The following is a 72,089-nucleotide window of genomic DNA, read 5'->3' as shown; positions in this document are numbered from 1 at the left end:
GGATAGGTCAAAGAATTATAAAGCCTGAGACTTGGGTGGGACACTCACTAAACTCAACCAGGGTGTTGGTGGTTTGTATAGTAGAAGAGAGGGCTGTACTTAAATGCCATCATCCTAAGATCATTAGAGTGAGTGAGCAAGAAGTCAACAGAGCACAATTACAGGGACAACAGAATAGCACCAGCCCAGAACTCCCAGGGGTTTTAACAGGTAGGAAGGGGAGTGATTGAAAGGGCGAGGGCTAGGCCCTCCACCTTGCACCAGGGTAAGGGCTACGCCCTCCACCTTGCCCCAGGGTAAGGGCTACACCCTCCACCTTGCCCCAGGGTAAGGGCTACGCCCTCCATCTTGCCCCAGGGTAAGTGCTCCATCTTACCTTGGCCACGTGCTTGGCAAGGAGCTTCTTCCCAGAAGTCTAAGCCTCTGCTAGCCACATCCAGGAACAAGACACCGACTTCTGCCTGGCCAATCGGCAGAGCACAGTCCTTTCTCCTCCCCTTCCTCCAACTCCCCCTATATAACCGGTCTCCACACAGAGTTATCTCTCTCTGCTTCCTGTCGCTGCGTCGGCAAGGTGGGGGAGCCGAGCTAGCTCGAATAAAGACTCTTATGCTTTTGCATCGGACTGGCTGGCTCCCTGATGTGGTTTCTTGGGGATCCTGAAATCTGGGCATAACAGTGATGTTCTGATCATCAGTGAGAATGAACTGGTCTCAGCTGCACTTCCTTAAAAAGGGGTTCAGAGCTCAGCCGGCATGGCTCAGTGGTTGAGCGTTGACCTATGAATCAGGAGGTCACGGTTCCATTCCCGGTCAGGGCACATGCCCAGGTTGCAGGCTCAATCCCCAGTGGGTGGTGTGCAGGAGGCAGCTAATCAATGATTCTCTGTCATCATTGATGTTTCTATCTCTCTCTCCCTCTCTCTTCCTCCCTGAAATAAGTAAAAATATATATTTTTTTTAAAAAAGGGGGGGGGGGGGCGGCCAGTGTGGCTCAGTGGTTGAATGTCGACCTATGAACCAGGAGGTCAGGGTTTGATTCCCGGTCAGGGCACATGCCTAGGTTCTTGTCCCAGCATCAAGAAGGGTTCAGGAATCTGGAGAAGGGGCTGTGGGTAGATGTTAAATAGGAATCCAGAGACTAATAAAGATTCCGGAGACAAAATAGAATTTTGTAAGGCATTTGGGGGTCAGAGGAGCTTAGCTAAAGGAGCTAAGATCCAAGATCTTAAGTTTAAAGTCTTAGGACCTAAGTGATGGTGAACCTATGACACGTGTGTCAGAGGTGACACGTGAACTCATTTTTTTGGTTGATTTTTCTTTGTTAAATGGCATTTAAATATATAAAATAAATATCAAAAATATAAGTCTGTTTTACTATGGTTGCAAATATCAAAAAATTTCTATATGGCACCAGAGTTAAGTTAGGGTTTTTCAAAATGCTGACACGTCCAAGCTCAAAAGGTTCTCCATCACTGTTCTCTCCGTCCCAGGACCCCATGCTTTTTATTAACACAACTTGTCCTGAGGCAAGGCAGAGATATACACTTCAAAGGGTCAGGGTTTAGTAGAGTCCATTGTCAGAATGGGGGAATAGCCTACGGCTGTTCAGGTGTTTGGCCAGTAGGAGGCAATAACATGTAGATTAAGATGCCCTTTAACTGTCTGGCAGCCACAATCAGTTTTCTATTCAGGTTTAGGGAAATGCCTTAAGCCATTCTCAACAGGTTTCTACATGTGTGACTCAACCCTGTTGAGTCCCCAAGTCTCATCAACCTTTTGATGAAACTCTTGAAATTATGACATGCTGGAATTGGTCCCCGACAGGCACATGCCTGGGTTGTGGGCCCGATCACCAGTGTGGGGTGTGCAGGAGGCAGCCTATCAATGATTATCTCACATCATTGATGTTTCTATCTCTCTCTCCCTTTCCCTTCCTCTCTGAAATCAATAAAAATATATTAAAGAATAATAAATTTAAAAAGGGGAGGGGTTCAGAGATCTTGGAAACTAAGCTATTTCCACTTCACCTGCTGCCTTATTTATAACAAAAATATAGAAGCTCTGATCTCAAATGAGATAATATAAATGAAAGACATAAGGTGATATGATAAACCAGGTATTTGATGAAGCTTCTATTGCAGTTCTGAAACAGAATGTAACAAACATCTTTTTATTTTATTTTTAAATATATTTTACTGATTTTTCACAGAGAGGAAGGGAGAGAGATAGAGAGTTAGAAACATTGATGAGAGAGAAACATCGATCAGCTGCCTCCTGCACATCTCCCACTGGGGATATGCCCGCAACCCAGGTACATGCCCTTGACCGGAATCGAACCCGGGACCTTTCAGTCCGCAGGCCGATGCTCCATCCACTGAGCCAAACCAGTTTCGGCCAAACATCTTTTTAAAAGCACTAAATTCACTGTAAAGTAGTAGAAATCCTCAGGAGCTATAGTAAAGGGCAATTAGGAAAGCAGGGTTGCAAATGTGTATGAAAGCCAGGGTAAAACTTGCTAAGACATTTCCAATCCTAGTGAAAACTCAGCCTTGAGTTTTGAATGCCTCACAGAAGTCAACATCTTGGACTTGTAAAAAATGTAGAGATTTGGAGCTATAGTGCTGAAATAAAGTCGGGACTGGTGAAATTCTATAACCTCAATTCAATAATAGAGTAGAAAATTCACTTACTGCCACAGGAAGATGAAGAGGAAAACTATTTCAGCGAGAACTGTTGGAAGAACAAAATGGGGGGAGCTCCCCTGAGAAATTATAACCATCAGCCTGGCCTTATGTGGGTTTGTCCTTCACAGCTATTCAAGATGGATGTTGCTCCAGGGCCTCGGGGGGAAAAACAAATGCAATTCTCTCAGGAAGATGTATCCCCAACCCAGAATAATAGGATTCCAACAGAAAGCCAGTCAAAAGCATAAGATAAATTTAGGACTTTCATTTGACTCGATTTTTGCCAAAATTTCTCTCTTTTCTGTTGGATTTTCTCTTTCCTGTTGGATACGATTTACAAAGATAAAGGTCTCTCTCTTCTCTCTCTTCTCTCTCTCCTCTCTCCTCTCTCCTCTCTCCTTTCTCCTCTCTCCTCTCTCTTCTCTCCTCTCTCTCTCCTGATTTCTTTACAAGGAACCTCAAGGAAATGAAGCTGCTTTTCATCTTAGGTGGGCTGCAAGCTCAGGGCTCTCTTGCGTCCCTCTCTAGTTAAAACCTCCTCGCCACCCATCTACCTTCCCGCTGTGGTATGGAGAGCACTCTGATAATGTGCTAGTTTCACAGACCCCATCTGGTCACAAGGCCCAGGGGCCTCTGCTCTCAGATCCCTAACCTACTTGAGAGGCGATTATGTCATTATTTTCTGCTGGAAACTTGGGCAGGAGGAGGCCCAAGGCAGTTTCTTTTCTACCTCTCTTCTGTTTTCTCACCTTATAATCATTGTTTATTAAACATATGGTTTTTATTGATTTCAGATAGAGGAAGGGAGAGGGAGAGATAGAAAGATCAATGATGAGAGAGAATTATCCATCAGCTGTCTCCTGCACACGCCCTACTGGGGATCGGGCCCAGAACCAGGTCATGTGCCCTGACCTGGAATTGAACCATAACCTCCTGGTTCATGGGTCGATGCTCAACCACTGACTCACACTGGCTGGGTCTCTATAATCTTTTGATATCCTTTCTATGTAGAGAGCAAGACCTTGAACTTTGATAGTCAGTAAAGACAAGCTTTTAAAATTCAAACGTCTTTAAAAACTGCTTTGTTTGCCACAGGTTTCAAATGTCTATTTTGAGAAAAATCCAACTGCCACTTTTTTTTTTTAATTTATGTAATATTGTAAAATCCGGGGTGCAAGCCGCTGTCACAAAGAACCAAGAGACGCTTTCTATGCAAACGCAAGGGGTTTATTTAGCTTCCAACATATGTCGGGGCCCACAACTTACTCTGAACGCGGCAGAGCAGTGGCCGTGAGCCCCGACTAAGGGTTCAGGCATAGGTTATATACTTTTTCTAGCTAACGGGGGGAGCAAACGGGGGAAGCAAAGGGGTCACTCTTCTGGGAATCTTGGCGCCGTTGTGAATTAATGCCTGTCCACTTTCTTATCAGGTTGCTTGCTTTTCAGTTTACTCCCGGGCTGCAGCCATCTCCGTAACCTCCCTGGCTGCAGCTGTGTCCCATAAAAGTTGATTGTTCCATCTCCCCCTCCTAACCTTCCTGATTGCCCTGGTGCTTGTTAAATGTAACACTCTGGTAACACTTTGATGCCGTTTGTTCCTTGACCTCTCTGACCTGATTATATTGGCGCCTCTCATTCCCCCCTTTTTCTGTGGACGGTTTCTAATCTTAGAGACCCTCAGGCTCAGCTAAGGCTGAGTACTGTTGCCTGATGATAAGGAAAGAAACTATTTTAGCTTTAGCAACTTCTATTGAAATAGGATTTTTCTTCTTAAAATTTCTTCATGGCTATTAAAAAGCCAAATTAAGATTAATTTATCTACTGTCCTGATGTTTGTATAAACACAACAAGAATGGTAACTGACTACCTTTGCTGGAATTTCATGGTTGAATTTTAATGTGCCCTGTAGGGCTAGGAAGCCATGCCACCCAGCTGCCATCAGGCCCGCCTGCAGTATCTGCTGAGTTAGGTGAATTCTTCACCTGTAGCAATTCCACCTGAGCCCACGCTCCAGGCTTTAAGCCCATCTCAGTAGCCCTCCTACTTGTTGCGGCCCAGAGCGTGTGGGGGCTCCGCAGGAACGTAGAGGCATCCCTACTGCTCCCCTTTTACTCTTACCAACTGCCAGTGATGGTAGGGCATCGGCCTGACACTCCAGCGCCAGCCATCTTCAGGGCTTCCAAGCAGAATACCAGGCTTCCTTTGTGGCATTTTTACTGGCTTTAAGTCTTTAGAGCTTAGACAGGGCTCTTTAAAACATGATACTCCAGTCAAAGTTTTTTGTTAATAAAACCACTATTAGGAACCGGTCTTATTGAATCTATGCAAAGAAATGTATTGCCATGTTAGCATCGCCAAATTTCGGAGGAATTACATAAGAAGAAAGACATACTGATCTATTCTAAGATTTTCTGACTTTCCTTGCCAATTTCTTTTAGTTGTTGGCATTAAACTTTCTTTTTATGTATAACTATGCTTCAGACTTTTTACTCTAAACAGGCTTTTTTTTTTTTTTTCTCTTTTCAGATTACCCCTGACATGGGCATGGTCATAAAGGCCTGCAAGCAGTACACAGGCTGCCAACTATTAGCTGTCTCTCAACAGAGACCAAAACCTGATGGGCACTGTTCCCTGCCCAGGTGGGCACCTGCCCTCTTGGCAGCTAGGCACCCTTTACTTTTTGGGGCTCACCCCACATAGTACCCTTTCAGGATAGTCAACATACATTTAAACCTGCAAGAGAATTAAAGGTTAATGTGATAATGAAACATAATATAGGCATCATGGCCGCTTTAGGCAGCCACATCTTTTGCTACTAAACATGTGATTCTATAAATTGTCCTTGTCTCTTTGGAGTCATGTCCATGAAGATGCAGGCATTATCTAAGTCTATTCAATGTTACCAGCATTAGGCAGGTCGAGCACGCTGTAGCTTGACGAAGTCTTTCCGGATCATGGATGGGTCCGCTGACCGGACGTGGGTGTGATGGATTCAGGTCACGACGCCGTCTATCTTGAGAGCGGTGGGGGTCGTCAGCACCATGGAGTTGGGTGTAGGGACCTTTCCATTGAGGCTCCAGGAGGTGCCTTTTGCCTGGGTGGCGCCAAGGCGCAGCCAAATGTCCTCGTGCGCCCTCTGGAGCCCTCTCAAGAAAAGAGACAATTATCTTTTTAGTGAACAAGTATCTTTACAGTCTTGGGCTCTTGAGCAGATAATAGGAACATCATCCAAGTCCCCTGATGGGGGCCTGACAGGAACAGATGTGGGGGCCTTTGGCTGGGGGGGGGGTATAAAGTCTCCATTCTTCCTCCCTCGGCACTGCTAAGGGCAGGATCATTGGAGAGGTCTCTTCACCTAGGCAGGGCTGTGCTGAACCATCTGGGGCAAAAGTGGTTTCTGCTTTCATTTTGGCTAAAAGGTCTCTGCCCATTAGAGGGACCAGGCAATTTGGCAAATACAGGAATTCATGAACCACCTGATGGCCGCCTAACTGACATCGGCGGGGGCGGCAGAACAGTCTGCAGCTGTGGTCCCGGTAGCTCCAATAATGGTGACTTCCTGTCCTGAGAGGGGAGCTACCTTCTGAGTAACTACCGAGTGCTCTGCCGCTGTACCAACCATAAAGTTCACAGTCTGGCCCCCGATTTTCATTTTGACCATTGGTTTATGGGGGCCCAGTTGGAAAGAGTCCAGCCTGTCCTAGTCAGAGTCAGCTGTTGCCAGTCCGAGGAGGTCTGCCTCAGGCGGCTCTGGCCAATAGCGGCTGGGTGGTTTGGATGGCCTCGCCAGCTTCTTTTGGCCTGCTCCTGCCCTGCCTGCCTCTCCACTCCTGCTATTAAATCTTACTCTGTCCCTTCTTATACATGCAGAACTGGACCCAAGGCAGCGAGGTTTGAGCAATTTTAAAATTTCTTAACATACATTTTATCATTCATGTTGCAGGGAGGGACCGGGTTAGCTCCTCCTGAATGAAAGAACTAATTAAAATAAGGCTTATTTTCTAACTTCATTTGTCCCTGGGCATGGACAACAAATGACACTAATCAGATTGACATAAACGATTTAACCTTTGTTTAGGGAGGCAAATGCAAAGCATTTACTCCAAATGTCTTTGGTTTAGGGAAAACAGGATTTTTGTTTAGTTTCCCTATTCTATTTGTCCCAGCTTACTGGTTTATCATGCATTCATCTTTCTTTTAACATTTATGTTTTTCTTTTTATTACATACACAATCTTTATAAATTTCATTCTTTTAGGTTAGCCTTCAAACCTTCTTTCTATGTTCTTCAAAAATGCATAACCATGTCTTAGACCTTCCATTAAGTATTTTTTTACCTTCCTCCATCACATCAAAGCTGTACATTCCAGTTAGTTAGAACTCTGAGCCTTAATTAATTTTTAAGGTGACATGTAAGTAATTAACATTCCTCAGATTAGCAATACATTCATCATTTTTTTTTTTTTTTTTTCTTGGAGATACAAACAAAAATTTCACTAGTTAAACAATTTTAAACAACAAAGACATATACTTAAACAATAAAGACAGATAACATTCCCCATTAAAACTTTGAATCACCACAGCTAGCAATTATTAGTTTGTGAGTATACAGGCCTTGTTGACGTCATCTTGGGATAGCTGTCTGTCTCTCTGTGGTCAGCGACTTCTCGTAAACTTCAAAAATATAAGGCACAATTAACCAATAGATTCAATTCTATTCTCTAGATTTCGTATGAGGCACATTCAGATTAATAATACCTAGATGAACATTTTTTTTTTTTTTTTTTATTGTTTGACTTAGTAAATTTTAAGGTCTCAAGTTTCCAGCAGCTATGGAAAACCACACCTGAGGCTGGCAAACAGGCCTGGCCCAGCCCTTGACTTTAAAACCACCATTTTTCTCTCGGGAAAGTCAAGAGGCAAATTTGTAGCTACATAATTTCTTGAGATTCAAATCCAATTATTATTATTAAGGCATGTACTTTGGCAAATTTTGTAATAGAGGCAATCTTACTGAATTTTCTTTTGGAGGCTTGTTGCTAGAACAAGCCTGCATTGCTTCCCTGGGTAAAATTAGCTATTTTCCTTAGGAAATAATTAGTCTTGGGTTTTATTCTGTACATGTGTGAAGAGACTCTAGTTCAAAACTCTATCTAAATGTCCAAAAACAGGACAATTGCGCGCATTAGTTTTAAACCAGCTTTTCTCTTTACATGTGAACAGAAATATCAGACACATTTTAAAACTTTTCAATTACAAGAAGGACTTTTTGTCATCTAGCTGGCGCGATCTCCATGGGAAGAGCCCTGCTCCCGTCCAGAGTAGCCGCGCCGCCCCCAGCTGTCCAGCCCGTGGGCTCCGCGCGACCTTTCCCAGACCTTCCCCCGGACCCGACGCCGCCGGGGGCCTCGCTGCTCCGGCCTCTTGCAAGCGACTCGCCGGCCCCGCCCCCCCGCGCTCCACACAAGCCCGGGGCCAACGCCGGCCACCGCCGGCCGCAGCCGCCGCCGCCAGGCTCCGCGAACGAGTCCGCGCCCGGCCCGAGCCCCCCAGCGCCGCCCCCCGAAGGCGCGCCGCCGCCTATGGCGCTGAGCGAGTGCAGGCCCAAGCTGCGGGGCTCGGGCTGCCTGGGCTGCCGCCGCCTCTCCCGGCCTCCGGCCTCTTCCAGGCTGCGCAGCTCGGGCTCCAGCTCCGGCCCAGCACCCGCCGCTGACCGGGCCTCAGCCGCTGCAGCCCAGCTGCCTGGGCCCGTGGCGCGGCCAGGCTCTGGGGCGAGGGCTGCGGTCACCGCGCACCGCGCTCCTGCACACTTGCCCCCTCCCCCCTCCCTCCCCGTCTTTACACTCACATACTTTCACCCGACATTCATTCAGAGTTTAAACAATCCATTCAATTTTTAACAACTTCCCAATTTCTGAGGGAGCTCTAAAGCCTCCCGCAATCTCCTTGAACTGATCAATCACAATACCCAAAGGAGCAGTCTGAGTCCATTCCACAGCGTCCATCCAGGAGGAGCAGAGGGTGGAGGGAGGGAGCAGAGGGTGGAGGAGAGAACACACACACACCAACACACCAACACACCAACGACAAGAAACAAAGAACAAAAGACAAAGACAGACACAACGCGTTGAGACAAAAATCGAAGGATCCAAAAAGAAGGTTTTACAGAACCAATTGACCTAGCTGGCAACAGAACTACAGAACCAGAATCAGAATCCGTACCTAACTGACGGAACAGACAGGAGTCCACCAGGCGTCCCTGGTCCTCTCCAGACTCCACCAGGGCGTCCCCCGGGGTTGTGGCCTGCGACCTCCCGACACGTCTGTCTGTCGCAGTCGGGGGAGGCTCACGCCCCTCCCCGACAGCCACCCGACCAAACAGATTTGCCAGCTCTAACTAAATTTGTGTTTCCAATATCTAAGCGATCGCTATTCAGAAAGGCGCCGTCACTTACCCCAAGAAGCGTCTGTTGGAACCCAGAGGCGGCTGCAACAAATACCTCGCTGCGTGCCCGGCGACAAGTGGGGGAGAGCCTCCTGCCTTAAATAGGGGGTCCCTCTCCTCCCCGCAGGGGGAGAGCCTCCAGCCCTAAATAAGGGGTCCCTCTCACCCCCGCCGGTATCTCGGTGGGACCTCCAAATGTAAAATCCGGGGTGCAAGCCGCTGTCACAAAGAACCAAGAGACGCTTTCTATGCAAACGCAAGGGGTTTATTTAGCTTCCAACATATGTCGGGGCCCACAACTTACTCTGAACGCGGCAGAGCAGTGGCCGTGAGCCCCGACTAAGGGTTCAGGCATAGGTTATATACTTTTTCTAGCTAACGGGGGGAGCAAACGGGGGAAGCAAAGGGGTCACTCTTCTGGGAATCTTGGCGCCGTTGTGAATTAATGCCTGTCCACTTTCTTATCAGGTTGCTTGCTTTTCAGTTTACTCCCGGGCTGCAGCCATCTCCGTAACCTCCCTGGCTGCAGCTGTGTCCCATAAAAGTTGATTGTTCCATCTCCCCCTCCTAACCTTCCTGATTGCCCTGGTGCTTGTTAAATGTAACACTCTGGTAACACTTTGATGCCGTTTGTTCCTTGACCTCTCTGACCTGATTATATTGGCGCCTCTCAATATAACCACTGCCCTAAGGGACCCAGAAAAGACTAAACATACCTGTTTGTTTGGGGACAGGCCACATGCAAGGTAGTCAAAGATTTAAAAAACAATAAACCATTGTTGGTAATGTTTCCCCAAACTCCCCTGTGACATGAACATAAAATAAATATTTGTGAAGATGTTTAATCTTATGTCCCTTTTATAGTGTATGGCAAAGCTTCTGACTTGCTGAGATAAACAAGATATGGATGTGTATAAATTTATCGTGGAGTAGAGTGGGTGGAGGGAAAGGCTGGATGAAAGAAGGGTCACCTGTTAAGCTCAGACACAGCTGGCTGGCTGTGTTTTAGCCATACACATATCAGAAGAGCTTTACAAATTTTCGAACAAATAGAATATATCAGAGGTGATATGAATAATGCTAAAGAGGAATGAGAAACCCTATAATGTTGCAATCCAGCAAAAAATTGCTTCTTTTTGAAAAAATGTTCAGAAAATATTATTCAGTAATTTCCTGCTTTTTTAGAAAACATGAATACTGTTCTCAAAAGCTGTTTCAACCAAATACTGTGAATATTTGAATGGATGTTAATACCTAATAATCTGCTTGGAAATTTTTCAAGATAAATAACTCAACTAAAATTCAAAACCAAGACAACTCCCCATTGGTTCATCACAATAAACAGATGCTTCCTTCCTTGGAAACTCATCAGTGGATGCCAGAGCTGCTCTTTTCAGGACCCTTGCTCAGTGGCTACTGCTGCCACTCAGGGCAGGCAGCACATTAAACCACGCTGGCGGGCTGATTTGCAGACAAACAATTTGGGAGTATGATAGGCTGAAGGTCATGGTCCTGGCCTAGATTCCATAGGAAATGTCAGTAGAGTTGAGGAGGTTGAGGAAAGAAGTGAGAATGCCTGATAAAAATACTTTCATGGGCAAAGACCAGGTCAAATTCTAGGACATCAGCCTTCTTAGGACATGTACAAGTTTCAATGCCTGAGTAAGGTTGACCCCTGAGATTCAACTGAGCAGAACACAAATCGAGTCTGATAGTAAAAATACAAGGCCATCTTGAGGATTTTAGAAGACATGAGAAATCATACAGGAAAAAGGTTGCAGATAGATGGACAAGCAGTCTTCTCATGCCACTGGCCTGCACACTGGCCTGTTTTTATTGGAATGCACCAATCTTGTTCCCATTTTATGATTTTGCTGTGCTTACCCCTCGCTTTTCCTCACTAGAACTTAGGCTATTTTTTTGTCTAGCTGGGCCTATAGGTCTCTTTCTTAGCCTTCAGGTCTCAGCTTCTTCATTACTTTGTAGAATGCAGTATTTTCATTCCCAGCATTTATCACAATCGTTTTGCTTATTTGTGTCTGTGTGAATGTATGCTTTTAACTTTATTTGTGTGTGTTTGTGTCTACCTCTCTATTGCCTGTTTTCCCACCAGAAGTAAGCTCCAGGAGAACAAGGACCTTTTCTACTGCATGCACTGCTGTTTGTCTCAGTGCCAAGAACATCCTGGGCACAGAATAAGTTCTCAATTTAAATGTTCGGGAATCTTGTTAGGGTTGGCAAGCATTTATTATGACAAGTGGGGTGTGATGACTAGTCCCAGAATTACAATTTTTTGTCTGCTTCTTGCATTTGACCCTAATAAGAGCATGTGAGTTCACGTTCAGAGATCCAGACCTAATTGAGAGCTCCTGAAGCAGGTGCAGGCCCTCAGAGAGAGAGGCTAAATGCTCCGGAGCTGGTAAAAAGGGAGAGTGTTGGAAGAAATTTCTTGGTGGTAACTATAATCCTAACGACTTTTTTTTTTTTTTTTTACAAAGTTAAATTATCAGGTAGAAATTTAAATCTTGTTATGATTGAGAATTTTGTATGTCATCTTGATATTAAGAGAACAATGAAAAATGGAAAGTAAGGATGGGAAAAGTTCAGGTACTCATAGGCCTTTATTCAGAAGCAAGGGACAGTGCACTGATATTGTGTGGTTTGAATCCTCCATACAGAAAACTCTAAAGCAGCAGTTCTCAACCTGTGGGTCGCCAACCTGTGGGTCGCGCCCCCTTTGGGGGTCGCCTAAGACAATCAGAAAACACATATATAATTACATATTGTTTTGTGATTAATCACTATGCTTTAATTATGTCCAATTTGTAACCATGAAAATACATCTTGCATATCAGGATGTATTTACATTACGATTCATAACAGTAGCAACATTACAGTTATGAAGTAGCAATGAAAAAAATTTTATGGTTTGGGGTCACCACAACATGAGGAACTGTATTAAAGGGTCGCGGCATTAGGAAGGTTGAGAACCATAGTGATTAATCACAAAAACAATATGTAATTATATATGTGTTTTCAGATGGTCTTAGGCGACCCTGTGAAAGGGTTGTTCGACCCCCAAAGGGGTTGCGACCCACAGGTTGGCGACCCACAGGTTGAGAACCGCTGCTCTAAAGCATTCCTATAACACTCTTAATGTGCGATTCAGTCTGAGCTGGGTGGTATTTTATAATTACAAACATAAGGCTACTCTTTATTGCTGTTTTATTTTTTAAAGGCCCCTGGTTCAAGTAACTATGTGATGTACACCATTATTTCAGTGAAAAACTTAGATTTAGGGCACATGTGTGTGAGGAGCTATAGGGGAGATATTTCTGGAGCTAAGAAGGATCTATGTCATGATGTATAGGAAACATGCTGTAAGTATTAGCTGCTATTATTATTACTATTATCATCTCATTTTCTTTCTTATTTCCAAAATAATTCTTTCATTTTTATCATAAGAAAATGTTGTGGGTAATAGTTTAAAATACATATTATGCTTAATAAATATGAAATGAATATCATGATACATATATCCATCTACTCTCAAGCAGGGGACATAGCTGGTGACCCCAACTTTTTGACATACTGTGCAGGGCTCATTTTGGTCTGGCCTCTCTTTACGTTGTTGTTCACCGCAGTGCCTTGCCTTTTCTACAACCATCTCCCCAAACCTTACCTTCCTACCTCAGAACAGCCGTGAAGGCCTGGTTCACAGGCATGTGATCTGTTTTGTACAGGTCCCCGTGATCACAATGGTCCTTCACTTGGTTGAGTCTATTATTAAAAAGATAAGAGATAAATGCTGGTGAGGATGTGGAGAAAAGGAAACCATTGTACACTGTTGTTGGGAATGTAAACTGCTACAGACACCATGGAAAACACTGTGGAGGCTCCTTACAAAATCAAATATAGAATTACCACATGATCCAGCAATCCCACTTCTGAGCATATAATTAAAGGGAAAAATCACTATATAGAAGAGATATCTATATTTTCATGGTCATTGCAGCATTATTCACAATAGCCAAGGTATGAAAATGTCCTGTTTATGTCAATGGATAAAAATATTTTTAATGTGATATATATATATATATATATATATATATACACACACACACACACACACAATGGACTGTCAGACTTAAAAGTTTTTTTTAAAAAGTAAATTGTGCCATTTGCAAAAACACGAATGAAAGTAAATTACATTATGCTAAGTGAAATAAGCCAGACAAAGATAAATGCTGTATAATAGCACTTATATGGAATCTAAAAATGAAGAGTTTAACATTAAAAAAAGTCTAACAGATAATCAAAAAGTGGTTATCAGGGTATTGAAATGGAAGAAATAGGGAGAGGTTGGTAAAAAGGTACAAACTTTTGGCTAAGGTGAGTAAGATCTGAGAATCAAATGTATAACATGATAACATGGTGTTGATAACTGCACTGTATAATGGAAATGTGATAAGAGAGTACAACTTAAATGTTCTCACTAAAAAAAAGTAAATATATGAGATAATAGATGTTTAATAATCCTTTCACTCCATACATATATCAAATTGTATTGTTTATATACCTTACAATTTTATTTGTCAATAAAACTAAAAATATACTTCTGTAACCATCTTGAAATTCTTAATAATTTAAGAGACCCCACATTTTCTTTTTGCAATACACCAATATATTATGTAAATAGTCTTGTCTCATTTCTGGACTACTTCTGAATTTTATTAAATATACCTCAATTTTTTTTTCTTTTTTCTGTCCTTGCCTTTTCTCTCTCTGAGTTACATCCCTTCTATCCTTGTAATTACTACCTACGTTAAGACTCAGCATATATCACCTCCTATAAAAGGTCTTCCTATACCCTACAAATATGATTTGGAGGCCACTGTCCTACTCTTGTCACATCTGAGTTTAGTCTTCTTAGATCTTATCCTAAAAGACTGAAAATCTTCATTACTTATTTATTCTATTCCTTTTAGACTATATTTTAACTGGTGGGCATAGACCTAGAATGTATGCATATTTATATTCTTGCTATATCGGGAATTACTTGGTATAAAAGAGAAAATCAATAAGTGCTGAATTGAACGCTTATTGAATTAAATTAAATCTCCTGGTAAGCCATAAATTTAGCAGGTTTTAGAGGTCAAAAAGTATGATTGCTTAACTTATTATATTCCTGACTCTTGCCAATTTATTTTATCATAGGATGGCAACTGAAAATTACTAGAGAATCGAAACTCATTGCAAAGTCCATTAAGAACAACAACAACAAAATCATTTTACCAGAACACGTAACAGTCAACAAAGAGAAGATAGAGCATTCCACAGAAAAATATGAGTATTTTCTTTCCTAGAAATTTAGACAATGCTTAGAAAAATGCAAATCCTCTCTCTTTAAGTACATGTAGAACAATGGAATACAAGCTCCAGGCTAAGGTTTCCCAAAGCAGGAGGACATATTAGAGGAAATCATGAACACGAGAGAACAAGCCATCAAAATACTAGAACATTTACAATTTGGCAAGCATTCAGGCCATGATATGCTTCATTAATTCTGAGGATTTCATCCCTTGACAACTATATTTGGAAACTCTATTAAATCACCTCAGCCTGAGAATTTAGAGTGAGACACATTAAAAGGAAACTAAACAAATAGTTGGGATTTGCCTTTTCATTTATATTTTCCCTAGTATTGGATACAAAATACAAAGATATATTTAAAAATAAAATTACTTATATCTACCATTTACCATGACCACCTTTCATTTTCAAGAAGCACATAAATTTATATTCTAGCGCTTAATGCAATGGGAAAATCAAGTAGGACCCAAGTCAGGAGTTATAAAGGTTCTAAATCTGGCTTTCCCAACAACTATCCATGTGCTATTTGGTGAATAATTTTAACTGTCTATGTTTTGCTTTCTTTATTCGAAAAAATTATGACTCATATGAACTATCACATTCTGTACAAAGATTTCCACCGAACTGAAAGTTTATTTCTAATAAGGAAATGCTGTTTTGAAAAAGAGTCATATTTATTTAATTGGTACAGAAGCAGTGGCACCTAAAACCTATCTCAAAACCATATCTTGATTTCTCCTTTTATATCTAACCTAGCATACTGACAAACCTATCACAACCAACAAATGACAGCTAGTTAATCATGGTTCTTTCGGTCCTTTCCATAGGTTGAATGATAGAATTCTAACATCAGCTTTAATTTTTAAAACGATTCATCTACATTAATTGCAGTGTTTTCCTGGTGTGTTCCCAGGCCCACCTGCATCAGAAACTTCTGGTTTCCTTGCCCAAAATGCAGACTTCTAAACCCCAATCCACATTTACTGAGTAAATCTCTAAGAGTAAGTCCAGAAATCAGCATATTTTAGCTAACTTCCATGGATTTTTTTCTACACAAAAATTTTGGTTCTATGGGTACACATAATATTTTTCTCACAAGAAATTATTGTTTCTGAACGGCACCCAACTTGAGAAAACGTCAAGAGACAGGATGTTTAGGAGGCGGATAACAATTTACTCTCGAACTGACTGGAAGATCACTGTCTCATGTCTCAAAGGTCATACAAAGGACGCTCCTTAAAAACTGAGCTTTGTAAGTTTGGTTGGGAAAGTGTCTGAGAAGGCGGGGAGGCACTCATTTCCTTTCATGTCTGTGGGTTAATGCTCCCAGTCAAGTGCATCTCCAAGGAAGAATCAAAAGAGACAGTGGCTGGATAAAATATAACCATAATAATTATTTTTAAAATAAAATACCAAATAGAATTTATTACTGATTCCGATTTTCAAGTCTTTCTCATTTTTTCAGTGGCCATTACATTGCACTGAAAACTGGCTCATGAAAGTAATGTTCAATAATAAACACTGATTTGAAGTTTTGTTGCTATGTCAGGCCCTGGTGATCAGTGAGTGTTCGTGGATTCTGGCTCCAGTGTTTCAGTTAACTTTCCTGAGTCTCAGGTTTTCTCCCTTGTAAAATGAATAAATAAACTTTGGTCAATGATCTCAGTTTACTGAAAATATTTTTGCTTGTACGCTTTCTCTTTCTCATCCAGCTCTTTCCTGAGCAATCATCCAAGAGACATTAGATGAGTCAGAGGGAGGTGAGCATCCATGAAGATACAAACACATTACAAAGGGCAAATTGGGTGCAGAATAGAATATTTACATGGTTTCAAAGTACCTTTTTCACAAAATACCTATTAATTGCAGAAGACAAATGAGTCACTTTACACAAATGAGTGGCCGACACGTTCTTAATGAAGAAATCAAAGTGAACATCGTCAATAATGAGACAAATTGAAATGAGTGTGCCTGAGAGAGGAGGCAATAAAGGGAACACAGCATTAATCCTGTAATAGGCCTGCCAACCATGTGTAATTTAAATCTAATCACAAGGAAACATTAGACAAACAAATTGAAGGGCATTGTTCACAATTATTGGCTTGGAATGTTCAAAAGTGTCAAGATCAATAAATACACAGAAAGACTAAAGCACTGCTTCAGTCTAAAGAACACTAAATGCAATATGCAGTCTTGAGCTGTATCTTTTGCTATATAATATATGATTGACACAAGTGGTAGAACATGAATGGATCTAAAGATTAGATGGTAGTAATTTTTATATATTAGGAAAAAATAGCTTTCACCAAGTGAAACAAAACCAAACCCCTCTCCAAATATATTCTGATTCACTCTACCCTGCGGACTTGATGTTTCTTTAAATACATATAGTATTTAATTAATGTAATTTATTTTGTCCTTACTTAATTCTGAATTGTACAAATGTTACCATGTCTTGGCCCAGTGTCTGGAATGTTAGCTATTTATAAAAATGTTGGCACTAGTAAATGTAAAAAGATGTTAAAAGGGATTCTGCTGGAGTTAGCACGATAACTGAACAACAGGTCTTAGTTAGGCAATCATATATTCCAGAGACCATCCATGCAGGACTTGCAAACAAGTATCCTCAAAGCATTTTGTAGAACCATAGTCAATGTACCCAATGTAGTCAATGCAAGAAATGGAAAGGATTTGGAGAAGAGTTTAGGAGAAAGGAAACTCCCCGGAAAAGTCTTTCTGAGGTTGAGGGTCCTCTTCTTCAGTGCAGGTCAGGTTGGGAGCTTCAGTGAAAAGGCTGAGCTTTAAACAGAAGAAGACAAAGTTCAATTTATTTTGGGTTGGATTGTTAATCACTTAAAATGGTGCCATTTTTTAAGTTATTTTTTTAATTGAGGAGAGAGAGAGAGAGAGAGAGAGAGAGAGAGAGAGAGAGATATGAGGAAGTGAGGGAAAAACATCTATTGGTTGCCTTTTGCACACGCTCTGACCAGGGACCAAACCTGCAACCTGGGTATGTGCTCTGACTAGGAATTGAACCCGCCATCTTTTGGTGTAAGGGATGACCCTCCAACCAACTGAACCACACAAGCCAGGGCAAAATGGCACTATTTTAAATAATCATGGTGGGAAAAGCTATGATTCCTACTTAAGATAGCCAGGTGTAATTAGTCCTTAGATAGGCATGAGCAGAGTAGGAACAATGGGCCAGGTGCAGAGGTTCCCCAGGGCAGAGAGCCCCAGGTGCCTGGGACTCCTATAAGCATTAACCCCTTGATAACACCAAGGCCTTAGCTGTGATTGAGCTCCAGGCCCAGAGAAGGAGCAAAACCAGATGGAATAATGCCATGGCTGACATCAGGATCAGCTGCATTGACTAATGATCCCCTGCCCTGGTGCTGACCAATCAGTGTAGACCATGACCTTTCAGGAACACATCTGGAAAGCTGATGAAAATTTTTTGAGATCGTCTCTGAAACCTCCAGGAAAAAACCGTTAAGACAGGGTTCCTCGAGTTCTCTCTCTCTCTCTCTCTCTCTCTCTCTCTCTCTCTCTCTCTCCTAAGCCCCAAGGGCCCTTTTTTGCCTCTGTAATTTGTTTCCTGAGCAAATTTCTTCTACAGTTCACTTTTTCTACCTCTGTGACTTTCTAAATAAACTTTCTCTTACAGTTTGAGTCTTGACTCAGAGTTCTTTCTTAGCCAGAACTCAAGTAACTGAGGTTGCTGAACTGAAGCTAATCTGGTACCATTTCACTGTCAACACAGGGACATGGAAAAGAAAAATAGCAATATAAGGTAAGATAAAAGCTATTTTTTACTTTCACCTCACTCAACCAACCAAGTACAATAAACTAGTTACATTAATTAAATAACTAATTATAACACCTGCTATACGGATGGCATTGCTTTATATTTCATGTTGGATCTGATGCTCAACACAAAAAAATAATGTTATCATCATCAATTTCTAATTTTAGAAGAACTATGACTCTTAGATATGTTTGCCTGGTTTATACAAATTAAAATTGAAATGATCTATTGAATATATCTCCATATGTTTATTGCTTTTTATTCACAAAATGTTATTTATAAGGACAGAGATACAAGGCAGGGCCACGACACCTTTGAACCTCAAAGTTATTGTAGAGACAAATGAAAATCTCATCTTAATGAAATAGAATTTGAGGACAGTGTTCTTTTACCCAAAAGCAATGGTCAATTCCTGACAACCACCTTGTTGCAAACATGTGTACTTGAAGAATTTTAACCTTTATCAGAAAAACAGAGGACCAAGTTTGTGAGTAAACCTAAGAAATCTTTAATGTTATTCACATGCATGAAAATAAAAATAAAGAGAATATCAATTATCATTCACAAATTTCACATTAGTACTAATAGTTGCATCTGTTTTGCATTTTGCAGACAGTCTGCATATCGAAAGGTAAATTTCCCTCTATTGCTTTTAAGGTTCTCGTTGTGACTTTAGATATGTGAGTAATGTCTTCACTTAACTAGATATAACACTGGGCCAATTTGATTTTTCCTGTAGTTGTGTTTCTGCAAAACCCCTTGCTGATTATATATATATATATATATATATATATATATATATATATATAAAATGACAGAGCCTGTGCTTCAATTGTAGTAACTTCAGCCCAGCTCTTCTAAGGATATAAAATGCCATTTTGTCAGATTTCAACAACTTCTCCCTCTCTACTGGCAACAAATGCTGACTTACAATTATAAATTCTAGCTTTATGGTTGCAATTTCTTTTTATCTCAAAAAGACATACTAGGGAAACCTATATTTCCAATCTCTTGTTTTCTTTACTTTTACTTTATATTCCCAACACTCAATTTCAACATTTTAATAATTATCTCAACATGAGGGATTCAAATTTAGGATTCAAATTTAAATAAGCCTTAAACAAAATATCAGTCTTGAGAAATATAACAGAATTGTTGTCTCCCAAATTGGAGGAGGAGTGAACTCATTTCTAAAGAACCCTCTCACCACACAGGCACCTAACCTGATTACTTCTGTGTGAAGCTTCAAGCATGAATATCCTGACTGAAGAAAAAATGCTGCATGACATTTCCTCCACAGGGGAAGGGAAGGAATTTAAATTTTTTTCAACAAATCCATGGTGCATATTTTTACATGTAATTATATTAATTCAAGCTCCCCTGCATGTGGGAGGAAGAGATTCAATATAATTTTAACATTTATAGCTGAAAATACCTACTTTCAAAATATTGGAGATAAGACTTTTTCTTTATTTATCAAATCTTAAAATGTTAAAAGGGAGATGAATAAATATAAACAGATAATACATTCAATAGCAACAGCCATGTGTTAAAATTTTTGGATTTTTCTAAATCAAACTGGTGTCACAATCATTTATAAATATTAAATAAACCTTAAGTATGATAAAACCATTAAAATCAGGTTCATATGTTTGGGGTTTCATTTTACTTAAATGTATGTTTAATTTACACACTTCTTAAAAGTCAATTCCTCATATGCTCACTTAGAAGCATACTTAAAGTGAACACTTTAACTCAAGTCTTATATAAAAACAAACAAACAACTTAACCATTTCCCCCTTATATAATACTAGAGGTCCGGTGCACAAATTTGTGCATGGGTGGGGTCCAATCAGGACCATCTTGCCCAGTCCCAAATGGGGCCAATGGGCTGGCTGGCCGCGGGGAGAGACTGTGGGAGGTTGGCTGTGGGAGTGCACTGACCACCAGGGGGCAACGCCTGTGTTGAGCATCTGCCCCCTGGTGGTCAGTGCGCATCATAGTAACCCGTCAACTGGTCATTCGGTCAACCGATCATAACGGTCGCTTAGGTATATATATATATATATATATATATATATATATATATACAAGCATTCTGAATATCCTGGAATTTTATCTGAGCCTGCTGATAATATTTTTTATTCTCTAAAGACTTTTATTGGAAATAGACAATTTTGTATGGATTGACGTGAATCTTTTGCTTCCATAATTATGCTGGAAGAGAAATTGCAAAATCTCCTTCTATGGAATATCTAACAAAGACTGATAAAAAAATTCAAAATACTTTCTTAAATAACTACATGAGCATGTAGAATATAAAGGAAATTTCAAGGCAAGTGCAGTCAGGGAACAAGAACCATGGATTTAAGCTAGAACTGGAAATGAATGTCAACCTGGGGCATAGATAGGCCCCATATTACCTAGAGCTTCAAGAGTAAGCAGTTGAACAAATCACATATACAATGACTACAACAGATAAAGACACTCATAGAGGCAAATAGTAAATTTAATGAAGTATTACGTTTAACTTGGCTTTGGCACTAAGTGGAGTCTTTTTTGCAAATAAGACCTTTATTGATACTATATGGTCAAAGACAGGACTTCAAATATTTTGTGGTTTGAATCTCCTATGTTTATTCACTTCAAAATATATGTCAAAAATTACAACTTATATTGGACCTAGATCTATTTTTTACCCATGTGCCTTAAAAAAAACTATCCAAAATTGTCCCTGGAAAAATACATACCCAACACATAATATCAAAAAATATAAGATCTCAGTAAAAAATTATGCCAAATACAAAAGAGAACAAGCAAGCTACCACAGATGAGAATTAATAGAAACAACAACACCAGAATTCTAAAAATCAGATATTGAAAATGTTTCAAAAGAAAACTAAAAAGATATAGTTAATACAGTTTAAGGAAATAAGATGAAATTAAAAATTATCAGGAGAAAAATCTATAACCTGAAAATGGAGGAGAAATTAGATATGTTTAAAAAAGAATAAGAGAGCCCTAACCGGTTTGGCTCAGTGGATAGAGCATCAGCCTGTGGACTCAAGGGTCCCAGGTTCGATTCCGGTCAAGGGCATGTACCTTGGTTGCTGGCACATCCACAGAAGGGAGTGTGCAGGAGGCAGCTGATCGATGTTTCTCTCTCATCGATGTTTCTAACTCTCTATCCCTCTCCCTTCCTCTCTGTAAAAAAATCAATAAAATATATTTAAGAGAAAAGTTATAGAATAAGTAAGTATAATTAAAATTAACAATTTAATGGGATATTACACAGCAGTGTGACAGTACTGAAGAGAATCAACAAATGGGAGAAAGATCAAAGTCATCACACAAAATATAGCACAGAGATTACAATATGAAAAAAAATTAAGGCAACTGTTGGAGAAGTGGAGGATAGAGTGAGAAGATCCAAAATGTATTTTAAATAGATACCAGGAAGAAATAATGAAAACATTATATATAAATAATATTTAGAGAGGTAACACCTGAGAGTTTTCTAGTATTAAATAATGAGTGATGACATTTAGAAGACAAAGAATCACAAATGACATAAATTAAAAGAAATTCTTAGCTAAACAGATCATGGTGAAATTGCAAAAAATAAAGATCTTATCAGCTTTGTAAAAAAAATGAACAGGCATGATGATTAGAATAATAAATTTTCAAGAAAAATAATGGTAGCAAGTAAGGAGTAAAATATATTCTCAAAATTCAGAGACAAAATAAGTATCCAATTATATAGGTGTATAGGAAATATGTTTTCAAGAATGAAAAAAATGACATTTACAGATCAACAAAAACATACTTTTATTGAAATAACTTGTAAATGGCCTAAGAAAATGTTTCTATAAAGAATATCAGAAATGGAAATGATATTGGTGAGCAAAGAGAATAATCATGTATGAACATCTAAAGATAAATTTATGGGATAAAAAATATTAATTAGTGTTGCCTTGTAAGAAGTGTGAGTTAAAATAGTGGACACAATCCTATAATGTAGAAAGTACCCAAGCTGCTAAATACCATTCCCATTGCTTAATTCCTCTCCCTCTGCTTTCAGTGATGCTAGCTCTAGTTTCTGCCTGCCAATTTGTTGTTGTTGTTCAGTCATTTGCATCAGAGAGGAAAGGGAATGCTTAGAGTAAAAGCCATCCTAGATCCTTATATTCTTCTAGTTATACGCAATGAGGTCGACTTCCTTAAAACTTCATTTGAATGTTAATGGTAACTACTAAAAGAATAGGAATCCTCAAATGAGGTGGAGAGGACACTGCACTAATAAACTCAAACAATTCAGAAGAAAGGCATACAAGAAAAAATATTACTTTAAGGAGAGAGAGGAGTAAAACATGACAAATAGACCAGTACAAAATGAAAATAATAAAATTATATTAATTTATGCCAGTAATTTCAATAAATGTGCAGATAATACAAAATAACAGTGCCTTTAATAAGACCTTTTCTCCTTTCACTCTCTCTCTCTCTCTCTCTCTCTCTCTCTCTATCACACACACACACATTATACACACAACTGTATAAATTATAGCTAATGAGAAGTAAAGAGGGCTTTAGATTCTACTTCCAGTAAGTGCCCTTCAAGGAAGAAGATTGGTGTTTTCATCCCTTTCTCCTTCTTCCTGGCTGAAATGAGAATATGATAGCCTAAGCTGACTGATTTCCTCTCTTGGGCTACCAGGTGGGAGCAATGTGGTGAAGATGACAGAGCCACAAGATAGAAAGCATCTGTTTTCCTCAGAACATGGAACCCCATACCAGCCCTGGGTTGCCTCCCTTCGGATTTTCTTTTCACAGGTTGTGATCTTGGGAATGAGTCATGCATGGGCCTGAGAAGTGGGATTAAGGTCATTTGGACAGGGACAACCAGAGTCTCAGAAACCCAAAACATCACCTAGAAGTGGGTTGGACTCCAGGTGGACATTTCCCCTTGACTAGAAGGAAAACACTGCTAGAGAAAGTCCAGAGCGGACCTTCCAAAGAAAATCTCCCAGGCAAAACTCTGGTACATGTGCCGAAGGGGGTGTGTGCCAAAAGCCCTCATAAAGTTGTGATAAGGAATACATGAGATAATGTATGGCAAGTACATTGCTCAATACTCAATACTCAATACTCAATACTTAATACTCAATACTAAACGTTCAAATGCTGATAACAGTTGCTAACAATTGGGTGCCAAGCATTGCAGAGAGCAGAGCCAAGGCTGACTCCCAAGATTGACCCCTGAAAGTCCTTCCCATCACTAAGTCCTTTCTTTTCCTGTTCTATTTTGTCAGTAATTTCAATAAATGTGCCTGATAATACAAAATAACTGTGCCTTAACAAGACTTCCTCTCCCTCCCTCACTTTTCCTCTCTCCCTTCTTACTTTAACTTTCCTATCAACATTTTTGTTGTTATTGTTCGAGCCTAGAAGAGAATCATTTTGGCCTCTGCTAAGAACGTGATCTCTCATAGAGCAACATGGTAATGGAGCTGCAGGAAATGTTCACCTGTGAGAAACATTTATCCTGCTCCAAAGGGATTCGACTCCATGCTAGGTCTCACATGGCAGAGTCCCACAGCTCTTCAAAACAGTAGATGAGCATAATTGTCAATTCAGCTCTAGGCTTCCAGGAATGATTAACTATGGTAAAATATGAGGACCAATAGTGGAAAAAACCTATGAGCCTTGGTCCTACAAATTCAATCAGGGACAAATCCTCACGCTAAATCTTTAGATCAAACTGAAGTCCTTTGAAATTGCAGTTTGTGAAGGATAGTTCTTGCCAGTCACTTTTAAATTCAGTTGGCCAGCAAATTAAATTCCCAGTTCACAAAATGTTTCCAATAAACAGAATCCAAAATAATAATGCACTTTTGTATTTCCTCAGCAATTTACAGCAAACACATTTATAACCATCTCTCGTGGCCACACAATGGTTTTATAAATTCTGACTCATACCTTCAAATGACAATAACCCACTAAAATTATTTTATCACTAGTAGTTTTTTTTTTTTTTTTTTTTTTTGCAGGGATTCATAGATTCAACAAAAGCATTGTCTTTAGAGAATTTTCCACCAAGAAGTATTTCTCAATCTTCTCACAGTAGGAATATTGTAGATAGCAGCTCATTTCTTCCATCTTTTGGGAAATAGTCAATTCTTATCAGATAGGAGAAAGATTGTGACCCAGCCTTTGACAAATAATCAATTCTTATTCATATAGTCTTTACAATTAGTGTGATATTGACTAAAATTGGAAGAGATACTCAGGGCCCCACATTCTGGTGAAATTTGAAATCAACAAAGCATGATTTTTCTTTTGACAGGCTGTTTGGGCTCACGGGAAATGTCCTAAATTCCCCATAGAGTTCCGGAGAGTGAATTCTTGCATTGAATGGCATGTGGGAATCCCACACTAGAATAATAGTTGGTGATTAAAGCTACAGTTACTCACTTGGGAATTTATCAGACCTATTGTGTTTTAGAGTCTCAGAAGGTTGGAACTAGAAACCATCATCAACTCTGATGGCTTAGTAGAACCATCTGGAGAGCATTACAACCTACAGATGTCCAGAAGCACCTCATACTAGTTAAATTAAAATACCTGGGCATGACTACATATTAGTATATGTTGAAAGTCCCTCCATGTTACTCTAATGTGCAACCAGGTTAATATTCAGTTGTCTTTTAGCCAAACTCCTTAATTTATAGAAGAGGAAATCTAGTGATTCCATTGAAAGTGGGTGGTAGCAGGTTAATTCTGTTGTGTGTTTTTTTCTTGTATCTTTAGCTAATAGTTCTGTATCCAAAAATTAAAAGCTCTCAGTCAGTTCAGTATATCTGTATCCTGAAGAAACAGCTTTTAGGAGCTTCTTGGATTCCACTACATAAACCATTTTATATATATTTTTTACTTTAAATAATATTTTATTTTTCAATTACCGTTGACATACTACATTATATTTTAATCGACCATGAGGACAGTTTTAGGAGAATCCATTACAAGTTAGCATGCATAGATTTAGAATATTAGGACATTCATGCATTAAATGGGTTAGTCTAGGTAGCAGTCTGATAGTCTTTGTTTAATTTTTATTTTAAGATTCAGCTACTTTTAGAGTAGATTGATAGAGAACATGTCAGCAGTAAGAGAAACTCCAGTCTCCATTTCATTCTTGAAGGAACAGATTCAGCCCTTGATCACCCTATAAATTAACATATATGTATTGTTTGCTGGACAAATCATAATACTCTTGGATGTAATCAAGAAATGAAGGTACGTTAACTGAACTGTTTTGAACTTATTGCAGGTGTTCAAAGTAGCTTATAGTAATCAAGTTGTTGATTGGTTATAACTATTATTTGTCCAATAGCCCAATATTTACTAATTCAGGTAATTTACAAAATGTGAATTGTGTTGTAGAACCATTAGACTATTTACTTCCCTACCCCACAGGTTTAATTTCTAGCTCCTCTTGATCAGTAGCCTGCTTTCTGAATGGTTCTAGCTGTACTTAATGGAATGAGATATCAAAGCAATCTCCTGAATTCTGCTTCATATCCCTTCTCCTGTTAGTTTATCATAAACTCAAGTTGTGGTAATGGAGAAAAACTCGGATTGAGCATGCTGTTCCCTCTGAGGAGGAGAATCGATTTCCCAAAGAAGAGGCTCTTTAATCGCGCTAGAGTTTTATCAGAGACCAATCACTGTCTCAAGGCCAGTACTCCACAAGTCACTTTCCTATTCTTTTCAATAGGAAGCGCACACTGTCAAGTAGGAATCCTCTATGAACATGTGTGCTGTTCCAGGAACTGTCTGTGTCACCATGACCATTCTACAAAGGAATGAAAGTTTCATATGGAAGTTTGGACATGATAATTCTAACATCTTCAGAGATATGATCATAGTTCTGCCAACATCCTCGGAGAAAGACCATAGATCCTATTAGAGAATGCCTCACACAGTCTTGAAGCCACGGCTTTCTAGGGTGGTGAAGGCAAGAGGGAAGATACTCTGCAAAACTGATCCTGAGAAACTGACCTTGATGTGCCCTTGTGGTTATCACTCAAATATGCATTGGTTTGTGGACAAATGAACAGGTAGGTATCTTGCTAATTTCCATAATAGGAGGAGCCACCAGGGTAGAATATTCAGAACATATCATGACAAAGGGAGTGTTCCAATGACCTCGAGATCCTCATCCCTCTTCCAAAAAACTGAGAGGCATCTTTGAAAGCACTTGAAATTCAGAGGTATATCTAGAAGAAAAAATTCTATGGCGTCTTACTTAACAACACTTCAGACAAATGTGTAGATCCTGCATTTATGTTTGTTGCTTCTATCTGCTGAGGACTTTCTGTCAATGGCTACCACATAAAAAAATTGTAGAAAAGTAAATTGACTTCAGAAAATAATTTCTTGTCTTAAAAATTACATGAGTTACTGTATATTCATTTATTTGCTAATCAACAATCATTTATTTATTAAGACCCAGCATCACTGACATTAGTGCTAGAGTTGTATACTTTCTTCATGAAACACTTTTCCCCCATTTTGTTAGTTACTGAAAACATCTCTATTTACCACATGAAATATTCATATTCAATGTGGAATTCAACACCAATATGCATTGCTCAAAGTGTCTAATTGTGAGTCCCATCATTACCTCTTATGAACATGTTTCCTCATTAATTCAACTTGCCTTGTTCATTCTCTATTTATGTTTGTAATTACTCGCACTGAAATTTCATGCCCTTTTCTGTCCACCACCTAATCTCTTCTCATCTCTCAGTTCCAGATGTGCTACCCATCTCCTCTATGTACTTTATTCAGCTACCTGACTAATCCAGTTTTTTCTTTGACATTCTTTAGCATATATTGTCTGTGCTACTATTTTAACCTCATTACAATTTAAGTGTGAAACCACATCTTAAGTGCAAAGCATACTGCCATGTGATGATGTTAATTTTGCGACCCAGACTCTATGTGCTGCAGAAATGTTGAAAAGATTAATGAAAGATGTTTATGTTCCCATTAATTTCAAACACAGATTAAAGCAGATGTTTCTAGGTGTAAGATCCAAAGCTTCTTTGAACTTGGAAATTGTGCCAACTTCTGGATAAGAAAGGACATTTTTTTGGCAAAAAGCAGAGAAGTGATGAGTTTTTGAGATTCTAACTCCCTCTTAATGAAAGCAGAAATAAAAGGCAACAGCTGTTTATCATGCTTTACTGAGACTGCAAATTTCATCATTTAAATGTTGAATTGATTAATTCAAAGCCATGCATTGAGTATGAATTCTAAAAGCTGATGAATATACAAATAGGATTTTGGAGGAGGTTATACTTCTCAGAGTAATTGAAGAGGAATTTTATTGTCCAGCAATATACTAGTATAGCTATGTAGAAGGTCTTGTTTTTATGCCATATGTATAGACAACACTCAATAAATACTGGAAGAATAAATAAAACAGACTAAATTATTCAACTATACCTGACCACCATCTATAACACTGGCTCCCAAGGGAATGCATTGAAAGTGATTTTTTACAATAAAAACCCACCTCCTTGACCTTGACATGTGACAGCACCTTTCTAGCTACAGTATTGGGGGCTCTCAGGTGTGTGAGGATCTTGATAAAAATGCAGATTCTAATTGAGAAGTCCTAGGATAAGGCCTAGATACTGCATTTCCAATAAGCTCCCCTGGGATGCAAATCACACCATGGTAACAAGGCCATAAACCATCTTTCTCCAACTGACATGAAGCACATTTTTTTCACTATCATTCACCTAAATTTGTCTATTTGCCATTTAATAATTATGTATTCAGTGCTGATTTTATATCTATATGTAAGGCATAAAAAGAAAGATAAATAGACCTGTTCATGGTTATGATGTTAGCTTACCTCACCTGTTAGTAACTCAAGAATCCACAGTATTGTAGAAGTGTGTGAACATTGGGATATCAAAAATTGCTTAATCTAATGAGTAGCATAGTTCACCTACATTACTTGTGAAATAATAAGAATTGAGTTGCTATTGACACAAAAAATACTTGTTCCTCCTGCTCAAAGGGAAAAAAAAACCTGGAAGAGAAAACTAAAGGATGTTGATAGTAATTGTAATGAGAAAATTTTATAAGTCCTAATTAACTAGAAAAAATCCTGGCAACACTAGCCCCTTCAATTTTTTTTCTTTTTTTTTCTCAAAGTGTCATTGTTGCCCATCCACTTACTCATTTATTCTCTTATTTAACCAATGTTTACTACTTGCCAGATATTTTACTGGGTCCTGGAAAGATCACAGTGAATGAAAAAATATTACTGACTATATGGAGCTTATATAACCACTGAAAATAAGAACATAAAGTAAATGAATAAAGAAAATATCTGAGTGGTGAATACTTTGAATAAGAGCAAAGGATTAAGTGACAGTGTTTGGGAAGGAGGCTGAGTCAAAGGACATCTGCATGTCACTGCTCACTGTCTCCTGTACAGACCTTCAGCATGAAACCTCAGTCTCTAACTGAGAATACCCTGCCCACTGAGTGCATTTCCTTACAATGGTTCTCAACCTTCTGGCCCTTTAAATACAGTTCCTCATGTTGTGACCCAACCATAAAATTATTTTTGTTGCTACTTCATAACTGTAGTGTTGCTACTGTTATGAATCGTAATGTAAATATCTGATATGCAGGATGGTCTTAGGCGACCCTTGTGAAAGGGTCGTTCGACCGCCAAAGGGGTTGCAACCCACAGGTTGAGAACCGCTGCCTTAGAGTGTGGGGGTTGATTTCCATTTCCTCCATATCATCATCAACTAAATAGAATTACGTGTTCTGATAGCCCGAAAAATAGTTACACAGTATTTCCTTCTTCCCCTAATATCTCACCATATCTATAATTTAAGATGATTGGTTCTGTGTGATAAAGGAAACATAAATAAGGTCAATACCAGGAATCCAAAAGCAATCAAAGTGGGATTGTGAAGACAGGGCATTGACCTTGGAGCAGGACAGATGAGAGGCTTTCCACAGGCAAGATGATACATGAATTGTGGACAAAGGAAGTTGTAACAAAGGCTTTGAAGAAAGGGAAACTAGCATTTTTTTTGTATATCCTACTGTGTTGCACCTGGTATTATATAGTGTATCCCCAAAAATGTATGCACACACTTTGAAGAATTATAAAGGCAATATTTATTAAAATACACTTCATTTCAACATTGAACTATCAGCTGTTAAAGTATATATACATTTTTTGGAACACCTTGTATATGCCAAATCCAGGAACCCATCTTTCACATATGGCAATGCTGTTCACAGAGAGAATGACATCCAAGATTCAAACTTGGGACACACTATGTTGGTAAATGTCCATATAATCTATATGTATAAAACCCTAATATGCAAATAGACTGAATGGGGGAACAACCAAACTACTGGCATCTCTGAGTTGTGCTGTCCACCAGGGGGTGCACATGGAACATGGTGGGCTTCGGCAGCAGGTGGCAGTGTGGAACATGGCAGGCATCGGCCTCGGCGGGATGGTGGAGCAGGTGAGCAGGGGTGCCAGACCAAGGCGGGGCGCCAGTCACTGTCATTGGGACCAGCCTCTGGTGGTTACTGAAAATTCTTTGCTCCTGCATGCCGCGATCCCTCCCAGCACTTGCACCTGCTGCCAGTGCCAGCCCCACTTGCTTGGCGCCATCAGTGGGTGCGAGCAGTGGCTGCCAGCCCTGATCACCCCTGAGGGCTTCTCCACCTCCCCCTGCTCCAGAGGGGCAATCAGGGCAGCAGCCACTGCTTGCACTTGCTGATGGCACCAGTCCTGCTCGCACCTGCTGCTGGTGCCGGCCCCAATTGCTCTGTGCCCTCAACGATGCTAGCGGGGCTGGTGCTGTCAGCGCGTGGGAGTGGGGCTGACAGCAGAGAGGGGACTAGGAACCATGGTGGGAGGGGCTGGGTGGGGGCAAGGAGGATAGGTTGAGACCCACCCCTGTGCCCACTGCAGCCTTGCAGCCCACAGTTCTTTTCAAGGTGCATGAATTAATGCACTGGACCCCTAGTAGGAATATATTATGGAAGGTAAGAAGACCAGGAACATGAGTGCAAGGTTTTGGGTCCTCAGAGATTTAGGACCAGTACAAAATGCCCTCTAGGCACACGTGCTCAGCTCTATCACATAGTTCCTATGACCTTGCTTCTTGGAAACCCATTACAGACTTTCTGTCAGATTTCCTTCAGAAATCTGGCTCTCGCTTTCTTCCCTCCTCTGCCTCGATGTGTTATGCAGGTAGCTTGGTTTCTGATCTTAGTAATTTAACTCCTCTATGTTCCACATACTATTTTTCTTAGGTATCTGAATATTCCTCTCTCTGCCTGCCCAATGCCATTCTCACCCATGTACATCCTTTGACCACTAAAAGTGACTCACATCTAACAAAACTGGAGACAGAATGGTAAATTGTAGACTGGCCAAATGTGAATTACCATAGTTCTTAAGTAAACATTTAGAGTGTTAAGTCTATCTATATTTTATTATTTTCTTGAGCATGATTCAGAAAATAAAAACACCTTTATATTTAAACTTTCTATTAAAAAGGGGCATTTGAGAATATTTTTAAAATATGATTTAAATTCATGGATTTGTAATAAAATGATGGATGAAACTCAGATGCTCACTCCATTAAGGTAGCTACTCATTATTTCAAATTCATGTGTAAACATTCAGAAATGGAATCTCTGTAACTAAATAAAAATTTTCCATAGATAACATTTACTAACCTTAGATTTTTTTTCAGCATTAATGGTCCATGCCACAAGCCAAAAGTTGTCATTTTTTTCCATTTAAAGTTTCTATTTGCTTGCATATTATTTTTCACAACTGGAAAAGTACCCAGAACATATAACTAAATAATTCAGAGACTGAACACCTGTTCTGTTTAGAAAGTCATTAGTTTTCCCATTTGTAAATGAATTGATATGTAAATGTTTTCTATTATCTAAAGTATGACTCTAGCATGAACAATAATAGTGCCTGAGATAATAAGACCTGCCCTACTTATCTCAAAGACAGATACAAATATATTTGTCTATTTGCCATTTAATAATTATGTATCCAGTGCTGATTTTATGCCAGACACTGTGATAGAATAATTTTCTCACAGGACTATAAACTTGAGTAACTCTATTATAAAATAATTGAAGTTCTATACTAATGATCAGCCAACATTCTAATTCTCAATGCAACCTTTCAGATAGGTATTATTCTAGTTTTTCCAACAGAAACTCAGGGAAGTTGGGATGCTTTTCCACATTTATACAGCTTGTAAATATGAGAACTTCCCTTGGGTTGAGTTGGGTTGGGTTGGTTTGAACCCAAGTTTTTCTCTTTCCAAGGCCTCTGTTCTTTCTGCTTCACCATAGGACCCCAGCGGGTTAATATGTGTGACTATTTTCTGCATCAGTAGCAGCAACTTTGTGATTTTAACCTTGACTGCCCTCTGCACTGAACCTTGCAGTTTCAAACTTTGTCCTCATATAACCCTGACAAAATTGGGAGAGTATAATTACCGCACTTGATATAACCCTGACAAAGTTGGGAGAGTATAATTACTGCCTCTTCATCCTACTTACTTTATTGAGTATTAATAACTACTACTGCCTCCTGCCAGCCTATTGCTTCTTGGAGCCAAGGACTATGTTTTACTTATTATTATTATTTTTTTACCCAGCATAATGCTAGGCACACAACAGGTGCTCTGTGAGTTGAATTGAAAGGGATGCTTCTGAAACTATTTCCTTATCTACATCACATGTTACAGTAAAAGTTTACATTATGTCCAATATTTTCCCATTTAAGAAATTTGGATTTAGTGTGAAATAGATTTCCATCAGAAAGATGATAATAAAACCAACAGCTTTGTGTTTAATGGAATGGGCTTTGGATCAGATACTATATTGACAGGACACTGAAAACTGTGGACTATTTACAAATATAAAGCACTGCTGTGAACTCTGAAAGATGTAGTACTATCCTTTCCAGAATCATTTCACTTTGCTTTCAGAAATTGCAACATTATCTGTCACGTGTTTTCTGCATTAGGTTAACTTTTGCTGTACATGGAAGATAGCTGCTAAACGATTAACCTCAGAAAAACCTGGTACAATGGCAAGTCTTCTATGAAATAATTAAATTCAAGCAAATCAAAACACAGAAATGTCAGCAACCAAATGAAGAAAAGGCAAGATTAAATTATACCATAAATAATAAACAGGCGGGTGTATTGTTTTGCCCTTCTGGAAGAAATGCCCTCCCTCATTACTAAATTCTAGCACACATGCTGCCCCGGATTGCAACTTGCCTCCTTCATCCTTCTGAAAATTGCTTGTCTCCTCTATAGAATTCCAGCATATATTTTCCCCCAACAACCAGCTATCTCAGGGACATAGAAGAGTTATAGCTCCTTCACACCATTAAGGTTTCATTTCTTTCTCATCTCTATCAGTCTGTGTTCTTAGTTGCAAGCAGAAGAGAAATTTGTTTAAAGGATATTAGGTAGCTCATAAATTGTGCGTGAGTGTGGGCCATATCTGGGGATATTTAGATAGCAATAATGCTCAAAATTGTGCTGTAGAACTTGCCCCAAGAAGAGAATGCTGTAGCTAAATGCCTTCACATCCCCTCCCCCCGCCCCCATAATGCTGTGGGATACAGGATGCTATTGCAAGTACTGTTGCTAGCATTGTTCCCACAATGCAGTTTTCCTCTCTGCCAGTATCTTCTTTTCTGGCTCTATCTCCTTGAGAGTGTACTTTGGAGTCAAGTCTGGTAGGTTTATCTGATTGGCAGAATCTGAAGTCATGCATCCATATCCTGGTTGCAATGAAAACCAGGAAAGCAAGCACCTAGATTTAATACTGGATTGTATGTCTGACTCTCACCAAGATCCATTGGGGTTCAGACACTGGGCTGCCACAAAGGAAGGCATATATGTACTACAACTTTCCGAGCAGCATTCTTCATTTCATAGCAATTTGAAGGGATTTGAGTTAACCAGCAGGTAATCTCTATCAAGGAGATCGTGACCTAAAATCCTAAACATGTATCACAATCAATCTATCAATGAGTAATACCTTTTGTAGAATGAAATATTGACACTATACCAGAAATGTCCTTTTTTCAAAAACATAACACTGTGTCAGAAAGTTAATTATCAGTGCATGCTAAAAAGATTTTTTTGGATCAAATGTTAAGCAGCTTGGGAATTGCTAGCTGGAAGACGTTTCTTTCCTGAAAATTGTTATAGGTCTTTAATACACCTATGTGCAGAAATGCTTGAGTATGACAGGAAGCTATCATTTGCAGAATTTTTAAAAGCTGATTGACCCTAAATTCCCTTCTGTCTGCTCCCCTTCTCTCTCACTTTTTCTTTCTTTTGCTCTATATTTCCTTCTTTATTTCTTTCTCCATTGTTTTCTTTATTTTTACAATATCCCCCTGGACTACTGATTTGCAGGTAACCTTTGAAAAATATTATTAATCCATTGAATAATTGCAATTTAGCTGTTGCTTACTGCAAGAAGAAATGACCCTGTATAAACAAAGCTGTCTACCTTATAATCTTCTAAGTTTAACTAGAGGCCCGGTGCATGAAATTCATGCACGGGGAGGAGTGGTGTCCCTCAATCCGGCCTGCACCCTCTGCAATCTGGGACCCCTCGGGTTATGTCCGACTGCTGGTTTAAGCCCGATCTCAGCGGGATCGAGCCTAAACCGGCAGTCAGACATCCCTCTCACAATCCAGTACTGCTGGCTCCTAACCGCTCGCCTGCCTGCCTGCCTGCCTGATTGCCCCTAATCGCTTCTGCCTGCTAGCCTGATCACCACCAACTGCCCTCCCCAGCTAGCCTGATCACCTCCAACTGCCCTCCCCTGCCGGCCTGATGGTCCTCAACTGCCCTCCCCTGCCGGGGCCTGATCACCCGCAACAGACTTCCCCTGCCATGACCTGCCTCCTCCACACGAGGTGGTAGATGCCAGGACCAGCCTCCTCCACACCCTGCAGAGCCATGGGACCCCCAGGCCTCACTGCACAGAGTGGCCACTTGGCCCCGCCTCTGCTGTGCATGCAGCCACCTTGTGGCGGCCATCTTTTGATGATGTCACACAAGAGCATCGCGCAAGGGTGTAATGCCACCTAGGCTTTTATTATATAGGATTGTTCAGCAAGAAAACTATGGAGAGATGTGAGGTCAATCTTCATTGCAATATCCTCTGAAGAGTTATATAAGTTTGATCCACATGAAACGGCCATTTTTATAGATCAAAAATGGTCAGAGATCAGTAAATATATATTCATCCTAATATTATATGATTAAATTTGGCTGTCTGTAGGAGAGAAGTGATTTAGAAGATTAGAATATGTTTATCAAAGGGAGCACCAACCCATGTTCAAAGCAGCATTATTCACAATGGCAAAAAATGGAAGCAACCAAAGTGACTATTAATAAGTAAACTGATAAACAAAATGTGGTATATACATACAATGGAATATTATTCAGTTTTAAAAAGCAAGAAAATTCTCACATGTACTCTAATATGGATGAAGCTTGAGGATGAGGACATTATGCTAAAATAAATAGGCCAGTCACAAAAAAACAAATTCTGTACAATTACACTTATATAAGCTGTCTAGAATAGGCAAATTCATAGAAAAAAAAAAGTAAAATGGTGATTACCAGAGCGTTGGGAGGTGGGGGAAATGGGGAGTTGCTTCATGGGTATAGAATTTGTCTTGAAGAATGAAAAAGTTCTGGGGACTGGTTTTACAACATTGTGAATATACTTAACACTACTGAACTGCACACTAAAAATTGGTGAAAATAGTAAATTTTTATGCTATGTACATTTGACCACAATTGAACATTTTTTTAAAAAAAGGAACTCCAGTGGTGAAAATATAATTTTCTGGTCCACACTTGTGCTGTGGAACAGCCCTGTGAAACTGTGATACACTCTGTATAATAACAAATGGGTATCACAGCCAAATCGAAATAAATTATTATTTTTTAATTGTGGATTTGGCCTGTCTCTCTCCCAGCAGCAGACTCCGAGAGTGTTCTTCCATCCGCAGGACTCATCCATCAAAGGGAAGAGGATGTGAGAGCAGGTCAGCGTAATAAGATTCTGAGTCAAACATGGCATAATTAGAGGAAACTTCTCTGATCTGAATGATCAAAAAGATCCTCAGAAGGCACACAGCACTGGAGCATAAAAGTGCATGAAAAATAATGCATATTATTAATTTTTTTCAACATTACATTTCACAGACAGCTTCTCTTAGATTAAAAAAAAAATAGGTAACGCTCTGAGTCTAGTTGTTGACTCACTTTCAAGGTTCAGCAGCAGCTTATAAAAGAAGCTCCATCCTGGGATTTCTCAGCTCCTCTCTGGAACTCCCCGCATAGCTATGGGTTGGTGATTCATAGTGCCCGGGCTTAGAGTCTGCGCCGGGTAGTTTTTTTTCATTAGTCTGTGCCACATTATCCCAGATGAACTAAATCAAGTTATTAGCATAGGAAGCAAAATGAGAGAGAAAGTAACCCCTGGGAACTCATCAAACCTAATGCTGGGCATAAGGAAATGGCTACCCTGACAACTGGAAAATTCACATCTCAAATGAAAATATTAAATTATTTCAACTATAAGAACAAATAGAGTACTCACATGGGAATGAATTCTGGCTGTGTATGCATGGGTGCTTTCGTGCAATTAATAAGCCATTAAAACACACTTTTTTCATCCTAGCCGGACTGACTCAGTGGATAGATCATCGGCCTGCTGACTGAAGGGTCCCAGGTTCTATTCTGGTCAAGGGCGTATGCTCAGGTTCCGGGCTCGATCCCCAGCAGGGGGCAAGAAGGAGACAGTCAATCAATAATGCTCTCATCATTGATATTTCTATCTCTCTTTCTCTCCCTTCCTCTCTGAAAGCAATAAAAATATATAAAAGTAAATAAATAAAATCATTAAAAAAAACCACACACACCTTTTTCTTACTATCACATGGGTTATAGATTTATGTCTAATTTAGGTTATTTATGTATACAGAACATTGAGATGAATATATCTTCAGAAATTTTTAATTCCCAGAAGTCTGAGAAAATAAAATTAAAATGAACAATTACTCTTAATTTCTACACTCTGAACTGTTCAAAGTGCTACAAATTCAATAAACCTTTATTTGCCGATGTACAAAGAACTGACTACATAATAGTTAAGTTTCTGCCCCCAAGGATTTCACAATGTATTAGAAAAAAGAGGTCTAACAGAATCTGTCAAACTTGACTGTATATTAAAATCACTTTGGAGCTTTGAGAAAGAAATTGGATGCCCAGCCCCGCACCCTAGAAGTTTTTATTTAACTTATCTGAGTTTGGGCCTAATACTATTTTGTAAAACCTAGATAACGCTAACATGCAGAATCAAATAAGCAGTTCTCAACAAAGCTTGGTTCAAAATCGGATGCTTCAGATCACAGAGGGAAAAAAAGTAGCATAAAAAAGGACCAAAAATGAATAAACCAAAACAAATGACCTTGAAGGAAACAGTTTACTGAGGTAGAAGAGAATTTTTAAAAAATCTATTTGGCATCCTTAGGATTATTTGAAAAAAGAGGAATAGGTTAATATGAATAAAAATGTCCCATGAGAAAAAGAGCATTGGCCACATTGAGAGGGCACCAACCCCGGGCCAGAGCTGCTTCTCTGGTTCTGGAAATGCCACAGAATGAGATTGTGGTCTCCATTGCTTGATTGGCTGGCACCAGGGCACGAAGTCATTATTCAATGCAGCTGATCCATATGTCAGCCTAGGCTGGTTTTGTTGCTTATCTGGGCCTAAAGCTGAAATACAACTGAGGCATAAATGTTATCTCTAGGGAAGAAAGGTCAGGGGGTCCAAATCTCATGACCAGCATATGCTAGGGGAGGAATGGTCACCCTGGGGGCAAGGTCCCACCCTACCTACAATTGATTATCCATTGCTAGGCAGCTGGGGCTTTCCACCATGATTACCTTCTGTACCTGGCCCATAGTCCTTGCTCTGCTTACTAGTGTATCTTGTCTTAACTGACTACAACAATGTTAGGCACAACAATTTGTACTTATTCTCCTCAGGTATTTAAGATCAGTGCCAGTGTGGCACCATTTGAAACTAACTCCTAAATTTTAGGGATGTGATTTGGGCTGCAGATCTAAGTATGATCAGCCAATGGATAAGTCCTTCAGGGGAAGTTATCCATTCATGTTTTTTGGGGATTTTGTTTGTTTGTTTGTTTGTTTTTTTCCTTTCTCTGCTCAGAGAAGGAGAAACTCTTTAAGAAATTCCCTGGAAATGTGAGTAGTGATATATATATATGTATATATGTATATATGTATATATGTATATATATATATATATATATATATATAATCTCAACACTTCTGGTTGATGTTTATCAAGAAGAAGTGGCTTAGTCTGTTTGAACTGCTATGAAAAAAATGCCATAAACTGAGTGACTTACACAACATTTATTTCATTTATTTCTCACAGTTCTAGAGACTTGGAAGTCAAAGATAAAGTTGCTGGCTGGTGAGAGCCCACTTGCTGTTTCACTGATGGTTGTCTTCTATATATCTCCACATGTAGAAAGGAAGCAAGGGAGCGCTCCTGAAACATTTTTATAAGGGCAATGATTCCATTCATGAGAGCTCCACCTCATGACCTAATCCCTTCCCTGATACCATCACATTGGAGTTTATGTTTTAGCACATGAACTTTGTAGGACACATTCAGTATTAAGTAGACACTTGGAGACCAAGTTCAATCTACACTAATAAAAGACAAACATGCAAATTGACCGTACCTTCACTATGCCTTAAGTCACGCCCACCAGCCAATCAGAGTGCTATATGCAAATTAACCCAACTAAGATGGCAGGTGGCATACATGGAGCTGGAGCAAGCAGGAGGCTTGGTTGCCCCAATGATGGAGGAAGCCAAGCTTCCCAGCTGCCGTGTCGGGCTCTGAGCTCCACTCAAAGCAACAAAGTTTCAATTATAGAAGGTAAATATATCCCAGAATAAAAAAGAAAAAAAAGAAAAAAAGGAGAGGCTGGGAGCTTCCGTCACCGGGGGGCTTGGCCAGACTGAAAACGGCCCTCAGACCCTCACCCAGGCTGGCCAAACCTCCATGGGGTGAGGTCCCCACTAGGGGGGAGGGCCTTGACCAGCCTGCAAACAGCCATCAGCTCCTCACCCAGGCTGGCCAAATCCCCATGGGGTGAGGGTCCCCACTGGGGGGCTTGACCAGCCTGCAACAGCCATCAACCCATCACCCAGGCTGGCCAGGCACCCCAGTGGGGACCCATACCCTGAAGGGGGTGTGACCAGCTGCAAACAGCCATCAGCCCCTCACCCAGGCTGGCTAGGCATCCCAGTGGGGACCCCACCCTGATCCAGGACACCCTTCAGGGCAAACCAGCAGGCCCCCACCCATGCACCAGGCCTCTATCCTATATAATAAAAGGGTAATATACAAACTGACCATAACAGGAGAATGACTGGGAATGACTGGTCACTATGACACACACTGACCACCAGGGGGCAGACACTCAATGCAGGAGCTGCCCCCTGGTGGTCAGTGCGCTCCCACAGGGGGAGCTCTGCTCAGCCACAAGCCAGGCTGACAGCTGCCAGTACCGTTGTGGTGGTGGGAGCCTCTCCCGCCTCCTCAGCAGCGCTAAGGATGTCCAACTGCAGCTTAGGCCTGCTCCCACTGGCAAGTGGACATACACCGAGGGCTCCCGGGCTGCCAGAGGAATGTCTGACTGCCAGCTTTGGCCTGATCCCCCAGGGAGCGGGCCTAAGCCAGCAGGCAGACATTCTCCTCGGGGTCCCAGACTGCAAGAGGGCATAGGCAGGGCTAAGGGACCCCTCCAAGTGCACAAATTTTTGTGCACCGGGCCTCTAGTGTTAGAATAAAGAGAATCTAGTAAAAATTAAAACAGGGTTAGGCCTTTGATATTTGTTTCCATTTTATAAATATAGAACTCAGTTCAGTAATTTACTTTCCTATGTTCGAAAAATCAACTTATGCCTTTGAGTTTTGGCTACCTCTAAAGATTTGGCCTGGTAATTCCTCACTAACTTGTCAGTTTTTATAATGTAACTTTTAGGGTTCCACTCCCCCCACCTCCCACCCCAGCATCTTGCTTGTTCTCAGTGACCTTTTTTTTTTTTCTCTGAAAAAGATATTGTACTATACCTGGAATAGAAATGTTGATTAGAAGATTGTTTGGCACAAAGTAGTTACTTGATTAATATTTGTTGCATAAATAAGAAAAAAAAATGGTGAGAAAAGTGGATTACAGCAAAACTAGTGTTAATGTAAAAGACCAGTAGACTAGAGTAGAGCAGTGAAAATATGGTAGAATATAAGTGGATAGAACTCAGAGCTAGTTCAGATAGAATTGAAGAACATGAGTTACTGGGTGTAGAAGGTGAGTGAGACATGAAATCAAGACCCTCTCCCAATTTGTGCTTCAGCATTGTGGTAGATGATGTTGTACTTCTCAGTTAGGAAACACTGAAAGAGAAATAGTTTTGATAGGTGATTAATTCAGTTCTCAAAGTACCCAGTCTGATTTCCTTCATGTAGTTAATAGAAAGCATAAGAAAAATCTGGAAATGTGATTGATTTGGCCTAACTTCTGAAATTCAAAAGATTTCATCTTATTTCTACATCTAAGCATATGGAATCTCTTGGAAGCACCAGCATAGATGAATCGACAGGAAGCAAAATAACTTAGTAAATACTATTTAAGACATATGAGTACTTTAAATAAATAATATATTCACAAAATTTGGGTTACTATGGTTTCTTGCCTTTGCCAAGTTTCATTTTAGGACAAACCAATATAGGAGGGGAAAAATACCCGTGAGCTTATGGCACTCAAAATGTAGTAAAGAGAAAAACCAAATGTTTATAAAGTGAAATTCAATTATATTTGCTTTCTTTAAAATATCATTGCATGTTAAGTTCATGCTTTATTCTGATTTTCCACTTAGAATACAGGCATACATAATGCCACTTAGTTATTTCCAGGTGGTATGTGTATGTGTGTGTGTGTGTGTGTGTGTGTGTGTGTAGATCAGTAATACGTCAGTTTACAAAAACTAATTTTCTTGCTCTGATAGACCAAGTCGGTGAGTCAGTATATTACTTGATGACTCACTTTACAAAATTTTAGTTTCTCTTAGTCACACAATTTAACAGCCTTACCTCTTTATAATGGCATTTTCTTTGAATGTTTGCATATATTTGTGACAGGCATATGTCTACATGCTTGTGTATGTTCACACCTTAACTATAAAACAATGCTGTGTCTTCTATAAATATGATCTTAAGCAAGCTTCTGATTGCCTATGGACCTAAATTTTCTTATTTGCAAACTGAGGCAGTAGAATGAAGTGATCTTTAATATTTATTCTAGCTTTACAATCTATATTTCTATGCTAGAATGGCTATAATTTGAAGCAGTGCCTGGGCTTTTGTTCTACATATCTCTTTATTTTTTCGATTCAGGCCAGATTACATTATGTTTACTACCAAAATAGAGTATTTTCCATAAAGTCTTGGGAAAAATAATCTCACCAAATATAACTGGTTCCCTATCACTACAAAATAAAGCCCAGCTCCTTTGTATGGGACTTCGCGTGCTCTGGATTCTTAACACTCTCCAGCCTTACCCCATGCTGCTCCTGGCCACACAGTTTCTGCTCTAGAATATTGAATAGCAAGCATACTGACTCCTCCCTCTTTCCCTCAGTCCATGCTGTTCTTTGCTTTTCTTTGACAACCTCACTCCTCTTCATCCTTTCAAATCAGCTGAGGCATCCTGTCATTCAAACTGTCCTCAAACTCTAAGCCAGGCTTGGTGTTCCCTCTCTGGGTTGATGCTATCATAGCACGTATGCCATACTGAAACCACCTCCTCCGGAACCACCTTCCCAGGAAGCTCCCTGAAGACAGGGAGTGCTGTCCTTTCTCTTGATAACCCCTAAGTAAATATTAGTTGCATTGTTTGAAGAACGTTAAATTTCACTTTCTTTTAAATAGTTGGTATTTTTTATTTTTAACTTTCAATCTGTTCTAGATCAGCACAGTCTGTTTTTATTCATACTTTTGAATTATTTTAAAACTGAATTATCAGATTTTTCTAATAGTAGAACTTCAGCACTTTTACATTCTATTAAATGTGATTTTATCTTATATGATGCTCAATATCACTTTCTGAAAAACTCATGTATTCAATTTCACGGTTAGTTGAAACGAGTGGGATAGAATGAAAGAGTTCAAAGATTTTTTTGAAAATTTACTATGCTGAAAAAATTATACTGGTGAATTTATCCTATACATTGAGATATACCTGAGCATCTGTGCCATTTTTCATAGAAGATGAATAAAAAGGATTAGTCTTAATCATTATTTTATTATAATTTTATTGATAATGAAAATAACACCTATAATTTTTTAAAGTATTTAATTACTAAGATGCTGTTCTAAGAGCTTTAAATATATTTCAGTTGATACCCACAACATCCCTATAGGTGGGTGCTAACATTGTCCTTATTTTGCAAATGTGTTTGTGGAGGAAGTTAAATTGAAGCCTTACATGTCAATTCAGTGCTTACTTCTCCAGGTATTTTTCATTTGGACCTGGCATACCAATTAGAGTGGATTAAATTAACTGTTTATCAACTGAAGAATAATCATGGCATTAGACACATAAAGGATCATCATGCTATGGGGGAAACACTTAAGACATACATCCTAACCTTGAAGCATTTGATATCTTACAGAGAAAACAAGATATAAAAATATGCCATAGCTGCCCTAACTGGTTTGGCTCAGTGGATAGAGCGTCGGCCTGCGGAGTGAAAAGTCCCAGGTTCGATTCTGGTCAAGGGCATGTACCTTAGTTGCGGGCACATCCCCAGTAGGAGATGTGCAGGAGGCAGCTGATCAATGTTTCTCTCTCATCAATGTTTCTAACTCTCTATCCCTCTCCCTTCCTCTCTGTAAAAATCAATAAAATATATTTTAAAAAATATGCCATAGCTTGGCTGGTGTGGTTCAGTGGTCCAGCATCAACCAAAGAACCAGGATGTCACGGTTTGATTCCTGGTCAGGACTCATTCACTAGTTGCAGGCTTGATCCCCAGCGGTGGGTATGCAGGAGACAGCCAATCAATGATTCTCTCTCATCATTGATGTTTCTATCTCTCTCTCTCCTTCTCTCTTCTTCTCTTAAATCAATAAAAACATATTTTTAAAAATACGCTATAAATGAATTCTAATTGTTTTAATTGCTCAGAGATTTAAATTGTGTTTAATTTGTTTTCTTTTTCTTTTGGTACACTTTCAAAAATAAACATGAGAAATAATAAAAGTATAATTAATCTACACAGCAATACTTGCTTATGAAAAAACATATTTTTGACATCTTCAAAAATGCTAGTAATAAATACTTGATAAATTAAATACAAAATAATAATATTTTTCTTACTGGAGACTTCACATATAATCAAAATGCTAAACTTAATGATTTTGATAAATATTGAAGGTGAATGTAAGTTGGACTTTTTCAAGGACCAACAAAATCATAAAGATTGTTGTAAAAGAACAGTGTTTTTTTGAACACACACTTTAGTAGTCCCAGTTATTCTTAGCACATACCATTCAAATTAATTGATTTGAACTGAACCATCTGCTGTCTACTTGCCTCATAGCTGTGGGATTTATGTAAGTAAATGAATATCAGAGATAGAAAGAATACCAATGTAAATTTGTTTCATTAAAAGTATCTTCTTGCTCATCCACAAAAATTAAACATATTAAAATTTAGGCAAATAAAAAATAGCCTATTTTTAAGACTTTTACTCTTTTCTAAGATAGAGTAACTTGGACTAGATTTATTCTACTACTGCAAACATCAAAAAATAAATGAACAAATACATGAAACAATGGTTTTCAAGACATTGTACATTAGGCAATAAGAGATCAACAACTGAGAAGTAGGAAATAAACAAGGTGGGCTTTCTGATAGTCCCAGTTAACCGCCTGAGGGGATTTCCATGTCACAGGACAAGAGAAGAAAACCAGAGAGAACCCATGGTTTGAGGAGACATAGTGGGGAGAATGGGAAGGCCAAGGTTAGTAGAGTCTGCAGTGCAGAGTGAGGAAGAGGGGAGTGTTGTATTGAGAAAGAACTCCAGATATCTGAAAGGGTTTCCCATGATTTACCAGCTGAATACGAATTAGTTCATGCACCTATGATAATGACCTGAGACTGGGGAAAGAAATACCTGGAAAGATTTAAAGGCAATGATCCTTTGAGCTCTCATAGGGCTGTAAAAACAAATGCCCATTCCCATCAGACAGACTGGAAATTCTAGTAACTCACAAGGTATCAAGTAGAGTACTCAGAAAATTTTTGCCTCAATTGTGAGGTAAAATTAGCCATAGGCTAAATTCTTCCCTGATATTTTCTAAAAAGATATAAAGGCAATATGTATACCTGAACAGCAAAGAATGTTAAAGGAATTTCTTCAGGCACAAGGAAAATAACACAAGATGGATATTTGGTTATTCATTATAGATCACATTTTTCTACTTCGCATGCTTTGGCGTTTTACTTTAGAGATGGACATTGCAAATTCTACCCTTTGTTAGGTGTCGGATTTTTTTGGGTCTTTCTATAAATATTCTTTGTCTTTGTTGTGAAATATGATTAATTAAAAAAAACCCAGTTTGATCCTTTTAGGTCTTTCCTTTAACATAAACACCCACAGAAAAAAGCAATAGTACAAAATTTATCCTAAGGTAATTTCTCCACTGGTGTTCAAATCATACTCATTCATCCCTATTGTAATGGGTTTCCTCATAGAGTATTTATATATACACTAGAGGCCCAGTGCACAAAAATTTGTGCCCTCTTGCAGTCTGGGACCCCTTGGGGGATGACCACCTGCTGGCTTACGCCCGCTCCCCAGGGGAATTGGGCCTAAGCTGGCAGTCAGACGTCCCTCTGGCAGCTTGGGAGCCTTTGGGGGATGCCCACTTGCCAGCGGGGAGCAGGCCTAAGCTGCAGTTGGACATCCTTAGCACTGCTGAGGAGGTGGGAGAGGATCCCGCCACCAATGCTGTACTGGTAGCCGTCAACCTGGCTTGTGGCTGAGCAGAGCTCCCCCTCTGAGAGCGCACTGACCACGAGGGGGAATCTCCTGAATTGAGTGTCTGCCCCCTGGTGGTCAGTGTGTGTCATAGTGACCACTCATTTCCAGTCATTCTGCTGTTAGGGTCAATTTGCATATGACCCTTTTATTATAGAGGATATATATATTTCTTATTTTTTAATTTTTTTTTACAGAGAGGAAGGGAGAGGGGATAGAGAGTTAGAAACATCGATGAGAGAGAAACATCAATCAGCTGCCTCCTGCACACCCCCTACTGGGGATGTGCCCTCAACCAAGGTACATGCCCTTGACCGAATCAAACCTGGGACCCTTCAGTTCACAGGCCGATGCTCTATCCACTGTGCCAAACCAGTTAGGGCCTCATGGATATTTTACTAAGTATCTATTTGAAATTATCTGATTACATCATACAGCCATTATGGCTTTGTTAGATCTTACCCTCTAAGATCTTGCCAATTTACAATTCCTAACTGTTCTTTTCAGAATTGTAAAGCAGATTTTGTGCAACTGTGATGGAATCCTTCAAATCCTTTATGGATTCTATTCTATGAGTGTTCTTTGCATAAATACTTTAGTAATGAATAATGAAGAAAATATCCAAATAATATGAAATAAAAATTTGGTATTCAAGTATCCAGTACTTGTTTTGGGGTATGGACACTTTTAAAACTATAAAGCACAATTATCAGATCTCCTTTACCAGTAAGAGTATTAGAATATGACAAAAGAAAAGTTTAGTATATTTCAATACATATTGAAGTACATTTGAGATGGCTACATTATTGAAAGAAGGCTTTGATCAATGTATCCAAGGTTAACATTGCTCTGAGACAAAGGATTATTCTTGGCTACTGGTCCAAGGAATAGCTGCAGTAAGCAATGGGTCTTTGGGGTGTGTCATGTTGCTTAGTTTGTATATCTAGATCATAGCCTAATAATTTCATATACATAAAAATAAAGGTTTGTGAAAGTCTGGAAGAATCAGTTGGGACTCTATGTGTGCCATGTTGCTGATTTCTCATTTTAAAGCATGTCTTAATATTTGCATATATCTGAAACCAACAGTTTATAATACTATGAGAATTAATCTATATTTTTATGGCTCATCTCCAATTATTCTGTTCTCCAATCATTATTATAAAATTTTTGCACATTGATATTCTTTGTCAACATCTAATTCTTAAATATCAAATAGTGTTAAGTATGATAATGTCTAGATTAATTATAATAAGACTAGAGGCCTGGTGCACAAATTCGTACATGGGTCGGGTGGTGGGGGTAGCGGGACATGGTTGGCACTCTGGGTGGGCAGTGGGACGCCCTTGCTGGCCTGGGATCTGGATCTTTCCCACTGATGTGCACACCGGTTGTCGGGAGCCAACTGGCGGCCACTTTTATATCCTTTCTTCCTTGTGGAGCGTGTAGGGAGGGGAAGGGGCACAGTGCCCAAGGCTGACTTCCAGGAGGCCGGTGGTGCTGTAGGGATCATGCCAGTGGCCCTGGCCCATTGGTGCTTGGCCTGTTCTCCAAAGATTGGACCTGCAGGACTACTGAGGGAGTGACTGCTGCCAGGCCAGTGGGCCACCTGGACAGGTCTGTCAGCTGAGCAGTGCTCCTGCTGTGGGAGTACACTGACCACCAGACGGAAGCTCCTGCATTGAGCGTCTGCCCCTGGTGGTCAGTGTGCATCATAGTGACCAGTTGTTCCAGTTGTTCAGTCGTTTGGTCTTTCAGTCATTTAGGTATATATATATATATATATATATATATATATATATATATATATAATTTATTGAAATTTAAGGGACTTCTAAAAATTCTTCCAACATTCATTTTATCTCTAAGTTCAATATCCAAAATAGGTAACCACATATAAAGCTAACAAGATTTTTGTCATAGAAAATAAAGGAGTTTCCTCTGATAATATTAAAATATTAACAATTGTAGGATAAAATATTATGAGTGGGTAAGGATTGTTCTAAAGTTTCAATATTTGAGGTTTTTTTTCTGTAAACAAGGGCAAATAAAGTTTACCTCCCCTCAAGTATTTTTATTTTATTTTATTTTGTTACATATCTTTACTGGTTTCAGAGAGGAAGGGAGAGGGAAAGAAAGAAACATCAATGATGAGAGAGAATCATTGATCGACTGCCTCCTGCACGTCCCCTAATGGGGATCAAGCCCGCAATCCAGGCATGTGCCCTTGACCGGAATCGAACCTGGGACCCTTCAGTCTGCAGGCCGACGCTCTATCCACTGAGCAAAACCAGCCAGGCCTTTATTTACTTTAAATTTGCAAGTTTTACCTTTTTAATATATTTATTTCTGGCATAATCAGACAATTTTATTTTATCTGGAAGGTCATAATTTAGTTTTCATTTTTAGCTGGTTTATATTTTAAACCTCTTTAAAATAGTCAACCATATTTGGAGAATTTATAAGCTGGCAATTTCTCTTTCCAATTTCTCTTCCCTTCTTTTTCGTCTGTGAAATTTACAAATAGAGGACAAGATTCCCTTTATACTGCTCTTGATGACTCCAGAATACTGTTTTAAAATGTTCTAAGGTCTATTTTCTTTTCTTTTTACTCATTTGAAAAGTCTTCTGAAGTATTTTTGAAAATGGCATTACATTGATGGGTTTCTATTTTTTTTCTTATGTCACAAGGCCATCTTTGAATTATGCACAGCCAAGTTTTTTTTAATTGTTTCCTGGTCTTATCCATCCTGCTTCTTATAACTTTTTTTTTTTTACTATCAAAGGAATTGACAATTAAGTGAACTCTTTGATATAGATCTGATAGTTCAGAAAAATAAGTATGTAGCACAATCCTGAGTTCTGAAACAAATTTCTGTTTCTCTTTCAGAGGTCAAAAAGTTTGTAATTATATTTCTTAACATGGCTATAGACAGGGGTGATCCCTGACAGAAAACAAACAGGTGGGGCCAGTCTTACAACTGTTCTGGTTTGCTGTTTAGACAAATGTCAAGAACACATGCACAGACACACAAACACCAAAGAAAGCCAGCAACCTCACAGAGGAGAGCAATGGGGATGGAAGCTGGGAAAGACTGGGGCAGCTGGAAGTTGAGGGGGCAGAGTTCTGGGAAAGAGGAAGCTATACAGTAATAGAGCTCCAGAAATCTGAATAAAGAGTCCTTTAGAAGCCTTGCAAATGACTCAGATATACAAGTATACAATAAAACTCCATGAGGCCTGGAAAAGAAGAACCAGGTCTCTGTATGATCAAAATTCCCAGAACTCACAAAAGGCAAGCACTAGGAAAATAAGGTGAACTCCAACCAACCAGAGTAGAATATTCTTGATATCGCTTTAGCCTATTCAGGACATTGAATTGTTATTAGAAGGGACAGTATATAAGTTATTGGAGCAAACTATCAATTGAATGAAGCCTACTCCCAACCTGCTCTTGAAAGCTTTAAAAATATCTCAAAGGATGAGACTGATCCACAAAATAACTTAACTGCCTGACAATACAAAGCTGAACACTTTTTAAAAGATGAAAAAACAACCCATGATTCTTAGCAAAATAAAATCTATTATGTTTAACATAAAATCACAATTATTTATGTTAAGAAGTAAAAATATTATAGCCCCAAACAGGAGAAAATAGATAAAAATAGAACCATAAATGACACAAATGATGAAACCAACAAGTGCATTAAAAAACTATTATAAACATGTAACAATATATAAAGAACAATCTGAACAAAACAAAGAGGAGAATGAAAATTGAAAAAATAAAGAAGTAAACAGAGATTATAGGGATCATAATGTCTACATAAAATTTTAACTAGACAGAATTAACAGATTAGACACTACAAAAAAAATATTGGTAAATCTGCAGATTTAGCAATAAATTTATTGAAAATAAAAAAGAAAGATAAAATAAAGTAGAAAGCATCAATGACCTGTGGAATAAAACAAAATTATCTAGCATACATGGAATAAGAGTTCTAAAAGTAGTGGTATTAGGAGAAACAAATGAAAAAGAATTGAGGAAAAAGAGGCTAAAATGTTCTCAAAGTTGAATGAAACTACAATGTTACTTCATTACCTAGCAGGATGCAAAACTACAAAAATAAAACACAAATACATCAAAGTAGAATTGCAAAGAACCGTGATAAAGAAAAATTTTAGCAGTGACCAGAGGGGAGGAAAAATACAGGTTACATAAGAAAAAGCAAAGGTAAAAATGATTGCATATAGCCCATCAGAAATTATACAAGCCAAAATTTAATAGAATAGCATCTTGAAAGTGCTGAAAATATGATTATAGCCTCAAATTCTACATCCATATATACATATTTCAAAATCAAACTAAAAATAAAGCTTTTTCAAGGAAAATAAAAAAAAAGAATGGCAAATACTACATATAAACACAACTGAATATTTAGTTTATAAACCTTACTACAAGGAACACACAATCCATATATATTCACAGTTAAATTCTATAAATTGCTAAACAAATAAATGATATTATTTCCACACAACTTTTTCAGAAAACAGAGGTCAACATTTCCTTGATATCAAAAGCCAAAAAGTAAACTTCAGGTAATGAAACTTGGAATTATTATCCTCATGAACATACCAATTCTTTAACAAAATATTAGCAAATATGGTACAGCATCACTGAATTAGTTTTATAGTAGAAATAAAACGCTGGTTTAATATTAGCAATGAACAGAAATGTAAACTAAAATTATAATTAGATACCACTACAAACTCTGTAGAAGAGCTAAAATTTAAACTTGACAATGCTAATGCTGACAATTGGTTAGGGAGAATGTAAAATAACAAATACTTTAAAAAGCCATTTAACTGTTTCTTATAAATTTAAATACATCTGCCACGTGACTCAACAATTCCATTCCTAGCTATCTGCCCAACAGAAATGAAACATATGCCCACACAGAGTCATGTACATAAATGTTTATAGCTTTTTATTTCCCATAGCTAGAATTTGGGAACAATCCAAATAGCAACAATAGGCAAGTGAATAAACACATTGATATATCATACAACTGTAGGCTAATCAGCAATATAAAGGAACTAGCTATAATACAACTCCACAACCTGGATGTTCTCACAGACATTATGTTGAGAGAAATAAGTTAGACACAGAAGAGTAATGCTTGAGTTATTTATATGAAACTCTGGAAAGACAATTTCAATCTTCAGTGACAGAAAGTAGATCAATGATTGTCTGGGACTGAGGATGGGGATACAGGCTTGACTGGGAAGCACCATAAGGAAGTTTTTTGAGAGATGAAAATGTTCTATGTCTTGATAATGCTGGAAACTACCTAGCTGTATACATTTCTCAAAACTCATCAAATTATGCATTAAATAGGGATGCATTTTATATAAATTGCTAGAGGCCCAATGCACAAAAATTTGTGCACTCGGGGGGGTCCCCTCAGCCCATCCTGTGCCCTCTCGCAGTCTGGGACCCCTTGGGGGATGACCACCTGCTGGCTTAGGCCCGCTCCTGGGGGATTGGGCCTAAGCTGGCAGTCAGATATCCCTCTGGCAGCCCGGGAGCCCTCGGGGGATGTCCACTTGCCAGCGGGGAGCAGACCTAAGCTGCAGTCGGATATCCTTAACGCTGCTGAGGAGGCGGGAGAGGCTCCCACCACTACTGCTGTACTGGTAGCTGTCAGCCTGGCTTGTGGCTGAGTAGAGCTCCTGTGGGAGCGCACTGACCACCAGGGGGCAGCTCCTCCTGCATTGAGCGTCTGCCCCCTGGTGGTCAGTGTGTGTCATAGTGACCAGTCATTCCCAGTCGTTCTGCTGTTAGGGTCAATTTGTATATTACCCTTTTATTATATAGGAGTGCCTGGCCAGCCTGGGTGAGGGGCTGATAGCTATTTGCAGGCTGGCCACAGCACCTTCAGGGTGGGGATCCCTGTTTGGGTGCCTGGCCAGCCTGGGTGAGGGGCTGATGACTGTTTGCAGGCTGGCCACAGCCCCTTCAGTGTGGGGGGTCCCCACTGGGGTGCCTGGCCATCCTGGGTGAGGGGCTGAGGGCCGTTTGCAGACTGGTCACAGCCCCTTCAGGGTGGGGGGTCCTGCTGGGTGCCTCGCCAGTCTGGGTGAGGGGCTGAGGGCCGTTTTCAGGCTGGCTAAGCCCCCCAGTGGGGACCCTCACCCCATGAGGGTGTGGCCAGCCTGAGTGAGGGGCTGATGGCTGTTTGCAGGCTGGCCACAGCCCCCAGCCACCCAAGCTCCCAGTGGAGGCTGGCTAGAAGCAGGTATCTGGGATTTATTTAGTTTCTATAATTGAAACAATTGCCTTTTGCGAAGGCCACAGCCGGCTCTGAACAGGCGGGAAGTTTGGCTTCCTCCATCGCCCAGGCAACCAAGTTCTCCTGCTTGCTCCAGCTTTGTGGCTGCCGGCTGCCATCTTATTTGGGTTAATTTGCATGTAGTCACTCTGATTGGCTGGTGGGCGTGTCTTAGGGCATAGCGAAGGTATAGTCAATTAGCATCTTTCTCTTTTATTAGTGTAGATTAGAGGCCCAATGCACAAAATTCGTGCAAGTGTAGGCCTTCCTTCCCCTGGCTGCTGGCACCGGCTTCCCTCTGGCACCCAGGACCTGGGCTTCCTTCCAGCCCTGGCTTTATCTGGAAGGATGTCCAGAATGACGTCTGGAATGATGTCTGGTCTGATTAGCATGTTACCCTTTTATTATTATAGATATCTTGGTAAAGCTCTTATTAAACAAAAAACACTTACTTTTAAGTTTTATATCTGTTACAGAAAATTCAGAGATCTCAAAATAAGAAATGTGAATGTATCTATTTTCATTCTGTATCTCAGTTCACATATCAAACAGTATATAAAAATATTATGTTTGTGTTTTAATAATTCAATTTAATGTATTGGGATGACATGATATAACTGAGAAAGCACTAGGCTAAGACTGAAGATCCCTGAATTTGATTCTAATTCTGCCTACTAGTGAATATATGATCATGACCAAAACCACTGAACCTCTGCATGTTTCAGTTTTCATATTTAAATATAATACAAATCCATAGAGCATTGTAATATTCAAATGACCTCCCAATTTTTAAATCCCTTTACCAGAACTTAAAAGCATTGTACAAATATAGACTTACTGCTATATTATCAGTATTAATTATTGCAGGAGATGCTGGCTTTCCTACAGCTTATGCAGGGAGTCCATGTTTAAGTGCAATAGAAGAGTTGGTTTATACTTTAATAACATCCAAAATTCAGAGAATATCTAACCTTAATATTAGTGCATATACATTTTGGTGAAAAAGATGAGAAATTATTGGAAAAAAAAATAATGGCAATTAAGCTGAAGGGGTTCAGAATAGGCCTCCCAACACATGCTTTGGGCATGTGGATAATTTTGAGCAGAAGGCATTAGGGACCTTGCAGGCTCACAGAAACTTTTACTTTTCCCTTAAATGATTTAAACTTGGAGTCTTGCTCATAATAAAAGTTGTTGCCAGAAATAATTTTTAATCAACTATCCATATACCAGGGCAAACTTCTAATTACTGAATTCTGATCTTACTGTCTTACAAATGACTTTGCTTCCAGGAAGCCCCAAGGCCTCTTATCAATTTCCCTAGCTCAGGATGTATGTACACCACATTTTACCTTTCTGTCTGAACCTCTCATACTGGTATACATGAGGTCTCTGACTCTCATGTATGTGGGGATCTCATATGCACATATGTTATTAAATTTAGGTATTTTTTGTTATTAATTTACTAGAGGCCTGATGCATGGAGATTTGTGCAAGAATGGGCCTTCCTTCCCCTGGCTGCCAGCACTGTCTTCGCTTGGGCCTAGTGCTGCCTTTCTGCCTTCATTCGGGCCAGAGCCGCCTTTCCACTTTCCCACGCTGCCCAGAGGCCCTGAGGGGTTGGGGAGGTGAGGAACACCTGTGTCATCACCATGGCGATGACACAAATGTTCCGCCCCACCTCTGGCCGCTCTGTGCCTGAGGTGGGTTAATTTTGCCATCTTTGTTGGGTTAATTTGCATACTCACTCCTGATTGGCTGGTGGGTGTTGCGAAGGTATGGTCAATTTGCATCTTTCTCTTTTATTAGTGTAGATTTCATGTTAATTTGATTATAAGAATAGCTAGAAGTACTTAAAAAGGTAGAGAGAATTTTCTTTCTCCCCCATAATAGCCACCAAAAAATGTAATATAATAGATATTTCAATAAAAAACATACACCTTTCTTTTTATTCTAAATATGAGGTTTCTTCTATTAATATATATGTTTAATACCTCTTATTGAAAGTAAAGTGGATTGGTTTTTATTGATTTCAATATATATTTATAAGTTGAAATATATGTTTATAAATTGAAATCAGTAAAAACCAAATCAGTTAAAACTAGTAGCTAAATGTTTCAATAAGGATCCCTTTTCAGTTTTTAATAATTTCTTTGCTCATGTATCCTAAAATACATATTTATTTTAGTATATGCTAATCTTTTTTTCTGTGTATCAGTGTATTTTGCATTATAATAAATATCCAACCATAGCAAATTTACTGGAGTAAACAAAGCAACTATCTAAATAATGAACTGTGATCATGAATAATTTTATGAAAAGACAATCTACTTTCTCCTTGCAAGATAACCTGGGCCACTTCTTTTGGACTATGTAGTAAAATAAAATAAAAACTTATTTTTATGGGCATTTAAGGTGTGAAGTGGAGGGAAAAGAAAAGAAACTTAGTTTTATAGATGTGTTTAGCCTTATAGAGGATCAGACCTATTAACACTGAAAGACTGAAAAGTCAAGGGGGAATAGAGCTTTTTAACTAAGTAAAATAATATGTAAAAATAAAATTAGCAAATGGAAAACGTCTACAAAGATTTTTAACAGCTTCCTGACAATGTGATTAACTAGATAATGGAGGAATGACCCCAGAGAAATTATAAGTGCAGTGTTACTTAGGAAATGTAAAACCTATTTTGGAAACGTAATTAGATGCAATGAATTGGACAAATGGCAAGAACTTGGCTTTCTGCACATTCTCTGATGGAAACAGCTTTTCAATGAATGAATCAAAGTTGCAAGCCTGTTTGGTCAGTAGATAGATTAACATTTGCTCTAGGGATGCATATTAATATAAATCCATTATTTTCCTTCTAGAAGGCTTTATATTTCTCCTGTTGTGTTTTCATTAAAGAAAAGTGACCCTCTCACCTTCTCCAGCATAGATTAATATTTAGTTTTTTGTTTAGCATTTAGAAATGCCTATTTTTTTTCATGGCAAAATGAGATTCTTTCCTTGTATAAATTTTTTGGGGTGAAATTGGTTAATAACATTATGTAATGCTAAAAACATTAACATTGGTTAATACATTATATAAGTTTCAAGTGTATCATCTGTATATTGTTTTGTATGCTCATCACCCAAACTCCAGTCTCCCTCCATCACCATTAAATGAGTTTCTTGATTTCAAGTTGTTCTCATTTGTTTGTAGCCTGAAATAGTTTTAAAAGATGGACTGTGACTATAAACAATTCCAATTAAAGAACAATCATTTTTCAGCTGGTTTTCCAAGACTGATTTTCTATTAAAATTCCCAGGCCATATTTCAATCAGTGCAATAAAGTTATTTTTAATTGCAATGAATGAGACTAACATACTCCAAACTAAACATGCCTAATATTTTCTAATATTAAAACTGCAAGTTCTCAAACCATAGGAGACAGACTAGATTATTTTAACCCATAAAAGTTGAATTATCTCATTGATCTTTCATTTTTCTTTTAAATATATCCGTCTTTTTATTGATTCAAAATATATCATATGTTTTGCCCTATCAAGTGTGGATCAGTTGGTTGAGTGTTGTCCCATGCACTGAGAGGTCACTGGTTCGATTCCCAATCAAGTCACAGGCTAGGATTGTGGGCTCAAACCCCCGTAGGGGGCATGTAGGAGGCAGTCTATCAATTATTGCTCTCTCATTGATGTTTCTCTCTCTTTTTCCCTCTCCTTTCCTCTCTCTTTCAAAAAATCAATGAAAACACTATATATATATAGGCAAAGTTTGTCCTAATGAAATTACATAATCACATATCTGGACATTTCAAAAATACCTTACAACCAATTTTAGGAGCTTTAACAAAAGAAAACTAGATCACCTATAGCAAATTAATATTAAAATAACATGAAAAGTCTAGTTAAGGTACAGATAGCAAAGTTTTTGGTGGTTTTTTAATTTTTATTTTAGAGAAAATGCATACTGTAGGAGGTAGACTGTTCAAGGGAAACTTTATAGGAAAGTTGAGACTTCATATTTTTATTCTACAAGTACTTTCAGTATCTTTTGTGTGGCAAGGTATAAATAAATATTATTATCTAATAATGCAAAGATAAACAGTCTTATACTTTGTAGTTTACAGTCTAAGGGCTGAAACACATGTACATTGATAACTGCAATATTATTTAAACCAAGAAAATAAGAAAGATGAGGATGAAAAGGCTGTGTAATAAGTGGCTTAAGTAAAAGGATAAAAGGGGGCAGGAGACAAACATTTGTTGCGTATCTACTGTGTGCTTGATGCATCTTTTTACATATCAGTTATCGCAACACTCCAAAGTGATGCAGGCATTCCAGGGGTTCCAGGGATCTGAAGGTCCATGACTCATTGTGGGCTCTTGGCTTCACACAGGAAAGAATTCAAAAATGAGCCAGCATGGAGTTTAAAGTGAAAGAAAATTTATTAGTGAAGCAGTGAGACAGAGAGTGGCTACTCTACAAACAGAGCAGTCTCTTCACAGTGGGATTTGCTCAGAGATGAATCCTGTGCCCCAGCAAAAACTTTTAACTGTCTAATGGACAGGGACCCACCCCTCACCTTCAATTTTTCCATTCGGACAAGTTGGAACAGAAATAATTATCATGGTGATGCCCTGCATGGAATAAAACCCCATTTCTGTCCAGCTTTATCTAAGCTGAAAAGAAAGCCCCAAAGCATTAATTTTGAAATATGTGGAGAATACTGGATTCAGCCATCTATACACTTAGTTAAAACCAATTTACAACCTTCAAATTACATCTTATAGAGGCCATGCCCCTTCAGGCATTTTGGTTGTACCTAAGATTCTATAAAATAGAATTCTCTCACAGAGGAGTTGTCAGGCTCACGTGACTCTGAAAATTTGCCCTAGGGAGTCAAACAGTGGTTCTGAAAAATGCTGTCATGTGTTTTACCATTTTTGTAATACTTTCCTGTAAATCACATAGAACATTTTCTAGAGAGTCTGCTAGAACTCTGGCATACATCAAAAAAACTGGAAGACAAAAACCTAGGCATTTGACATCTAAAATTCTTTATAAAAAACTAAGTTCAAAAATTAAAAAGAAAACTGGCACAAGCTGTAATTGTCAAAAGACAATTATTTGTGAGTATATAAGGAAATGTCTGAACTCTTGATCCTGAATCCTTCCTAATATTCACATTTTACTATTTTGCATTCACAGATTTTGATTGAGGTTCTAATCTCAGTAAAAATGAAAATATATAAAGAAAAGTTAGAATTTACAATATTGATATGAGGTTGACCCTACAGTATACTGAAGACACAGAGTGTGGGTAATGATTTCTGAAGAGGAAAGCCCCAACGGAACCATGATGGACATAACATAATAGTGAGGAAGAATAGAACTCTATTGTTTTAAGCAACTCAGATTTGGAGGTTGTTCCTTACAATAGCATAACATAGCATATACTGATAAGTATATATATTAATTAGAAAAAATATTAGAAAAAACTCAGAAAATGAAACCCCTGAAAAGTAGATGAAATTTAAAAAGTGCAAAGAAATATCATAGAAAACAATTGATAGATTCAAACATAATAGTTAAATATTAGTTCTCAGAAAAGACTAATAAAATTGATAACACACACCGGAGACTGATTGACAGAGGAGAGTGAAATAATCAATATAATAAATGAAAAAGGGACATCACAAAATCTAAAAATATTTTTAAAATAAAGATGATTTGATAACCATACATATATGTATATTTGCTTTATGGCAAAAGGATATTGAATGATGGTAGAAAAAGGAAAGTTTCTCCTAGAAATAGTGCTAGGTCAATTGAATATTGTGGATTGCAAAAACCACTACAAATTCTCTACTTCCACTAAGAAATGGAGTCTATCTCCACCCCACCAACCCCCCTATCCTGCCACACCTGACCTTGTGAATTCTATGCCCAGGTTATGTGAATAACCCTGGGCTAGCCTGCTGGATAATGAAAAACAGGTGACTCAGCCAATCAACACCAGAACTGAATCATACACATGTTATCAGGGACCACACAATATGTCTGACGATGGTTCCCCTCATAAGACGGAAGTATAAGATTTTATAAGGGAAACTACTTCATGGATACTATTGATAAATTTGAAGAAATTTTCACTTTTTATGGTGGTCATTTTATAACATGTTTTTAGACCCCCCCCACTTCCCCACCCCCCCCCCCCCCAAAAAAAAATAAAGGGCTTAATTCTTTCCTGGGTGAATAGAGATTTAAGCAAATATTGTTCAGTGCTGCCTACTCACATTTTTCTATTTTAAAAATTGAATACTCTATCCCCCTCCCCACTCTTTTTAATGTTACTGGCTTCTCACTTATCTTCTCACTCTAAGAAACTGGTGTACCACTCCTATATAAATTTTATTTTCTTAGTGTGTATTTTTTTTCAAGACTGCAGATCATGCCTGAAGGATGCCTCTTTCCTTGACAATAATACATGCATTATGAGAACAAGCATAAAATATCAACCAGAGCAATTTAAATACTTTGGGTTTTCTGGGTTGCTGTAGAGGGGGTAAATGACTTAATAGCAAAGCAGGAAAGGTTATTAGACATCACAGTTGACTTGGTGGAGACTTGCTGATTGTTCATTGAACTGAGCTACATTCCAGGTTGGCATGGAGTCTAGAAAATCTGACCTGGGGCTGCATTTGGGTATGTGTGTGTCTATAACTTCTCTTAGTGAAGCAAAACCGATTGGGAGACCTTCGTAGTCTGTATAACTAAACGATAAAACTTAAAGAGGCATTTACTGGTTTTACCAATTCTAACATGTAATAAGCATGTAAGTTTAGACATTTTTTAGTCAAATAAAAATATGATAAAAAGTTGTAAGGAAAGTTAATCATAAACATGCAGAGTATACAGAATTATCTAAATGTAAGGAATGAAAGGTTCCCAAAAATCTTATAATATTTTTTGAAATCATCCTTAAATACTTCTATTAGGAAAGTAAAGTCTCTTGTGAAGGCAATTCTAAAATCATTATATCAAAAATCTACCACAAATAATATTTTAATTATCTACTTATTGCTTCACATTGTGATAAGTATTGTGAAAGATCCAAACAAAATGGAAAACAACCTTCAGTCGTAATTCTCAAAGCTGTGGTCTAAAAAAGAAAGAGAAAAACTTCAAAACAAAAATAAATGATCACTCAAAGGATTCATTTTCTGTGTTTTCTGAGAATTGGTTTGGGAAACTGAACATGAACCTGGAGAAGAAAGAATTCTGCATTGATGGAGAACATAAGCTTTCTTAATATATTTTAGAGACTTTCTTAGAGGCAAAAATTTACATTTACTGGGGGCTGTGAGGAATGGAATTGGCATTGCTGAGTACTCTTAATAGATAGTCAGTGCCATATTAAGAAGGACCTTACTGAAGAGTTCTCTAAATACTGAATGAGCTTCCTCTATAGTGAGTTCCCCATTAGCAAACATAGTTATATATCAGTTTGACAAACATTTGGCAGGACTGACTTTTAAGATTTTTTATACTATTGACTGGGTCTAGTAAATGAATCAACTGTTGTAGATATCTTTAACTCATGTAGCCAACAAATAAGTTGAGGAGAACATAATATTAAAGGTAAACAATTGAAGAATCACTTATTTCAAAATTGGGTCATGGGAAGAAGCTGATCAACCAAGGGGAACTGTGGAGAGAAAGAGTCTAACTAAGGTAGAGGTGTTGCTATCGCAGGCATGCCATCTGTGGAGATCTCTACAAACCACTAAGAAAAAGGTTGGCCCATGAAGAGGCCAGGGCTGTGAAGGGCTCATAGCTGAAGAAATGAACATAAATCTATTGGGTAGGGTGGGATATGTGAAAATGGTAAGGGTGGGAAGATCAAGAATTACTGGAGGAAGCAGGAAAATGAGGCCTTGAAGGATGGGTAAAATTAGGTCAAGGGGAAGGAAAGGAATTTTAAATAAAAGTTTAATTCCAAAAAGAAACCCTTCCTTTGAATAAATGTTCCTTATTTTGCTGTAATCATAAGAGCATGTTTCCGCTTCTTGATGTTTTGATATTGTTGTGTGGGCATGCATCCAGGAAATCACAGTGTTGATAAATATGCTGAGCCTGGGCCAAACCTCAGGCCCTCACAACACACTGCTGCTATATTAGGAAAAACCTTGCCAGTAGAGTCAGTGTGATTATACAGGTTGGGTGAATTGCTTAGATAAAGACAGAGCAGTGCCTAGTATACCTAAGTGGGTCACTGATTTGTGCCCCTGTGGTGTAGTCACATATTCTTTGAGAAGATAACAGGCAGTAGAAACAGAAAGAAAACAGCAGAGCACTTGAGTAGATAAGCACATCAATGGCACAAATAATTTTTGAAGTGAAAATTCAGGAGATGAAAAGATGGACCTAAAACAAGATTCAACTGCCACAGCTAGTGCCAGTGAATATTTCTTACAGAATCTAGAAGTTTAGCCTAAACCAAAATTGAATCCCACTGCAGTCCGCTAACATTGCAGCCAGTTCTGTTATAATACCTGTGTCGAAAATCTGACTGTGTTCCAACATGATTGATATATTAAAACACATTTTGAGGACACACCAGATTGGCATTTGCTTATGTGTGATTTCACCCATGGAAAATACCAGGTAAATGCACAAAAGAGGACCTACTTGAACTAAGCCATGCAAGAATACACAAAACTCACACAGTTCATTGCCTGGGTCCTGAGCCAGATCCATGCACACATGGTGTAGGGCTTTCCATCTGATTTCAGATAGACCTCCTTTTATCACTCTACAGTAACAAAAGCTGTCATCCGTTGGATGCCCACTTCCACAAGAGAATTTAAGGGTCTTTTTTTTCCCCAAAGAAAATTACCTTATTTATTGTACTATTTATGTATTTTTTTTAACCATTTAACATGTGTAAAACGATGCTACAGTTTTAATCAGGCTCCCATCTTTTTGTCTAATGTGTCACTGACTAAAGTTTTGAGTGTTGTTCTCTAGTCCCATTATTTTCATAAGCCCTGTGGCTCTTATTGTGATCATTTGCATAATGTGAAGATTTTTAGCAATACATATGTCATCTCAGGACAGAACTGATTATATCATGAATATCCTTTCTCCTGTAATGGAGGTGACATTATGTAGATTACCAACAACTAAATGTCTCAGAGGACACTGATCCAGGTTAGCTACAGATATCTGATTGCCACCATGTAGTGGACAGTAAGAGTGGTCAGAATACATAAAGCATCCAGGACAAAAGAAGATGAAGGAAGAAAGGGAGGGAGGGAGCAAGGGATGGATAACTAGCACGCTGATCATAATTTCCTCTGCAGCAATCTACATAATGGTATTAGATAACAATCCTCAGTATAGAAAACTGTTCTCTTCCACTACTTCACCTCCACACACACACACACACACCCATCAAAACCCCATTCTCTGTCAGAGATAAAGATACTGCCTAGCTCATTTGTCCTCTCCTTTCCACCTTAGCCTGACCCCAGAAGAGATACTTAAGGTTGCTCCTGACTATGCAGAAGTGGTACCTGAAACGCAACTAAGATAGATCCACCTGTCCTTACATCTGGACTCGGGGGAAGTTCACAAAATTAAACCAGGTAACTTTGGTTGAGTGTCCAGATTAATTCAGGAGAGCTCTCAGCATCCCAGTTACATACCCCTATACCATTTTTTCATGGATTCTACATTTGTGAATTTATCTGCGAGCTAACCAGGAATGTATATGCATATGGACACAGTGTGGTGAAGGCCTGGGAGAGGTGGGTGTGGAGTGGAGGTGGACAATGGGGGGGAATATAGGGGGACATCTATAATACTGTCAACAATAAAGATAAATAGAAAAATAAAAAAATTGTAAATCCCAAGCAATACATATGTCATCTCAGAGCAGAACTGATTGTACCATGCAGTGATTTGAGAGTCATTCACAGACATGAACAGAGCTGTGAGAAATCTGAGTCGCCCATCAGGTGTGTTCTCAACTGAAGCTGAACAAGGTGGCTCTCTTCCTTCTCCTTTCAGCTCTCAAACTGTAAATAGGTACCCTTTTTATGGTCTATTTAGTGCAGCGGTTCTCAACCTGTGGGTCGCGACCCCTTTGGCAGTCGAACGACCCTTCACAGGGGCCACCTAAGACCATCCTGCATATCAGATATTTACATTACAGTTATGAAGTAGCAACAAAAATAATTTTATGGTTGGGTCACAACATGAGGAACTGTATTTAAAGGGCCAGAAGGTTGAGAACCACTGATTTAGTGCCACATTTTTGTACTTTTTTTGGTGGTTTTCCATGGCTCCAAAGTGTTGTACATAGTGCTGCCTGGTGTTTCTAAGCTCAAGAAGGCTGGGATGTTCCTTACAGCCTGATGTATGTAAGATAGGTGCCAGTTAAACATAGTGCTGTTGGCTGTAAGTTCACTGTTAATGAGTCAGCAATATATATGAAAGTATCTTTAAACAAAAACACATGTAGGACAAGGTTATGCATTGAATGGTTGACAAAAATGTGATCAGAGGCTCACAGGAACCTAACTGTGTATTTCTCCGAGGGGCAATGGTTCAGTACTTCCTAATTTAGAGAGCAATGTAATAGGTCCTAACTACCAGGAATAATGAAAATTAGCTCCACAACAAATATATCATTGCTGTTACCTTTCATCTGCCAATATTTCTGCATTTCTTTGTTCTAGAGATTAGGCAAAGAATATGTGGTGAGGTAGGTAGGACTTAACTCAGATATTTCAGAAAAAGGACCATGCTGGGTGGTGGTTAATGTTGATAAAAATTGGCAACTGAATCAAGGCTTATTCAGTAATTAAGGTGTCCCTCATTGACTCTTCTGCTTTAAGACCTGGACACTGAGCTACCCACTTGGATTTTTTTTCTTCTTGTAGTGGTAGTAGATTGGTAGAAATTGTACAGGCTTGGTTTCCTTGGATTTTATTAATAGACTAGTGGCCCAGTGCATGGATTCATACACATTGAAAGGAAATTAATTAGAAGAAAGATTCACGAGATAATTACGTTACTGCAAAAAATTACATGTCAAAATAGTATATATAATATCATATTATAAAATTAAAACACACATGCGATTGGTGCCAGAGAGAGCTTTATATGTATCATGCATGTGCAAGTCTACGTTTATTTTTAAATTGCCAGTGTGCATCATATGTGTTCACTGATCAATCAGTCAGATGGTTGGACAGATGTATGGTCAGTCACTTAGCCTTATATATGTAGATAGATAGATAGATAGATAGATAGATAGAATTCATTTGTGACTAAATAGAAAAGGATTATGATAAGGGGACATATTTTTAAAGCTATTATTCGAATTCATCATAATGAAAAACATAGAATGCTAAGCTTGCCATATAAAAATATTGAGAGTCTGACAAGGGTAAATAACTGAGAGAGAAATTATTGTTTGTCCTTTCTGTGTTCCTTCCTCTCCTTGTGTGCCTTCTTCATTTTGAAGGAGGTATCATGGCATTCAAGATTTCTTGCCTAAAAAAAAGCATTGTGTTTCAAGACTAAAATATTTTCTATATCCTGAAACTCAAGACCCAATGTATAGCATATGTTTAAGAGCTAAAGCAAGAAGAACACAGCAAAAATTGTTGCTGAATCACTATTGTGTACATCCCTACCAACATATATCATAGACTTTTGAATATTATTATCTGGGGGAAACTAATTATAAGTAATATCTGCATAGCTATATGTTTATAGTCTCAAAAGCATGCTCACATACCTTCAATTAAGTAACCAATTTTTTTCTGAAAGATTTATCTTGCTATTTCATCTTTACATACACATGTACTCATAAATGAATATTTTATTATACTTATTATATTAAATGGTAACACTATAAACTAAAATACCTCAGATTAGTTATAAATTATTATTCCCATTTTATCAACAATTAAATTAATGTTTCTCTTTACAAAGTCACTTGCCAAAGGATATGAAATAAGATCACAGTTGAATTCATTTTAACTCATTTTATCTCTATTTAGTCTTTTAATGTTAAAAACTATGTATTAATTAAAAGCAATCATAATAACAACAAAACATTTTTCATGTGTTATAAATTAGAAAATCTTCCCCAACACTCACTTATGGGCTAGAGCAGTGATGGCGAACCTATGACATGCGTGTCAGAGGTGACACGCGAACTCATTTTTTTTGGTTGATTTTTCTTTGTTAAATGGCATTTAAATATATAAAATAAATATCAAAAATATAAATCTTTGTTTACTATGGTTGCAAATATCAAAAAATTTTTATATATAACACGGCACCAGAGTTAAGTTAGGGTTTTTCAAAATGCTGACATGCCGAGCTCAAAAGGTTCGCCATCACTGGGCTATCATTTGCATTTTAAAGAAAATTATTTTGTTTGCTAAAAATTATTTTCAACAAGTATATTCTTCCACACAAAGCAAAAAATTAAATTAAATATGACTTCATCAAACTCAATTTACCTCATGGAAGTATTTATAAAAATGCATTTGGCAATTTGCTTATTTTTACAATATTAGAAAAATTAAAGTTTGTTTTGATAAAATGACATTTTAAAAAACAATAATTTCTGGAAGTCAATAATCTCTGTTAATAACATTTAGAAATTTTTGTTTGTCTGGATAAACTTAGACAAAGTTTCTGAAATAAGGTAGTTTACAAAATGGCTTCTCTGTGATAAAACAAAGAAATGACAGTTTGGCCTGTTATGACTGTTAACTGATTCTTAAGTGGTGATTCATTGGGTTTAGAGAATCACAAATAAACAGAATGATAACTGTGCAATGTGCTAAAATAATAAGAAATTTACACAAACATTCTTAATATATTATAAATTGTTTCATTATTTTGATTCTAGCTCTAATGGAATGCACCATCTATCTGCCAATACCTAGCTGAGTAAAAAACATTAAGAGAACTAGGCAGCTGCCCTGTGGTGCTATAATGCAGTGTATATGGCAACCCGTACCTATGATAATATTTTTATTTTTCTTGATTTGTAATAATTTCAGATGTTTATTCATTCTTTTATAATACCTTAGGAGTGTAAAAATTTAATAATGTAAAAGCCTTGTTTTAGAATCTTGGATTATGAAAATACCAGTACTTAAAATGAGTTCAGGAAGAGTTAGCTATTAAGCCTAAAATTCAGAGGGTTGTTAAAAAATTAAATGAATTAATTGTAAAGTATTAGAAGAATTTTTGGAACAAAGTAAGCACTATTTAGGTGTTTAGTGAATTAGTTATGATGCTAATTTACATATATATCCTCATGATAAGCATCTAAATTTTTAAAAACAATAACAATATTATGAAAAATATATGAAAATACTCAGACTTATAATTTTAATATAACTTATTAAAATTTATCTAGCTGAAAAGTAAACCACATAATATTTGAATAACACATTTAAAAAACTTTATAAAATTTATATGCCAGTAAATATATATCTTCCCTTGAAGTACACATGGACCATCTCAAAAATTAACTGTGTAACAGGCCACAAAGAAAATCTTCATAAATTTCGAAGAAAATGATTTATTAAATAAATTCTCAATGAATTTGGAAATCAACAACAAATGAATAGCCAAAAAATATATAAACCTAGAAACTTTGAATAAAATCAAATATAATTTTATTATAGAGAAAATTCATAAAAAATAATTACAAAGCACAATATAATTAGGAGAATTAATGGAAGTTAAACATTTACACTTCAACAGTTGTAAGAAGTAGCTTAAGTGATGTTTAAAGGACAATTTCTTTTTAATATAGTTATAAGAAAAAAAGTAGGATGGAAAAACTATATAAATTAAGAATAAAATGTATGCAAAAATACAGCAAAATTAAAAATATAAAAAACAAATAAAAACTAAATAGTAACAAATAAGAATGCAAAAAAGAAATAACAGAAATAATATAAAGAAATTTTAAACAGGGACAAAGTTGAAAGCCTTAGTGGTTGATGAAACCTCATCCTAAAAGTAAAATACAGTTGATGCTAATGACTTTAAAAAGGCAAAACTTTTCTGCTGGGGCTGAATGACGGATAAATGAATTGCTCTGACACACATTTCTGTGAAAGAAAGGGCTAAGGGACTACTTGGCTATCACTGGCAAGTAGCCATGTTCGCCTGCCTCCTTTGGCTTTTATTGTCATAACAACTTGAACTAAAATTAACCTCTAGATACAATCAGCAAGATAAGCATCCTTGAGAAAGTATATGCTTCTACAAGGTCGGGTCTTTAAAGACTAAACATAGAGATTCTAGCGTAGAGATTGAACTTGTTTGAAAACGTCAAGGTAGAGGCTGCTGCCTTTGGCAAGGTCCCCTCAGAGGCCCCAACCTTTCAGAGAATCCTCCTTACAGACGTTCCAAACAAGTCCTGTGCTTACCCACACTTTTCTTTCTCAGTATTAAAAGTAATAAAGTAGCAACTATTACATATTTTATCAGATAATTCGTGCCATCAACACGACTCAACATTGATGATGTTGACCTTCATCACTTAGTCAAGGTGGTGTCTACCAGGTTTCTGCACTGTAAAGTTACTATTTTTTCCCCCTCTAAATATTGCATGTCCATTGAGAGCAAGTCATTAAGTCTAGCCCACACACAAGGGAAAGTAGAGGGAGGGGTACAGATCACTTTCACATCTTGGCAAGGGGATGTCCAACTTACATTATTTGAAATTTTTCAGTAAGGTCTGTTCCTCCTTCTCTCCATTTGATTATTTATGTAATCATTTTATTCATATCAGTAGACTCATGAGTATTTTTTCCTCTGGGTTGTAATGTAGTGTAGTATGATTTACTTTGTTGCTCAAGTTGCTCCAGCTTTGACCATTGGGAGATTTTTCAGATGACTCTTGTGTTCCTTTAGCATGTCCCTTTGTTTTTTGAGCACTTCCTTGCTTTCTGTCTTTATGAGATGCTCTAGAATCTAGACTCTTCAGGTATTTCCTCTGCTCAGCCCTGGAATCAGCCATTTCTGTAAGAAGCCTGAGCATTATTAAAGAATATTATTTAAAACTGAAGATCTGGATACCACGTGTGCTTGTTACTATTTAGATGTCACTGTTCCAGGCTTTCTTAGAAAGACAGATCTAAAAATATATGTGTATGGACTGTTAACGTAAAAACATTCAAATCTGTAAGGAATTTTTGTGAGTTTATTTGAGCCAAACTGTGGACAATTACTGGGAAGCAGTATCTCAACAGATTGGGATAGTGCTCCAGAGAATGGCGGTCTTTCATCTATTTTTTACACATTGCAATTAAAGGAGGGGAATGTAGGTGGGTTACATGAAATCCATTGGTGATAGACTAGAGAAGAGGGAGAAAACAAACTTGGGGGGGGTCTTAGGTGGGTGCAGGATAGTTAACAATCAACAATTAACATGATAAAAATAACAATGAAAGAATTTGTGCTATCTGTCCTGGTACCCAGGCACATTGGGTTGTGCCCCAGGGGGTCCAGAAAAATGGAAGTTACAAGTTACCCAGACATTTCAAGGATATCCTATCTAATAAAGAGGGAATATGCTAATTGACTGTCATTTCCTCAAAGATGGCGGCACCCACAGCCACAAGATGGCCAGCAGGGGAGGGCAGTTGTGGGCATTCAGGCCAGCAGGGGAGGGCAGTTAGGGGTGACTAGGCCAGCAGGGGAGAGCAATTGGGGGTGACCAGGCCTGTAGGGGAGGGCAGTTGTGGGGGACCAGGCCTTGAGGGGAGAGTAGTTAGGGGTGACCAGGCTGGCATGGAAGGGCAGTTGGGGGGCGACTGGGCTGGCAGGGGAGCATTTAGGCATCAATCAGGCTGACAGGGGAGTGGTTAGTGTGTGATCAGGCTGGCAGGCAGAAGCAGTTAGAGGCAATCAGGCAGGCAAGTGGTTGGGAACCAGCAGTCCCAGATTGTGAGAGAGATGTCCCAGATTGGAGAGGGTGCAGGCTGGGCTGAGGGACACCCGCCCTCCCCCGCCGAGTGCACAAATTCCATACACTGGGCCTCTAGTGTTATCATAGATGCAAAAAGACAGATAGACTCAGTTAAAGTAAAGGTTGACCTTGTCAGTGAAGATACTGGCCTAGGATAAACTACCCACCATAACTGCTTTTAGTTAAAGTTTAATTTCAGACCATCCTTTGTGGTTACTTTAGGTCTGTGAGTTTGTAAGACCATCATGTAGGCCTTCCCTGAGTTTGTCAGGTTAGCATGTGGCCCCTTTCATCCACAGTACTAATCCATTAGAAACATATTCCCATAATTATGTTTGTACCAATATCTGTATCTTTCCTTAAGTATATATTATATATTGAGTTAAACATGAGTTCATACTGCCATCTGTACTCTAAATCAGTACTGCGAGATTCATTCTACCCTCACCACGTACTTGTGTGCAATTTCTCCAACAGTAAGGAAACAGGCACTCAATATCCACCCTCCACTTATCCTTTTGTACCTTCCCAGATACATGAAAAGCAGATTCAGAATGGTTAATCTGCACTCCCTACCCCCAGTCCCAGGAATAACAAATTTGCCAACTCACTTTCATTGTGTGAAATCCCTGAGCAGTAATGATTTATGTGTTTCTACAACACGGCTCCAATTACCTTGATGCAAACAAAGCTAAACAAGAGCTTTCAGTACAATTGATGGTGTTATGGTGTTTCCCAGCAAGAAGCAGTCTGTTCTTAAAGGGATTAAAACTTAATGGCGCTTCCTATCTTGTTAATTTTGACCTTTACAAGTTTTGGACCTTGATCGTTTTTATCAAGCCAAGATCTTTGGTGAGTATTTCTCCATTCATCCACGCATGGATCAGTCAAGGAGCATTTTAGCTAAAAGCAGGCATAGTTTAGGATGACTGACATGAGAACTTTCTCAGGGCAAACGGAACTGTGCTTAAGGAGCACTCTCTTCCAAATTAGTTTTTCTCATCACCTTATTACAGTTCTGTAAATGTGAGATACTCAGCAGAGAAACTGACCTTATAAACAAAGATTTAACTTTTAACATACAAATTCTTGTGGAAGCAAGCACTGGTATCTGATCTAATCAGGCAGGTTAGAGGAGAGCCTCAAAAGGACACTTAAATTTTCAACAGGACATGTGTTTTTATCTTTTAATTTTTTTTTGGGGGGGGGGGGGATAACGAGAATATTTGAAATATCTGAATGATTTTAACTTGAGTTAGAAGTAATTGAAGCAAATATCTATAGCTTGGTGAAGCAGGATTTTTGGACTGGAACACGTGGTGTTCCCCAGGGCAGGATGGTTCCAGGGCTCTTTGCCCCTGAGAGTCGAAGAATGAATCCACTGACGGAAGGTGGAAATTTTATTGAAGAACAAGTACAAACTCCCACGTGAGGAGGGGGAAGAATCTCACAGCACAGACTCCCGTGTGGGGAGGGGAAAGAGTCCCACGGAGTCCCTTTTCCATGGCTTATAAAGGCTGCAGATCTTGGGGCCTTGATGTCCCCTCTGATTGGTCACTATTCCTTGGACTGGTTACTATAGTAACTCCTGAGCTCAAAAGTGGAACCTCACATGGTTCATGTGAGGTTTTCCTCCCCTCCTTCCTTATTGTTATCCTATTCCCTTTGGGCTTTCTCCTTCTCCTTCTGGATGAAGGGCTTCCTTCCCTTTATTTTGTAAATATAGACCTTTTGCTGTTCCCAGCTCCCTCATTCTATGGAAAGGTACCTGTTGCAGCTTTTCAGCTCCCCTGTTCTATGAAAATATACCTTCTGTTGCTCTGCAGACTTGTGTTTTTTCCATGGTCCTTTTAATTTCTAAAATTTCCTAAAACCTGTCTTTTTCACCCCCTAACATTCCTGTTTCAAGGTCAATATCCTTTATTCAAGAGAAAATAATCCATGTATTTTGGGACTGCCATGCCTCACAAGCAGTGAAGTACTCTTCCTGAAGGATTTGGGACAAGTGTGAGTTTTGAGAACATTAGAAGAGATAAGGAGGAAACAGGGCATGATTGGCTAGGAGGTCAGAGATTTTCTTATAATACTAGCGGAACCTACTTGCCAGGGTAAGGTAAGTCAGCTAAAGCTGAGCTGGAGGATTGTGATTGTTGTATGTTAAGTGTCCTGGACAGGTGTTTCCCATAAGTTCAGGCTGATTCAGGTTTAGATATGTGATGTGAGGAGGGACACTGGGTGGCCTCCATTTTCTGGGACTTCATAGAGACATACCCATAGAAATAGAGGTATAACTAATATTACTAAATATAACTATGTCGAGAGATAGCAACCTAAATAGTGCTGCTATTGCAACTTTGGCTTACACTGAACAGCATGATTATTAAGTTTTCTGCCATTAAATATTGTTCTATAGCAATATTTTACACAAATGCATGATATTTCATCATGGATTTGATCTAATCATTGAATATTTTGGTTGCTTAAAATATTTGCCATTATAAATGTAACATTATGGTAACAGGCTTAGATAGAAACTTTTTGTAGATATTACTAGATCTCTAGGGCAGGGTTATTCTAGATTTTGAATTCCTGGATCAAAATGAAGGGATGCATATTTTACATTTGGATAAAATTATCACTATAGTTTGTCTACTTATTACTTTCATATTCATTGCTTACGAGAGTGTGCACTTCCTCTAACATTACAAGCACTGAATATTAGTTTTTTTGTTTTGATTTTTAAATCCTCACTTGAGGATATTCTTTCCTGTTGATTTTTAGAGAGTGGAAAGGAGGGAGAGAGAGGGGGAGAGAGAGAAAGAGAAAAGCTTTTATGTGTGAGAGATACATCGATTGGTTGCCTCTGGATCTGGAATCCAACCTATGACCATTCAGTGTGCAGAATGATGCTCTAACCATTGAGAAACACCACCTAGGGCAGGGGATATTAGTTTTTAAGAAATTTTTCAATTCGATCTGTGTAAATGACATTCACTATTTTAAAAATTTAGATTTTGTTCATCCAATGGGACAATAAGCATTTCATATGATTATTATCCATTTATATTTTGTATTTTATCATGGCCCATTTTTTTTGCCCTTACATTTATTAGTAGTATTATTACCATTACTGTGTTTATTCTCTTATTGATTACAAACGATTTCTATACGTAAGAGAAAGTACTGGCTCCCTCACTGTTTATTTTCCCCAATGAAAAAGGAAGGCCTCTGCCAAAGGCCCCCCAAAAGAGGCTCTGAATGGAAGCACCTGGGCTATGAAAGCAGTTCTACCTCAGCATGGCCAGCCAGAGACATCTGAGCCTTTGCCTGCACCTCCCTTCAGCCATTGCAATGCACTGGCTGCGCCCTCGTTTTGTGTGGGGAGGACAGCTTTTCCCCAGGAGGCCGACCAGGGATAGCCTTTGTAATTGCCTATGGTTTGTTCTGAAAGATCACACATAGGTTTCTGGCGGGAAGCTGAACTCCTCAGAATCTAACTTGTTTCCCTAAGTAATTAATTAATTATCCTTGACTTTTTAATTTAATAGGATAGCCTTTAACAATTGCTCTAATGTCTACTTTTGTGTTAAATATTTATTTAGTTCTAGACTTGGTATTTTTTCCAGTAATCTGTTTTATTTTCCCAACAGTGCCACACTGCTTTAATTACTATAGACTGTGCCACTTGTGTCATTGGATGGTGCAATTTCCCCTGTTTTTCTTTACAAAAATTTCCAGTTCTTTTACCTCTTTATTTTTACAATTAAAATTTAGTTTCAGAAAAATAGAGATCGAAGATGGCGACATAGGTAAACACCGGAGATTGCCGCCGTAAACAACCACTTCAAAAATACAACTAAAAGTTGGAACGGACATCAACCAGAACCACAGGAAGGCTGGCTGAGGAGAGACTCTTCAACTAGAAGCAAAAACAATAGCATTCCGAGGCTCAGAGGAGACGTAGTGTGGAAAATTTAAAGGTACGGTGGTGCGGTGGTGAGGTGGTGCGCGCGCAAAGCGGGCTGGCGGCTGAGGGCGCGGTTGTCGTTTTCAATCAGGAGTGAGTCTCAGACTCTGGGCTACAGATCCAGGCGAGTCTCTAGGGACCCAGACTCAAACTGGAGAAGCGGGACTGTCTGGCTACGGCCCCTCCGAGGTTTGCAGCGGTTGCTGGGTCAGAGAGGCAGATCCCCTGGGGACGGACTGAGAGCGGCCATAGCGGCTCCCTCCCCCCGCCCTGTTGATCCCGCCCGCCCAAGCCCTGCGCACAGCCATTTGCCAATCACCTCAGGCAAAGGCTGGATTAGCGCCTCCCCAGAAGACAGACGTTTTCAGCACAGCTGATTCCTACAGCCAGTCGGCCTGGTGGTCAAATCCCTCTAGTGTTAACTACAACAATTAAGGCTTGGCTAGAACAAGACTGCGCACAGAGACCACAAGGGGGTGCACCAAGAAAGCATAAAAGATGCGGAGACAAAATAACATGACAGAAATGGAGGATATGGAGCTAAGAATCGCAATTTTGAGGGCTTGCCATAAATTTGTGCAGAGCCTCACGAAAACTAATGAGACCCTCGATGCTACGATAAAGAAATTAGAAAGTAAGCATACACGGACTGAAATAAAGAATATTATACCCAATAGCAGACCAGAGGAGCTCAAGAATCAAACCAAAGATTCGAGAAAAAACACCCAATTGGAAAAGCAAAATGAAAAAAGAATCCGAAAGTGTGAAGATAGTGTAAGGAGCCTCTGGGACAGCTTTAAGTGGTCTAATATCAGAATTATTGGAGTGCCAGAAGATGAGAGACTGCAAGATATTGAAAACCTATTTCAAGAAATAATGGCAGAAAACTTCCCCCACCTGGTGAAAGAAATGGACTTACAGGTTCAAGAAGCGCAGAGAACCCCAAACAAAAGGAATCCAAAGAGGACCACACCAAGACACATCATCATTAAAATGCCAAGAGCAAAAGACAAAGAGAAAATCTTAAAAGCAGCAAGAGAAAGAGGCTCAATTACCTACAAGGGAGTACCCATACGACTGTCAGCTGATTTCTCAACAGAAACTTTGCAGGCCAGAAGGGAATGGCAAGAAATATTCAAAGTGATGAATACC

The sequence above is a fragment of the Myotis yumanensis genome, unplaced genomic scaffold, assembly GCF_028538775.1.
Source record: "Myotis yumanensis isolate MYYU_CA2020_CCGP unplaced genomic scaffold, mMyoYum1.0.hap1 SCAF_6, whole genome shotgun sequence".
In the NCBI taxonomy this organism is placed as follows: Eukaryota; Metazoa; Chordata; class Mammalia; order Chiroptera; family Vespertilionidae; genus Myotis; species Myotis yumanensis.
The sequence above is the reverse complement of the archived record's forward strand: the minus strand, read 5'-3'. Positions refer to the sequence as shown.